The sequence below is a fragment of the Seriola lalandi genome, unplaced genomic scaffold (assembly GCF_002814215.2).
Source record: "Seriola lalandi dorsalis isolate HSWRI2012SDOR001 ecotype SW California unplaced genomic scaffold, Sedor1 jcf7180002054425, whole genome shotgun sequence".
NCBI classification, from domain to species: Eukaryota; Metazoa; Chordata; class Actinopteri; order Carangiformes; family Carangidae; genus Seriola; species Seriola lalandi.
The window spans coordinates 1320073-1392161 of NW_019524978.1; the positions used below are offsets into that span (position 1 = coordinate 1320073).

The 72089-nt window shown below is 40.6% G+C and overlaps 4 protein-coding genes across 6 annotated transcripts in view; 3 read left to right on the forward strand and 1 right to left on the reverse strand.

Annotated features, from left to right (window-relative positions):
• ube3d (ubiquitin protein ligase E3D) overlaps positions 1–6307 on the forward strand; it is a 23892-nt gene extending 17585 nt beyond the window's left edge. For all 3 annotated transcript variants that reach the window (XM_087175189.1, XM_023410381.2, XM_087175190.1), the window contains exon 10: positions 5756–6307. In XM_087175189.1, coding sequence (XP_087031315.1) covers positions 5756–5776 — 21 coding nt within the window. In that variant the 3' untranslated portion in view covers positions 5777–6307. The remainder of the gene's footprint in view (positions 1–5755) is intronic.
• Positions 6308–31553: 25246 nt separating this feature from the next.
• tpbg (trophoblast glycoprotein) lies at positions 31554–33739 on the reverse strand. The gene has a single exon (XM_023410432.2). The coding sequence runs from the start codon at positions 33284–33286 to the stop codon at positions 32147–32149; it is 1140 nt and encodes a 379-aa protein (XP_023266200.1). The 5' UTR covers positions 33287–33739; the 3' UTR covers positions 31554–32146.
• Positions 33740–36225: 2486 nt separating this feature from the next.
• ibtk (inhibitor of Bruton agammaglobulinemia tyrosine kinase) lies at positions 36226–58123 on the forward strand. Its single transcript, XM_087175191.1, has 30 exons — positions 36226–36392; positions 37155–37255; positions 37680–38062; positions 38334–38430; positions 38748–38872; positions 40314–40424; positions 41538–41708; positions 41960–42077; positions 42195–42375; positions 43206–43329; positions 43703–43880; positions 44240–44393; positions 45540–45921; positions 46115–46371; positions 46458–46544; positions 46655–46737; positions 47067–47104; positions 47228–47324; positions 47467–47568; positions 48390–48507; positions 48737–48797; positions 49325–49452; positions 49759–49871; positions 50034–50179; positions 50434–50552; positions 50892–50990; positions 51177–51332; positions 51820–52020; positions 56283–56415; positions 56863–58123. Exons 3-30 carry the CDS (start codon positions 37739–37741, stop codon positions 56986–56988), a joined length of 4029 nt encoding a protein of 1342 aa, XP_087031317.1. The 5' UTR covers positions 36226–36392; positions 37155–37255; positions 37680–37738; the 3' UTR covers positions 56989–58123.
• Positions 58124–68629: 10506 nt separating this feature from the next.
• Positions 68630–72089, forward strand: part of tent5aa (terminal nucleotidyltransferase 5Aa) — a 3596-nt gene continuing 136 nt past the window's right edge. The window contains exons 1-2 of the mRNA XM_023410382.2: positions 68630–69884; positions 70420–72089. The exon at positions 70420–72089 is cut by the window's right edge and continues 136 nt beyond it. Of these exons, the coding sequence (XP_023266150.1) occupies positions 69459–69884; positions 70420–71199 (1206 nt within the window). The 5' untranslated portion in view covers positions 68630–69458 and the 3' untranslated portion in view covers positions 71200–72089. The remainder of the gene's footprint in view (positions 69885–70419) is intronic.

Below are 72089 nucleotides of genomic sequence, written 5' to 3' on the forward strand. Positions count from 1 at the left end.
AGGCCTATTAGAGCCACAATGGAGAGGGAGGAAGATGTCAGTGTATGCCACCACTATCCTGAAAGAGGAGGTCTAATCAGCCAAAAGTGAAAACACCTGTGGCCGACCGTGGCTGTAAAGATCATCTCCCAGACCTCAACGAAACGCTGTGTGAACCTGTGCGTGAAGTATGTTGATTCATTCATGAGGCGGCTTTCAAACAGGGATGAAAAGAGTAAACATACTAAACACAAGTATAAAGGAAAAAGCCATCCAAGCCACCCTCACGCATGTTTGCCGACATGCAGCCCTGAGAAGCATAATCCCAGCTTCACTGTACTTGTCAAAGATCTATATGCTTGCAGTCTAAAAACGTAATGGCAGAGTATGTTTACCTTAAATATTCATCATGGGCTAGGTAATTGGGTTGACTTTAGGATTTGTCAACAACACTAGGCCTTTTTTTTTTTTTAACTACAAACAGTTTGACTGAGATGGCTTATTTCCAATTAAGTGTCCCAGTAGTCTCAGTACAGTTTGCACAGTAATTTTAGCAGGACCGGTCATGGTCCTAATTTTGTAGCAACTGTGTGAGGTGTATTGACTTGGAAAAAACAAAACACACAAAAAAAAAAACACCTGGTGACAAATCCAGCGACTCTTTGGATAAACCTCAGCAACTTTCCATAGAAGAGTCGCCAGTGAGCTACTGCCACATCAGCAAGAGGTACAGTGCTGTGTGTGTGTGTTTGAGAGAGAGAGAGAGAGAGAGACAAAATAAGAAAGATACTCACTTCAAACTTTCTCTCTGAGTGATCATTTTATACGTAACTATTCCCCAAATCACAGCACAGCCTTTGTCTTTCACTTGTGTGTGGTGATTTTGCCAGACGACGTCGTGGTTATAAAATCAGGATTTTAGCAGCAGCAGAGCAGAAGCTTGGAAGTGACTTGGAAGTGACTGCAGGTTAACATGTGGTCGTAATGTGCTGCATTTAAGTCACTATTTCAAACTTGTTCCTTTGTCAGACAGCATAAACATAAAAACATGTAAATGAGAACAGCTTTATTGGGGATTTGTCTGTATTATAATACTGTATATGTGAGCACAGAGAGTCGGAGAGAAGCGAACAGATAAAGGGCTGAAGCTGTCTGACACTAAGCAGAATGCAAATACAATGCAGTGACATCACAAACTTACATCACTAATTAGCACATTATGTCATCTAACAACTATTTCCAGCAGGCTTTAACTACTTTCCATTGGAAATACTTCTTTACAGCAACGTCCTCAATTTCACGTGTTGACCATTCACGGTCGAGCCACCAGGTTTGACCTTGTCTTGTGAACATTTTGACATGTTGTGAAAAATCCACAGGTTTGAATAAGAAAAAAAAATTAGCTAAATGGCTGAATTCCGTTTAGGTGCTTTACTTTCAGGGTCCTGGTGTGAACGGTGACTCACCGTCGCACAGTAAAGACTTGCTGGACCACTTCAGTAGAACAGCCATCGTTAACATTATTAGTAACACCTGTGCTTTTGCTGCTATGACGAGTTAAAATGTCTGCCATGGAAAAAGCCAGAATCTCACAAACCGGCCAATATACTTTTTTCTTTTTTTCTTTTTTATTCAGTGCATTATATCATCACCAACTCCTACAGCCCAGCCCAGCCCAGCTATCATAGCACTGTGACATAGTTTATCAGGTAGCTGTGTTGACGTGTGTGTGTGTGTGTGTGTGTGTGTGTGTGTGTGTGTGTTTTTTTAGTTTAATTTCAGTCCCTGGGAGTAGATCAAAGCCTGCACCATAACCCAGCCTGTTATTATGCTGCATGTGGAATGTCTAGTGTTGTCTGGGCTGCTGTGTTTCCCGCCCTCCATCCCTGGGCCTGCCAGTGTAATGGGGTGTAAAGTAGTTCCAGCTCTAAGTGTCACTCTTGAACCTGAAAACAGACAACACCCCCCTCCCCCCACCGCCTCATTAATCTCCTTCTCACTCCCACAAGACGGCATGTAAGTTAGACAGGAACTGATCCAAGAACTGATCCAGCGCTTTAGACCTGAGGAGATATCTCGACCATGGAGCCTCAGTGTTTCTGCAGTTGCACCAGGAGCGACTGAACTTTGTCTAAACAAATTACTTCCCCCAAGATGCTCACATCACAAATCATTGCATGTGGACCAATGGATGAGAGGGGGAATTTATCAACAGAGCCGGTGGTCTGTGATGCTTTCTGCATCAATGTTAGTGTGGTATTCTTTTATCCAAAAAAACTCTAGTTTATCTCTAGAGTGATGAGAATCATACATTTTGCTGAGTAATATCTTTAGTGTATGAGGGACTGATAATACATTAGTTGTGTATGGGATACCCTGAGCCTAAAGTTGCTGTGACATTTGAACAATACAACGTATTGATATCTAAATCAGTCACTTTTTTTCTCAGACGTACCGCCACATATCCATCCTGTGAGCTCAGTTACTACTTCACTGACACAAATTGTTCCAACTGTGTTCATTTCAAGTGATTTTAAACCGAGAGTTAAACATAAATTTGTGTACATTATATTTTAAATATTTTCACTGCTGTATCTTACTATCAAACAGCCCTTTCATTTAAAACTTCATTTTTCTAAACTACAGTAAAGCTTCGCACAAGTGCATCTACAGCACTCACTGCATTACTCCACAGATCAGCTGTTAAAGTCCTGAAGACGTAGCGCTGCTCAGAGGGCGTATTATAACCCCATGTATTTTGAAGACAGCAATGGCTGAAGCTTATCAAGCGACAATCACTTACAAATAGCCCCTTTAACTTAACAAAATAAAAAATGTTATAAGGCAGGGAACAGAATGCTTCTCATTAATCATGTGTGCACTCAACAACTATGAAACATCATTCAGGCTAATAATAACGTGACAGCCACATTCACTGACTGCTCAACATAAATCTGCAGCAGTAACAGAAAATGTTGAGTTCTCAACATCTTAAAGGTTGTAATTGGTTCACGTGTCAGCCAATTTAATTTGGATCATGTCCTCGGGGCAGGGTGGACACCGGCCCGAGGATGATAATAGAATGCATCATTATATAGGTCAGCGGCTTTGTTCATTTCTCCAGGACTATATCCGTGTCTATCTCTCGCATCGGCTTGAACTGCAAGACACATTTTAAGTTTAATATTCTGTGGAGCGACAGCAACATGTTTCTTTCGTCATGTTCTACTGTTCCACACCTCTTTCTGTCTCTCTCTTCATGTGTGAAGAAATATGCTCTCTGCTGCTTGCCAAATTTGAAGTGTTATGATAACAGTGTCCCTGGCACCAAGCATCAGAGAGTGTGTGTGTGTTCAAAAGACTTCCTCACACCAGCCTCTTGTCATTGTCTCAGTACTGTTAATACCCAGACATTAACCCCTCTTCTGTAAAGTCCCTTCAACTAAAGAGCTGTTGTGTAGAGATGGAAAATAAAACTACCAAAGGTAATCTATTGCTACAGCTAGATGTATGTAGATGTATTACCCTCAAGGCTTTGCAGTGATATTTTATATTTCACTGTGCTAAAGCTCAAAAGAATTTCAATGAGATGAAAGAAGTGTAACACCCTTAAGCATGTTATCATCAAGTGTTCTGGGCAGACCTACCAGCCGTTGTAAAAACATTCATGTATCTGAGAACCTTTTTTTCTGTGGCTTCTCATAATATAAATATTTAATAAAAAAAAAAAAAAAAAAGAAAAGAAAACCAGGAGCAAGTGCGAAGTAGCGAGTCTTCTGATCATATGTTTGCTTGTTTCCCTGATTCGTCTCTTTAGCCCGGCCTTCAGCCAGCTGGCACAGAGCTTGGAGTTCACAGGTGATATTGCACAGTAGAGGAAACCACCACTTGAAGTCCAAAATTAGCTATGCTGTCAACTTACCTTCACACATTTTTTCACACAGTCTCTTTTTTTTTGAAGTGAACATCCAAAGAATGTCCAGCAGGGTCCAAACATTACTGGGGATCCCTCTGAGAGGATACTATGGGTTTTTCCTCTTCCTTTATCAGTTCATTATCAAGTATAGGGCTGCTTATTTTCATTTTCGGTTAATCAGTTAACAGTCTGTTAGGAAACAGTACAAAGAACTTATTTTTAAAAAAAGCCCCTTTCTGCTTCCCAAAGTTTAAAGTAAAGATTTAAATAGCTTATTTTGTGCGTCCAGCCATTCAAAACCCAGAGCGATTTATTTTAATATCACAGAAGACTAGGAGACCCTGCTAGTAACAAGAAACTGGAACCAGAGAATGTCTGTGATCTTTTTCTTAAAAATAAGTTGGCAATTATGTTTTTGTCTGTTAACTAATATATTAAATGTTTGAGTTTTAATCACATGTCTTAATAACACATCATGAAAGTGTTTTTTGCTACAGTTCTTTGTGCCACGAACTGGATACCAGTGAATATGAGAGATTTTTAAACTCTTACTGATTGATCAGCCCCTACATTGTAGTGTTCATTATTTTTTATTTGCAAGGTAGCAGAAAATCCCACCTTCAGCTTGCACACATACAGATTTATGTGTCAGTGTAACAGTTTTATAGAGGATTTGTTTTTCTTTAAAGCTACCTCTCACTCTTAGTGGTGGGATCCTGCAAGAACACGCAATTTTCTGCCAAAGTTTGAACAGTTTTGCTTATTTCACATTCGACATGCGTGCTTTCGTGTTACTGGTTTGAAGTGGGCGGGGCTCAGAGGAAGTTGATGTGCTCCAGTCAGAGTTTGAATCCACGTGATGAGTTGTGGGTTGTTTGCTCAGCTGGGTTTTTGAGCATTAAACTCTTAATAAATGTTTTTTTTTTTTTTTATTTCTTACTTTAAATTTGATTGTTGCTGTTACAGTAATGGATATTATAAAAGAAAAACTTATATTTGAAATAAAGTTATAAGCAAGAACTTATCCTGTCTCTCTACTCAGGTTTCATCATTCACACGCTGAGCCTGCCAAATGCAGCCATTGTTCTCATGTCAGAAAATGTGCAGCTCCACAGGAGCTTCGGGTTTGTACCTTGCTCAACGGCAGCTTGTCCTGAGAGAGGAGAGCAATACACCCTTTCTCCTCTTTCATTTTCCCAGCTTCAACCAGCAACCCTCTAACCACAAGCCAGTTTCTTTCCTCCATCAAGATCCACATTGTGGCGGTTCCTTATCACTCTGTTTTCTTTTTTCTGTGACTCGGAGTTGTTTTAGCAGCAGCTCCACTCCAGTTGCCGTTTGTTATCATTTGTATGAATTACCATTGATGCGCTTGAGTAGTGAGCAGACATTGGCATGGGAAAGCAGAGGACAGGGCCTTGAGTGAGGCAAATGCCCTCATCCATCATCCCAATATAGAGCCCTCAGTGGAGCGAAGCCATTGTCTGCAGCAGGCAAGCACCCAGGAATAGCAGATGGAGGAAGAGAGAGAGAGAGAGAGACCGAGGACAGAGCTGAGCTGATTTATTTTCGGGGCTTTGTTTATCTGAATGTGTGTTTTAGAAGTTGATTAAAACTCTACCACCTGTGGTTTTGTTTTTTTTTTTGTTGTTGTTTGAAGACGTAATTGCAGATAATGTGTTGCTGTGCTGATCAGCAGACGATTGAGATCCAGTACATCTGTGCTTTTGGGAGCAAAAACCTTATTGTAAAGTACAAACTGGAGTTCTGAGAAAAAAAAAAAAAAAAAGTTGAACTTCTTTAATTTTAGTGTGTCCACATAGATTTTAACCTTCCTTAACTTTTGCCTGTTGTTTTTAGGCGGCGTACCTGAGACTCTGAGGTCGAAGGTCAGAAGCCAGGAGGTCATGGCTCTACTCGTCACTCTCGGTAGAGGATTCAAGAGGACAGCTGAGAGGGGAACGTCTGTCCTGCGCAGATTTCCAGTAAAGTATAAGAACGGAGATTACAGCAGAAGAAAATGCAGCAGGCGTACAAAAGCTTGTTTAGCATGTGTAGCTGTGGTTTCTGGTTGCGTCCGTCAACACGTTCGGTAGTGCATCATCGCCTGCAAACGGAGTCATGTTGACACAAGTTGTTGCCTGCTGCTTAATGTTAACACATATCCAGTAAGTGCAAAAACTGGAAGACGATGACAACATAGAAATAGTTTTTCATAGAATAGATAGTTTGATCTCTTTGTTGTTGTTATTTCATTTTTAATCCTCATGTAAAATTACACCAACGTGTATCATAACGGTTGTAAAGCCTGTATAGGTACATACAGTGTATTTCTGTCCAATTCAGAACTCTATTTTGTGTTTTTCTTACCGTTCTCAACAAAAGCAGATTAAACTGTTGTATTTTTTAAAAGTATCACCTCTTCCGTTCTTTTTTTCTGTCTGCTGGAGAGCACTGCTTGTTGATATGTGGGACATTGTTCTTGAGTTGGCTCTTGATGAAAGCTTATTATAGAGGCACTTCAGCCCCAGGGTACAACAGTGCATCCTCCACTTTAGTGTAATTACAGCTTGTGGAGCTAGGTGATTTTTTGTCTAGTTGTGGGTTTATTTGGGAGTGTGTGTCAGTGATTGATGGTATTTATGTAACATGCGTGGTACCGGAAATCATTGTGAAATGGTACGGTTAGACTTTGAAAATCGGCCTTTTAGTTCAAAATGTTGTACAGTCTTCACTTTCTTAAGTTCATCATGATGTGGGACGATCAAATAGCTCTAACAATATGTCAGAGTGGGAGTACTTCGGGCACATTATCATTATCAATGTTTAATCTAGGCATATCTGTCTGTCAGTTGGTTTAGCCTGAAATATCTCAACAACTATTGGATGTAGTTGGTTCCAAGTGAAATGTCTCCATAATTATCAGATTGAATGCCTTGGAATTAGCTACAGACATCCAGGGTCCCGAGAGGTTGAATTGTTTTCCTTTAGGTGATCCTCAGATTTTTCATCCACTGCGGGGGTCAGCTATTCGCAGCTCTGGAGCAGCAGAGCTGCAGCGGCTCTTCAGCCCTTCTGCAGTGGCTCCCTGTAGCTTTGAAAAAAATAAAATAACATGAAAATAAATAACAGCTATTTTTATTTTATTTTTTCTTTTAAAGAGAACACCTCATATATTGGATATCAAGGTGATACTGATAATATTTCGTCGACTAAAATATAGGTCACATCTTACAACGTCTCCATAGCAACGTTTACAGCCTACCGCCTCTTCCTGCTGCTGATAGGTGGCTGATTTGGAGTTTCGGACCCCAGGTAAGCTAACCATGGATAAATCATAAAAAAGGAAAAGTCTGCAGCTATATTTTTAATTTATTTCAAAGTGGGTTACTTTTTATATTTTTAATCCTTCACAAATAAGAGAAGGACTCAAATAGGCCTGCATAGTTCTGTGATTTATTTAAAAGTAGGCATACACATGCTAGTGTTTTTTTTTCCTATTCATAAGAGTTTGGTGTTTTCCTTTGTTATAACAGGTAAAAGTTTAACGCTGTGTTATATTAATTTTAAGGGTCGAATAGGTTTTGCGGCTTCAGATGATTCTTATTTGTAGGAGAGGGGCCAAAATTGGCTCTTTTAATAGTAAAGGTTGCAGACCCCTGATCTAGTGGCAACATTAGGTCAAAGTTTTCACTTATCCAGGGACATTTCTCAGTTTCTATCAGATTTATTGGCACAAAATGTTTCCTGTAATTTGTAATGAAATTTGTTATAGACGGCCATGTTCCCTTCAAAATGAATTTAAATAACCTCAGTAAATCTTCAGCTTAATAACTCTAACCACACCATCCTCCATCATCCATCCATTCCACTCTAATCACAGCAGAAGGTCAGAATTTCAATTTGTACTTAAATACTTTAGGTCACATATTTTACAATTTTCTTTTGTTTTATTTGAAGTTTATATATCCCTAAGATTAATGTTTTGTTTCATTTCAATGAGGTTTTACATCTCCTCTCTTAGGCTTCACTCTGGAGCCGTTGCATGAGCAGGACTGTTTTCTGAGCGACACACATCCAGGCCAACCTTAGGCAATGGACTGTGGCCTGCTGCTGTAGCTTGGTATAACTCACTGGTAAAGGCAAATGGCAACAGTCAGTCAGCGCCGAAATGAGCCGAACAGACGCTCAAACTCAGTATCTTCTTTTAAATCGCTCCTAAAAAAACATTTCTTTCAGAAAGCTTTTAATTAATCTATCTTAAATATTTCACATATTTTTACATTGCTTACTTGTGTTTCTATTTTTATTGTTTATTTTATTGTTTTATTTCCTTTATCTCGAGTAATTTGCTTCATGTGTTTTTGTTTGTTTTGTTATTTTATCCTTACGAAGCACTTTGTAATCTCTGATTTGCTCCTTAAATGAACTTTTAAATAAACTATTATTATATTATTATAAACTAAAATGCTCCAGCTGAATTTTCTATGGAGCTATACACCGAAGCCTTTGGCCTGGTTCCAGTGCAAACCCCTGGATCATCTGGCAGCACAGTGGTGTTGCAGCATCCAGGTCCAATGCTGGAGTGGCCAAGCCTGATGCCTCCAGCCCACTCTCCTCAGCTGCTTGACCTTCTGGGTGGACCGGTACGATGCCAGTGTGCATTGAGGCCAAGGGAGTGTTAGTTGCCGCAGAATCAGAGGCCCGTCGTGGACATCAGGGACAGACAGCAACAGTGGAATATGGCAAATGAATTACCAGGGGAAGGAGAGGGAGCAGTCAACTCCTCTGTCAACACCAGACCATGTGGAGTTTGGATTGATTGGGATTTCAGAAGAGAGACCAGCGGCGACATTAAGGTGAGTCCATGCAATGGCGGCATATATGGGGAAATTATGGCAGAAATATGCTTTGTCATGGCTGCAGCTACAGAGACAAAACTACCAAGCATCTTATTTTTGCGTAGGTCCTACTCCAGGCAGTGTACATCATCCCTTAACTGTGAGTAAGCAAGTTTGCAGTCCACGCACACACAGCCATAATAACAGCTGGTTTTCAGTCCAAGTGTAACTCATAAAAACAACACGACTGATGCAAACGGGAAACTTAAAGCAACAAGAAAAAGTAATCCGACGATCAGTAGAGGATTAGCATTGGAAAGATTATTAGGTGAAAAGATCATTGGAGAGGCTGTACAAAACACTAATGAGAGTCCTGAACGGAGATTGGAAAAAAATGTAGCACATTTCACTTAAAGACACAGAGAACACCAAATCCTGCAAGGTTGAACAGTGGGCCGTGCCGGGGGCATGGCTGAGGGCAGTGACTGTAGGCAACAGTGTTGTCCTGATGACTCGTTTTAAGGCACAGTTTGTGATTACAAGCTTTACTTTCACAGTATTTATATAGCACCTATACACCTGCTTTATAATCAGAAGAGACGTGGAAATCTCACTTTATACAATATGGGACCTTTTAGTTTACCTGCAAAACTAATGATATTCCCATGAGCCTCAACTGTATTTAGTGTTCAGTCCTCGATGGCAAATTTAGCAAGTTAACAAACTGAACAAAGATGGTGAATATGGTAAACATCATAGAGAGCCAAAGTCATGATGTCACTCTGGGCTAGCATGTGTTCCACTGGCTTCAGATAGCTTTGTGAGCGCAGAAAAAAAACTACAGCTCCCACGAAAAAAAAAACATCATTGTAACTTGGTTTTGTCCATATCCATAAAAGTCACCCTCAGCTAGCTCATGGCCTCGCCTCTCCTGTCGAGCAGTGACAGGTAACATCTAGGGTTTATGGGAAATGATGTTCGTTAAAGGCAACTGAAACCATATTGTCATATGAATAATTATAATAATATCTTATTATTTTTGTCATATCATTTATATAATTTCTCTCTCTATACCTGCTAAACATAAGCATGTTAGCATTAAGCTGAAAACACAGCTGTGTCTATGCAGCCTCACAAACTGTAGACTCTTAGTCATGTCACTGTGTAAAATTAAATAATCTTATATATTTATATAAATATTTCTAAACATTAGTGTAAACAATGATGAGACCATTTTGTGATAAGCAGCCTGCAGAGCTCAGTCAGCTGAGTAAACCAAAATGATCTATTACTGATCGCCACTGGAGCGTATGTGATGCCCGCACCTCCACTTCATGGCTTGTGAACATGGCATCCAGGCTCCATAGGTTATCTCTGACCAGCAATGCAGCATAATGTCCGACTGTGTGTGTCTATGTAACGAGCTCTCAGTGAGGCCGACGGAACTATTTTTTTCTGCTCCTGACTGCGTGCCTGGATCTGCTGAATGCTGATGCGGCAAGTGACAATTACTTTTAAAAATACAAAGAAGCATTGTGCCCACTGAGGCGGCAAAGCAGAGAGTGAATTGGCTAATTAAATACATCTAACACTGAACCGTCAAGGGGTTCTCATTTCCTTTCTGCCCTTTCTCCACAAGTGCAAATGAAGTAGGCTCTAAATAACCCATTTGTTTCAAGCCTGCTGAGCAGAAGGAGCTACTCCACATTACTGGCTGCTGCTGCTGTTTTGAACACACCGACAGACACAGTCACCCACAAGCCGTGAGGAGTTGCAGGCGTTCTTTGTCTTTCTCCCCTTGATGATGGAGGTGTCAAATTAAAAGTTTTTTGGCCAGTACACCACCGTCTGTTGACAATGTGCAGCTCATTAGCCTTTTCAGACAGTTATCTCATGAAAAATATCAGTCTGAACAAAGGTCTATACTCCATATTGAGCCTTAGTAATTACTTGTCTGTGGTGGAGGACAGTTTTTGCTTTTTCCTCTTTTACATGTGCTGCTGGTGTGAAATAGATATGAGAATAAAAGGAGACATTACTCAGCAGCAGCCAGCATGAATGGGAATAGTTATATTGCTGTGGATTGCTACAGAGAGCAACATCATGCTTTAGGACCACACTGCATGTTTAGACATTATTTTAATGGTGACCTTGGTGAATTTCATGTTTGAGAATTATAATCTACATGTAAATAAACACTGGTTTGGCCACTCCAATAGTGAAATACCACAGGATTCAACCACAGGAGCCAACCTTAACTCAAGGTGAAAGATTCTGGGAGGGGGTGGGGGTCTAAAACCCTTGGGCTTATGAAAACATTTTAAAGCCTTAATAAAAACACACTAAGAGTCAACGTGCTAGCAGCTCTGTGAGGATGTCCTCAACCACCCTGAGCACGTTAACATGCTCACAATGACAGTTCTGACATGCTGTTATTTTACAGGTACAGTGTTTACAGTGTCCATCAGCCTTAAACAGAAAGTACAAGTGAGGCTGATGGAAATATATTAAGTATAAATACAGGGGAAACATAAATGTCTGTTAGTTTTATGGCAATCCATACAATAGTTGTCAAGACATTTCACTCAAAACCACAAACATCAACCTCTCTGTAGTGCTTGATTACAAGTCAGCGGATCACCACAACCATTACGATTCATCAGCTAGGGACCAGGAATGTATGTATCAAATTTCATGCTAATCCATTTTACAGATATTAACATGTTTTACTGGATAACTGACTTTGACCTGCTGGTGGTGGATCACCAAAGCTGTTAGGATTCATTCTCTGGGGACTATGAACATCTGTACAAAATCACATCCAATAGTTTATTAAGTTAATTTGATAATGGAGCTATGCAACTACTAAAAATATCACAATAGAAAATGAAACACGCTCCTGTCAAGATCAAATATATTTAAGTTCCTAGAAAGTTGTTATCTTGGAGAGTTGAGGTGTTCACCTGACAGCACACATATGTTAATATTAATGTGTTACTGTATGTTGTGCTTGGCATGACAGATATACAATACTGAGAAACAACCTGTCTGTCCTGCGGTACTTAAACTGGTACTACGCAGTACAACTTAACTCCTCACACAGAACTCCCTGCTTTCTCTGTGTCTATCCTGTTGGAGATAAATGTCCATTAAAACCCCAAGTGACATAACACATATGGAGTGATCAAGTCTACAAATGCCACAGTATGAATTTCAAATTGGATTTTCCAGGCCTATACCTTTGCTAATGTGTTTGATATTATTTTCAGATTAAGCGAGACAGCGATGTGTGAGATTACAGTGGCCACTGTAGAAAGAAAGATCCTACTGGGAGAGGTCAAGCCATAAAGCTTGTCTCATCTCTGAGAGGAAATGAGGCATTAGATTGAGTTCCCGTTTTAGTCACCCAGTCCTAATGGGTCATCTATCCTGAGAGTCTTGGAGTTCTGTGAAAGAGGAATCACAGATTCTTTGCTCTTCCTGATTTACACTCTGAAGGTGAAAAATAAAGACAAAAACATCATGATAAACTTTGTAATGATCACAGTTTTTATAGGGTTGCAAAGGTGTTATGGTCCGTTCCTTGATTTGAGAATGCCACCCTGCCACCTGGATCATCCAATTTATCCATTTACTGCTTCCATTTCATTTACTGCTTTTGCACTTGAGAAGCCAAACACCCCCAATAAAAGGCTGCACTGAGTTGCAGAGTGAAAATATATTACCTTCCAAGATGTCCCTCTCTGACTTTCCACTGTAATCCTTTACATACAAACCATCGTCATTAGACATGAAGTGCCATGCATTGAAATTGCACTTGGCAGTTGAAAGCCTTTTTTCACTGTCCCCAGACAATCAATCTTAATGATTTGCTGATACAGTGAATTTTTCAAGTGTAGAAAACACATGCAAACAGACAAAACACAAGCAAATTCAGAAAACATCTGCATTCATCTGACAACACATGCACTGGGTAAAGAGTGTACCATGAAGACGTAATCCTAACCGCAGCGGCCCAGGCTGGAGTCCAACCCGTGGCCTTTTGCTCCCTTTCATCCTCTATCTCTCTCTCCCTGACTTTCTTGTCTCTCTCTCTCTCTCATTCTCACTATCTGAATTGAGGCAAATAAGAACTTCAAAAGAGGAAAGTGATGAACCTGGCAGAGACGCACTTATTATTCAAAGCTTTTAATTTCAAAAGTCACAATTGGGCATTGAACAACAAGTCCCACCGAAGTTCATCACTTTTTAGTGTCCCCTAGAAACACTTCTGCTGTGTTGTGATTATTTGCAGCGCATGTGTTGTCAAGTTGATGAAGATGTTTTCTGAATTTGTTTGAATGATTTTTCTTAAGTTGCAGTGCGTTGAGCTCTCAGGGCCACCGTACCCACATGAGGTTTTTTTTTGTGTCTGACTTCCTTGAAACTATTGGATGGATTGCCAAAAATTGACGAAATTAAGTATGGACATTCGTGGTTCCCAGACGATCTATTCCAATAATTTTCATGATCCCTAAATTTTAAATTGTCAGTTTATATTACCATTACCATCAGCTTTTAGTGAACTGCCTTGAAACTATTGGACAGATTGCCATAAAACTTCAGTTATTCATGGTGCCCAGAGGATGAATACTACTGGTGACCTTGGTGATACAAGTCACAACAATTTTTCATCTAGCACCAGCAACAGATCAAACTTTTCGCTTAGCCTGTGAAATACATTAACTAGATGGATTGGCAAAAAATTGAATATGGACATTTGTGGTTCCCAGATGGTGAATCCCAATAATTTTCATGATCCCAAAATTTTAATTTGTCCAATACCATTACCATTACCTTTAACTGAAGCTGTTAATTAGCGAATGTTTGCTGCTATGATGTCAGCGTGTTAGCATAGTCATTGTGGGAGCATGCTAGTATGCTGACATTAGTATTTAGCTCAAAACTCTGCTGTGTCCCACCAAGTATGGCCTCAGAGAGCCACTAGTATGACTGTAGAGTAGTCTTGTTTGACTGTTATCTTAATTCTAAAGTCATATTGTCTTCCCCTCTAGCTTTCCCTACTTGCCCCATAACTTTAACAACCACCCCACCCCCTACACGGTACCTCAGTCTTTCTCTCCCTCTGCAACTCTCCCATCTAACAAGGCCATGGGGCATATCAGTGGGGCCTTCAGGGGCTCATTAGTTTGTCCATTAGTCCCAACAAATCTCAGTGGCAACCTTAGAGCAAACCCATGCCAAAGCCTTCAAGCAGGCAAAGACCACGGAGTCAAGCTGCCCCTGGTGAAGAATGCTCAGAGCGTACATGGCAGAAACAACTCAAAACAGACATCCAGAGAGCACCACTGGAGCTTACAATGCTTGTGACTGCGCAATGAAGATCAGGAAACTGCTTACTGTCATGAGTGGCCTGTCCAATGTGAAAATACAGTATGCCTATGTGATAATGAAACTTGTCAAATTGATCAGCAATATTTGTGTTGTTAAGGTTGCGGAACACACATCAGCTTTTCATTTTCTCTCGCGGTGTTAAACCTAATTTCTGAGTTCGGAAAGAAAGTGTCGAGGTAGTTGGGCAGACAGACCCGGAGTGAGTTGAAAGCTCCAGTCTGACAGGTAGAAGGCATTTTGAGCTGACAGCTGACAGAGGAGATGGAAGCCCTGCTGGAAGTGGGGTGTTAGGATGCTGTTTCTGCCGCTGCTGCAGCTTGATATCTCCTCCAGCCCGAGGGAAGATGAATCGGCTGCTGCTTCTGAGTCTAGAGATGGAGGAGCTTTTGCCTCGCTGTCGGGGGGGCAAAATGCTTATCAGCGGTTATGTTCGGCATGTATAATGGAAAAATAAGCAGTTAAGTTTCCTGTTACGGCTAATCCGCACTCCTGGGGGAAATACATAGTGTGTGGGCTTGCATTCGAGAAAACCTTGATTCAAATTGAACAGAATGTTTTTTTTTACAGATAGAAGCTGGGCATGAAATTATATTTAAAAAGCGTTCCAATGATGAAGACTTCAAAAATTACTTTTTAAGAGGGAGACAGTGGCTGATGATGCCATGCAACACACCACATCCTGCAGACTTTTTTTTGCTCCGAAATCATGACCTTCTAACTATTTAGCAAAGACTGATCATTCAGTTGTCTGCCATGAATGAGATGACAGCTATATGGACCGCTGTACTGCTGCTTCAGGGAGGATCTAAAGGAGGGATGGATAGAATTGGGAACAGGAAGAGATTGAGAGGGGGATGTTAACGACAGGGCAATCTGTCAGCACTCACAGCTAAGACAAATGGTCCAATCTACACAGACTCGTGTCGTCTCTGCATGTCTCATGGGGGTACTTTCTGCAGCTGTTGGTGTGGCTATTGCCATTTTGAACATTCATATAAAGAGCATAGTATATAAAACAGGAACTGATCTTTTCTTGTGGTAATATCAGGCAGCAGATAATATGTATATTGCTATTGTTGTGGTAGAGGTGACATAGATCTTAACAAAGGTAGATTATGAGAAATCTCTGCCTGTTATTCAGAATTACTACAGCTGAAATGAACAGGGCAATGTGTTTGAAATGCCCAGATCAGACTAAAAGGTGTGTTCAGACAGAACTCCAAACGTTAGCTGTAAGCTAGCTAGAAACAGATGCACAAACCATGTGTGTGGAGTCAGTGTGCTGGTGTGTGTTTGTGATCTGACCTCACAGCTCATAAGAAACTTCTGTTCTTTCTGTTATTTCACTCCAGTCTCTCTCTCCCTCTCTCTTCCTCACATTTTTTATGAAGCAGATTCATAAAGCCTCGGGATAAGTGCAAATTTTTCGCTCAGGTTCAAACATTTTCCACCAAAGCAATCACTGTCTTCGCCTCAGTTCATGCCACCACTTAGCAATACTGCGCCGGTGCGCCCACTCACATCTTTCCATTGACTCTATATGCAATCGTGCCGCCTCTAAAAGTGGCTTTGCATTCTGTCTGAGCACAATGTAAGAGTCTACAGCCACAGATACAGCAGTGCTTTCTGCTAAATGCTAATACCGTTATGCTATAAAGTGACAATGTCATAATGACAATGTCAACAAGCTAAAATTTTGCAGATGATGATGTTTTCATGCTCAGCATCCTAGTTAAGCATGTTAGTCTGCAAATATTTGCTATAAGCACATTAAGTACAGCTGAGGCTGATGGGAATGACATTAAATTAAAATGTTTGACGTGATGATTAAAAGTCAGGAAGACCAAAGTTATTACAGTTATGAAGGGGATGTGAATGTCTGCATAAAATTGAATCCATCTAATAGCTGTTCAGACCTCTCACTGATGCTTGAAGAAAAGTTAGAGGATAACCAGTAGGATTCTTCCCCTGGTGATAATGAATGTCTGCCCATACTCAAATTTAATATATATATATATATGACATCATATATGACATATATGTACATATAAGATAAAAGCACATATGTAAAAATTATACATGAAACCTATTAGAAATTGGAATGATTTCATATATTGACATATACTCTATGTCTAGTCCATACAAATATGTATGTTAATGTATATCTGCTTATATTGTAGACATACAGTATGTTACATACATATACAGTATATACATCCCAAAGCCTGTCAATAAACGCTTCCAAAAGTCTGAGACAACTTTCCCAGAATGGGAAGATAGACATGTTTAAAATTAATGAGAAATTAATTAGAAAAAAACATATTTAAGTATATACAATTTTTATATGTATGTTGTTTTTATAAACTTGCATATATAAATTAAATATATATTATCAACATATATGGCCACAACATCTTATACCATATAAAAATTCATAATATAGATAATTGTAATGTATGTACATATACAAATTTTGGTACCACTTGGGTGTTTTATATATGTTACAAACTTATATCTTCTCATATCCAGAGGATGTGTATATGTGATGATGATGTAGGTGACATATATGGCAACATCACTCTTGATATCGGGGCATATGTGTCATATATTACATTTCAGTATAGGTGTATCAAATTTAGTGTAAAGCCATTGAATTTGTGTAGAGATATTTCACTGAATATGTGAAAGATCTGCTGGTGAAAAGTCATGAGAATTCATCCTGTGCAGACCATGAATGTTTCCTGGCAGTGGTCGAGATATTTCAGTCTGGACCAAAGTGGTAGATTGACAGACTGACACTGCCATCCACAGAGCCAGGCTGCTAGCGTAGCTAAAAACACAGTGACATGGGTGATTTTTTTCTCCACAAATGTAAAACCCAGTGGATAAAATTGGAGTGTCCATCTTTCCAGCATTTCTGGAACACAAAAACACTGTGTCCAGGGAGGGAGAAGAGAAGCGGGCACAAAATTGCTCAGCACATTTCTCTTGTCCTCCCCCTCTCTTTCTCCAGGAGTTTCTGCTGATTGTAGCCTCAAGATAAAGAGCCCTTCTGTGTGTGTAGCAGACCTGACCTCTACAACCCCGCAGCAACACATCCTTCACATGATAAACCCAAGAAAAGGGGAAACCTGGAACCGAAGCAAGTAATAGGCAGAGACATATTCCCACTGGCCAACAGGACAGCGTCCACGGTTTCTGTGTGCCTGCATGCCAGTTTGTGTGTTACCCATTGCCTCTTGCCAAAGATAGGCCTTTTGTCTGTTCCAATATATTTTCATGAATCTATCTTTAGATGGGATTCATCGTGATGAGACTGAGTCCAGTTTTCTGAATGGTTCCAGGACTGTGCACATTATCAGTCTCTGTGGCATTAATGTTTTGAGGTGCGAGAGTCCCATTTGCTGGAGCTGCTCCCAAATTACAGTTCCCTCTGCATGCAGGTCTACTAGGCAGCTCTTTTCTATTAGACAGAAGCCTTTATTCGGTGGAGGGGTTTATCGCTGAGACAGAACAAAGACCCTTGCTATCCCACAGAGGTGACAGGTGGAGGGGAGGACGTTTTGACAAGTTGAGAGCATCATCTCATCAACTTTTTTTTGTGCCCAGGAAGTGTCTTCCTTCTTACTGCTCAGAGAATAAAAATTACTATAATATTTTTTTCAATACATGCATTTCCTTATCTTATTTCAGTATTACTCACCTAAATTGTACTGGGGGTGCTGGCAGAAGTCTCAATGATGGATATTAAAAACATCAGCGAATCAGACTGAAACTAATGAAATAGAAATAGAAATAGAAAAATTCCCTGGGGTGATTGAGAATTCTTTTTCTTGTGACCCATTCTAAAGGCTTTATTCACGGTTAAATATGGACATTTCCAGCCATTACAGAAGAAAATGTCTTGATATGATACATAACATTCTAACTTTCCACTGAGCTATTTTTTGTTTTGTTGTTTCACCTCCTTCCCGTAATCCCTCAATTATGGGAAAAAAGCTATTCCTGTCACATTGCGTTAGCAGGGCATGTCTGTGCATTTGTTTTCGTGCAATTTCAGGAAAAGTCCGGAAACAAAGCTGTGATATTCAGGTGTTAAAACTTTAAACGTTAAACCTGCTCGTCTCAGCTTCCTCTCATGACGTTGAGCCCCATCCTCGTGATGCCTCCGGCTGCAGATCTGGCATTGTGTCGACTTTAATAGCTTCTATAACAAAGTTAAGAAATGATTCAGTTCAATTTGCTAAAGGCTACTTGTGTTGTGTGTACTGTGCTGCACTGCACACTGGGCTGTGCATGGAGACTGAATCATGGTCACGATTTACAGTGTTTAATGTAACTTTTGCAGAGGAAAGATGGGTAGGGAAGAAACGGACAGTTTTTTTTCCTGCTTTAATTGCAGTGCGTGTTATTATCTGCAGGAGTTTTCACCAGTGACGTCTTTATAAGTACCATACAATAGTTTTGACTGTCACTCTTTGAGGCGCCATACTGTGGCATTTGCATATTTATATAAAATGATTATTTTAACACATTAACAGTGGGAGAAATGTGTTTCCCCACACACAAGGACTTATGTGGAGTACAGAGACACACTTGACTCAGAAGACCAGATTCATGTACAAACATGCAATATATTTCCTAATTTAATCTCGACCAAAACCGTCATCAGTCTTAAAGAGGCACTCACCCGATTTTACATGTCACAATCAATTTATTAGTTGTGCTGAGTATTATTCGGGCTGTGAAAACAGTTTTATAAAGTCATCAGGGCTGAGGTAATCTTAAATTACTTATGTCCCTTTTCATAAGGCACATAAGCTGTGCTACTGCCTGCTAAAGTGTCAGGCTACTGTCCCTCCCACATATTGGTGGAAGTGTAGTGATGAGAATAAAGGCGTGCAAGGTGATACATGTTTGAACAGTGTGTTTTGTTGGACAGTGGAAGTCTCTGAATATCACAGTGTTACATGGTTTGGGCTCAGAGACTAAAGTCTGTTTTACAAACTGGCAGCAAGGAGTCTGAAAGATAAAGGCTTTTAAACTAAGCGTAAGGAGTGACCTAACAGCATGTCTACATAGGAGATGTAAAAGCAAAGCATCAGCAGCAGCTTCACTGCTCCTCCTGTGTTCACACAACATGCATTCAGACACAGTATTGAGTGTAGGACAGTGCTCAGAGCCCAATACAGAATCGCCGTGGTTACGGGAATATGCTTCAGTTTACATTTACACACATAAAGCTCAAGTGAAACAGCTGGACTGATTAACACAAAAGTGTGTAGACAGGCCGCTTAACCCAAACCAAAGTTTTAGCTTTACTTGTCTAAAGGTAAGAGTCAAAGTGACACTATATAAGAGGAAGACTATGTTATTTTACTATCTTTCAAAAGTTACAGTCCTCAATTCAATACACTTAAGGGTTTTGCTGCAATAGCCTTTCTGGTCAGGTATGACCAATTGCTTATGATTGAAAACTTTAGATTAAATGATTTTTCTCCACTTGTGCTACTTTTCCAGTGTATTTTAAAATAAAAAACCAGCCTGTTATTGCCTCTCAGATAGGCTGACTTTTAGTGGGCACAATTCACGAAACTGTCATATAATTTTTTTTCTTCCCCGAAAAGTAAGTTTCACACAATTTGTGCCTTCAACATATAATCAGCGGTTTTAATTCCACAAAACATTTCAGAGGAGCGGGCTGAAATCAAGCGTTAAGTGTAGCTTTTGCCTGTGAGCCTTACAGCTCTCTGTTGTTTTCATACCACTAAATGATGCCTCTCAGCGCTGTCAGCGTCTCAAGCAGTGGATGTTATTACAGCAGCCTTTTTCCTCTGATCTTCCTCTGTCTCTGCTTGTTATCCAATAGCTTGAACAGCTCCATCATCACAGTACTGAGTCGCAGTCGAAGAGTGCTGCGGGCCCTGAACACTGAGCTTGTGTCACTGGCGTCATAGCGTGTCACAAGGTTGCGGTGCTTATAGGACACAGTATGTAGGCTGCTCCCCTTCAACGCAGCTCCTACTGAAGGAAGGGAGAATAAACTGGCCGGTAGGGGTGATGAGGTGATTACAGTGTGTGTGCATGCACAGCCGATCTGTTGTCATTAACATTTTACACTCCTCTTTGTAACATCAGTGTAGCACAGCATTATTGCCTGCGGCCCTGGCCTGCCTGCAACCCTGCCAACCTTGTTCAGGATCACTGCTGATGAGCGAGGGATGTTTGAAAACTCTGCTAATGGGCAGAGCGAGGAGAAAGCGTTTCATTTTTCTGCAGCAGCTGTCTGCTTGACTTTGTGCACCCTCTCACACATATACGCATACACACCTTTGTAGTTTCTCCCTCACTAATTAAAGTTGGAGCTTACCTGATGTCTGTGAAGGTAAATTAGCTGGCAATCTTCAGTAGCTCCCTTGATTATCAAAAAGTTTATTTATACAGCTTATTTCAAAACAAGCAAATAGTATTGAGATCATTATACATACAGTGCATGTGGAAAATATTCACATTTTTCAGTTTATTATGTTGCAGTCTTATATTGAATTTAAACAATCCCTCATCAAGCAACACTCATTATTGCAAATTTATTGAAAAGACAAAACTGAAATATCACACTGACATATTCAGACCTTGTGCTCAATGCCTCCCATTTCTCTTGATCATCTTTTAGATGTTTAAGATTGCGAAGGTATTGCAAGTGAGCTGATATGAGCACAATTTAAAAATATAAATAATGTTTTTAAATGTTTAAAAAAGAAATTATCTATACAAACATTAAAAAATGTTTGAAAACTCCTTTCATAGTTCTTTTTCTTCTCGTATTAAGGCCTATCACTTTGATAAGCCAAGGATAGGAACTTTTATTTTACTTCATATATGTGTTTGCATTATCAGTCTGATTGAGCCCTAAAGGTTAAATCTATGGCAAAAGTATTAAAATGGATAGCTGGTTAGCAAAAACATGTTTCCCCTGAATGTCCTATCGTTATCATTAAAATAAAAAGTGCTGTGAGAACATTTTATTTGGCCTCCGTATCATTATGGGGTCGGATGCGGTCTGCCAATATTTTTGAGATTTTCAAGTGAGCTATGAGTTGGAAAAGGTTGGGAACCGCTGAACTACACTTTGATTCTGAGTAATAATCTAAAGTCGCAACCCAGCCTATAGCTAGTCAGCCAGATAGGTAGCTAGCAATGTTCAGCCTTGTTCAGCTAAGGCTAAAAAACTTTGGAGGTTTAGATTGATGACTTATAATTATGGGAAGACAGTTTTGTGCCTCAAGAGTGTGAGAAAAGTACACTGTGTCTCAAAGAGACTGAGGTTAAACACACATTACAAACCAAGCGTGGCATTACGGCACATTCACTGCATGCAAACGCACAGGCCACAGAAACAGGCAAGAGATCTTTAACAGATAGGCTGCTGTGGGTTGTAGTGGGTACTTAGTGTGTAGAAGCAAACTGAAAGAAACCTGTCTGGGATAGAGAAGAAATGAAGATTCACACAGAGCTCGCCTCATTTCTTTAATCTGCATATTCTCCATCAAATCAAAGAGATATTTGTGGGGGCACAATCCCCCACGGAACTTTTTCTGCTTGGGCTGATTCTGATTGACAAAGATTCATCTGAAATAAATGATTCTTCGACAAAGTGTCACCGAGGTCTGACAAAATATAGAAGTTGGAAAAAATATAAAGGGAAGGAGAAAGTATCAGGGAAAATAGCACATTTTGTCTCAATTCATCCATTCTGAAGAATGCAGTGACTTCACCACATACCTTAGTGGTTACTGAACTGACACCTATTTTGGCTGCACCGCTCATGGACCTCTAAACCACAAGGTCAGTTGTCACATCAAGTTTTCTGTCCATGTTTATCCCCACATTGTTAAAGGGATTTGTGGGGGAGCATGATAGATTAATCCTTCCTGAGCTCAACTTTTGTATACTCCAGTGAATTGCAAGAATTTGGTTTTGGTTTGGTTACCAGGAGAAATTATAATTTCAACTAAAAAAGTAGTGACAACAAACCAATAATAAAAGTTTTTACCTGGTGTTTAAAGGATGGAATATGTGAGCCTGTATATAAAGAGAGCAGCACCTCACAAAAGCTAATTGAGTTTTTATCCTTCTCATCTCGGACTGGCTCATGTACAGAAGAGTAACCAGAGAGATCCTAATTGCCCAAAGCGTTGGCTTGTGGGATGGTAATAGAGGTATCGTGAAGTACTATCTGATATCTACATATGAAGCTCATGTTACACAGCACTTTAAGAATATTGCATTTCATCTGTCGAGGGGCTGTCTGAGCCTGTATCTGAAGCCTATTTCATTATTCTCCAGCGCTGCTGCCAGACTGCTTTGCTGGCACGGAGACTCGTCTCATTTCATACAGAGAATAGAAAATGACAAGATGGAGCGCAAAGGGGCGGAACGATGTACTTGACAACTGGGGGCCGAGATTGTAACTGGAGAAATGTGAATGTAAGTATTTCCACATTCGCTGAGGCTCCCAGGAGAAAAGGCTCCATTTGAGGTCTTGGATATTATACACACATGGAAAACTAACATAGTATGGACCTCTGAAACTGACAAAATGAAGCAAAAAGATATCATAAAAGTCCAAATTATAATGGAATACACCAATAAATGAAAACTGTTCACTAAATGATTAAAATAAATGGTTTTTTGTTGGATTGCCAAATCCAATGAAAAGATAAAACCACGGAGCTGAAAAATAAAATTAGCAAGTAAAAAACAAAATAAATTAGATTTTTATTCAATAGATCAAATTTTACTTAATTTAACATTTTTTAGTATTAGATGAATTAAATCTTGATTAATTTAATCAACTAAACACAGATAAAGAAAAAAAAAACATTTTGCTTCTCTAACCAACTGTTTGCAGGAAAGGAAAAGTTTCAAGTTTTGTATTTCTCTTCACACACCATTTCAAAATATAACAGAATACATTTTTTTCTATACACTGTCCACACTACATTTTGTCAGCTGGGCGCCCCATGACACGGGGTTATGTTGTTTCAGTGGTGCTCCTCCTGAAAGTGCCCTCGGACAGCATAATCCAGAATAAATATAACGTAACATCAGCTGTAACAGTCGTGAAGAGAGGAAGAAAAGGTATTTCTAGACTAAACATAGGCTACATGCAGGTTATCCGACCTGGCTGCCTTTTGTAAAGATCATTTTAGGCAACATGACAATCTCCTACATCCTCTATAAGTGCCGCAGCCCGAGGAGTTGAACCAGCGCCCACTTTAACACTTGTACAAAGAGATTAATGGCAGGAGCACAGCTTTCGTATTCTATGTGGACCTTGTTATAGCGCCTCTACAAGGCCTGCCGCGCATCCTAATTTGGAGGGGGGAAAAAAAACGACATGTTTTTAAACAGGGGTTTTGACCTTCTAAAAACATTGCAGGATGGCGTGATCAAGCTTCTCCTGGCTGTCGCTGCTCCCAGTGCCTTGCTGCGGTGTTGCTGAGGTCATTATTCACCGTGACACCCTCCGCTGATCTACATCATATTACCAAGCGTTTAATATTGTTCCCTGCTGACTGCATGGCCCCGCAAAACAACCACCAAGAGGAGCAGCAGGCTGTACTAAATACATCATCATTGTTAAAGAGCTTCCCTCAGCAAATCCCTCTCAGTGCTGCGCCTCGTCTGGAAAACTTTTTAATTTTTTTTTCCAACTTTGGTCTGCCATTCTGGATGATTAGTTATTGATCATCTTCTCTGAGGTACTTTGAGAAAATACACTATGCAATCAAAATCTTTAAGATTTTACCTCCTGAGGAGTAAAGTGCTCAGAACCCACTGTGATAAACAACAGTACTGGGCTACAGTATATCATACATTTTTTCCACTTCTGTTGTATTCAATTTTCTTACACTTCACACTACAAAATTGGAAAGAAAAGTGCACACAGAGAACAGAAAGCGACCGAGATGGTTTTTTCGTACAGACCTGAGGGTACTGTATTTCTCTATGGCTCTCTAAATCAGTTTCATTTTTCTCTCCACCTCAGATTATATAAGAATCACTCGAGCTTTATAAGATGGTAAAAATCTGTCACTAAGCTCTCACCCTTTATTTGGACATGAGAGGGAAAAGCTCACACTTGCTCTTGATGATGGCTGCCTCTTAAACCCTTGAAGGTGGAGAAATAATGTACTTACAAATACACACACCTCAGGAGATGCTTGGATTAGAGTTAGTGTTGCTGAGGAGGGCTGCATTTACCAAAAGAAAAACTACTACATTCCCATTCATCACTTTCTTTAATACTTGGGATAACTTTTATTTTAGCACATTAGCCCCTGCAGTCCTTAAAGGAGGCACAATTAAAAGACTATCATAAACAGTAACATTAGACAGACTGGTTGACTTTTAGGGGAATAATCTTCTCGTCTAACTCTCAAATCCTGAGAGTTAGACGAAAAGATTATTACCACTTATCCGTCTCTAAATATTATCACCACTTGTCTCTAAAAATAAAGCTTGGCTCAGTGTAAAGGCTGGAAACAGGGGAAACAGCTAGAAAGGCTAAATCTCATTAATTACACATTCTCTCTATAGTTCACAGAAAAACTGAAGTGTAAAAATTACAAGTTGCAGTTTTATGAGGTTGTTATGTGCTGGACTATTTCTTAGCCGGATGAAACGTCTTCCTTGAGTCCTGTCATCAGTGGTCAACCAGTGGAGTGGTGCCGATCTAACTATCGAACTATCGAACTATTCCCTTAAGAATTCAACCAAATCAGTCAAAGTCACTTTCAGGAAAGATCAAATTCAAATTGTTGGGAAAACAGTTTCACCATAAGGACCATTTAGTAGCTGCTATGGGGCTTTCGATCAAATCAGCAAATGGAGTTTGCCACATTTTTGTGGAAGTGTAGATGTTCAAATTTCCAAGCCGATCATGTGATGTGATCGGAAGCACCAGAATGCAGTAAAGAAAGAGAATGATTTTCTTAGGTCACAGGTCGAGAATGAACTTTGATCTCGTGCTTGTAAACCATGAATGAAAAACTGCGCTCAGTAAAAACATGAACAGTTACAGTTCATTGAGGACAAGGGAAACTCCATGTGCTCATGAAGATCATGTGATGTGACTGAAAGCTCCATATCACTGATTAAGTGCCATCTCGTAGTGAGATTGTTTTCTGACCTGATATTTGGGGCCTCAAGTCAAATGATATAAAATATTTGGAATCTTTCACAATGACCCAAAAAAGAGGAATTATCCAATATGAAACCAGAAAAATCAGTGCACATGACCTATCCTTTTATCTAACTTTATTTAACATTTCTCATTTAGGACATTAGAGGAATTAATGAATATAACAGTGGCAGTGTATGTAATTTGTAAATGCACTGTGTTGAACATCAGAATACAAAAGAAAATCAAAAATAACACATGAATTTTTTGTATCTGTGATCGTGAGGTAGGATAAATGCTGCCCCTTCCCTCACACACATATATTTACATTTCTTTACACAACGACTGTATATTAATAACACACCCACTACTTGTCATGAGATTGTTATGCTGCTGACTGAAGGGCTGCACACATCCAGGCTTCACGGTTTGAGTATTAGAGTGATTAAAGGTAAGTAATCTGTGTTCAAGCAGTGTACGTAGAGCCAGAATGGCAACTCTGTGACCCGTTCACTCAGAGCTGTGTGGATTTAATCATGACCCGGTGTAAACACACAGATACCAGAAGGGTAACATGTTTCCATTAGCTCAGGGTTGAGGGTGTTATCTGGTCCAGATCAGGTTTCAAGAGTACTCAGTCCAAACAGAGAGAAGCAGTTAATCTAATGACTTAACAGTTTCCCTTTCTCCTCTACACAAACACTGCATGTCATATTGCAATTGATATGCACACTCTTGATCCAGCATTCGTCTGTTAGGATAGCGGTGGTTAAGCTGGGTGCAATTTCATACCTGTACATCATGTTGCTACATGTAACCAAGGATAATAAAGGTTTAAGACCACCAATCTCCTCAGCTCTGTCATGACATCACCTCATTTAAGAAACAAACTGGTGTAAAAGCACTCGAACGTCTCACTTTCTGTTTAAGAGCGCACATAAGAGAACTTGATGGCTGATCCCAGCATCAGATGTACGTGTCCATGTTTTAAAATGCAGTGGAAAGGCTTTCTTTGTCCCCTCGCGTTCTGCACATTACAAGAAGCAGGCTGGGTTTCAAGTCTGACTTCACAGAAAATGTATTGAAGGAAAACACCGGCTCCTTTTGAGACCCTCTTATTGATCAGCTATGATATTGACTGCTTCCAAATCAACACAAAAATCATCCATGTGCGCCTGACAGATTGTTAGTTACAGAGCTCAGAGGTAACACTTCAGCATCTAGTGAAGACTGACTTTTAGGTCATGAAAGGTTGTGGGGGATTCATCATACAGTCCGACCTCGAGAAACACTGTGAACTTAACAGCTGTGATGTAACTAGGGTTATTTTTGGTGTGATCAGAAAAAAACAGTATTTATCAGAGCTCAGTGATTTTTACAGATCAGATGATATATGTTATTTTGCATTATGATTTTGTGCAAGACTTGATTATATAACTTTGGAGTTGCAATAAATTCTCATTCCCTCACTATGAGATGCTAAAGGCCTGTTAGCATGTACCAGAGCATGTGATCTACCAGCGGTGCGAGAAAATTTTGTGTTTAATATCAGGAAATGTCAAGTGTTGTGAATTTTTTTTTAGAGAGAAATCTTATGCAAATGGTAAATGACATCTTTTTGAAATTATTAAATCTATTCTCTAAAGTCTTCCAAGAGGAAAGGTCACCCAGGAAAGGTCAGTATATTATTAACATTTTACATCCTCAACTACCATGCACTTACTCAACATTCTGTAAAAAACAAACTAGCAACCTCATCTGACCCTCAGTGCCGGCAAAGGTCATTCTCAGTATGTATTTTGACATTTTACACGTATCACGTCGACTTCCTATTTTCTTTTCTTTCTTTTTTTTTTTTTTGTTGTTGCTTTGTACGTGTTCAGCAAGTAAAAACCACCAGATATCTTAGCCTGAGCTGCATTCACCCCCCCACCACCACCTCCAACCCCCCCATCACTGCATTTCCCCCAGTATCTGTCCCTCAAGCACATGTGGCAGATGCTGCATGACCGAGCTCGCTCAGAGAGGCCGCAGTGCTGTCAGCTCAGATCCGTCTTCGTTTAGGAGGGCGCTTGTTCATTAAGTCCAACATGGCTCAACAGGAGGCAGGCTTCCACAACACGCTCATGTACACCGTCATAAATCCACATTAGAGAGGACGAGGCATCTCATGTGAGGGGAGGTTGTTGTTGTTGTCGTTGCTGTTGTTTTTGTGGTGGTTGAAGCGGCGATAACAGATAGTCCAGGCCATCAATACCCGACACACAGATAAAGAGCTGCCAAGCAGCAATTGTTGCATACCGGGTAGATGAAATGAATGTCTTGCTTTGTTAAAAAAATCTTTTTCTTTTATTTAAGTCTACAAAACCGACCCCATATGACTGCCATTTACATAGCCTGATTTTTTTTTTTTTTAAGGGAAAGGTCAGTGGCTGGGGCAACTTGCCAGGTGTTTGTGGAGCAGCAGAGCAGTGCAGTGCGGTGAATGTAATTACGGCACTCTGGCAATCTGATAACTTGCCAGTCTGTCTCTCAACACTAGGAAAGTGCACTAGCATATTAAATGTGGCTCAACAAACACGGTTGTGAGCAGGGAACAATGTCTGTATGTGTGTGCAGTATAATGGGGCGCGGGTTTTTGAAGGCCGGCTTGTTTCTTCGACTGTGGATGCGCCATTATTCAGTTTGAAAACTTGTAAATTTGCTCCATTTCATCCAAAAGAATTTCAAATATTCTGTTTTGTTTGGAAGAGTAGGATCACTAAATTTCACAATTAAAGGAAAGATTCCAGTTATTCAAGTCTACATTAATATAATACTTACAAATGAACACCTACATTGAAAGAATTACTAATTGCTGCAATCTCTCCTCCCGTTACTGGCTGTTGAGCAGTGCGTTTAGCAGCGTGACGCCAAAGGAAGAGACCACACTCCTCGTTCTGTGCAGAAATTCAAGCCAGTAGTTTAGCTTCTCCCTGTGATTGATTGCTTCATATTTGTAGTTGTGCATGTCTACAGATAGCTAGCTACTCATATTTTAACCATACTCATCTATTTGATATCCACGCATGAAGCGCATTGGTTATGGAACAACAGCAAGGGACAGGGCTTTTGTTTCTTGAATGTATCCTGAGGGCGGCACTTCTCCCCAGGGTGGTACACCCCTTGTCTGGAAGGAGGTGCAGCCTTAAAGGTTAAAGTCAGGGAACAAAACTCTCCCAAGTGCGATTAAAGCCATAGCTTACATGAGAGATCATAACATGATTGTCTGCAGCTTTGCTAGATGGACAGTGTTGTGTCTGGCTGGGGCTGAGATGAGGATGAGGCTTCAGCAGCCAGGATCTTCAAAGTTACAGTTTTTTTTTAGTGCTGGATTACCTCTTTGTGTTTTTCCAGCCAAGGGACAGTGACAGAAGGATGATATTTTATACTATTAAGACTGAAATTTGAGAACATAACCACCTGATTTGTCTCACTCTGACTGAGAATCCTCGTATTAAATTTGGCATGGACAGGAAAAAAGGAATCATTTCATGGCGTTTATGTACGGGAGGAATTATTTTAGTGATCAGCAACTCCTCCAGTGTTTATATGTGACAAGAAAAACCTGAAGCTATCCTTTAAACCAAACTGAAAAAGCTAAGTCATGCATATTATGTAAAATCAAATCATAAACTCACCAGTTCAACAGTAGGGCATTATCAATCAGTTATACAGTAAAAAAAGATGAGCCTCAGTATGTCACATCTGTCCTCCTAGAGCTGAACGACACTCGACAACAACTGCTTTAACAGAGGATCAAAATCAACCCCACATTTCTACACAGGCTACAAAAAGGTTCTTTTCTTTGACTAGGTGAGAGACCGTTCAGACTGGAGGCAACAAAAGGGTACTCCTGGAATAAAAACAATGTTTCTGTCAGTAACAGTCGGGCCCCAGAAGGTCAGATAAAACAACAAAGTGGAAGAGACAAAACATTGTTGATATCTGAATCCCAGAGCTCCCAGTATCTGAAGCACGGCCTCTGTTTACTAGTAACAAGAACAAATATCAGCCCTGCTCCTGTCTGGAAATGAGCTTTAGGCAACGGCTCTAACAGACAACTGAGAGAGTCCAGGGAGCTGCCAGACACACAGCGCTGCCTCTCTGGACCTCAGCTGACACCATAAGTCAATGACCGGCTATTTAGACGTCGAAGCTGTTTGGAGACTAGTGTTAACAAGCACAAAGCGGTCACTGAGTGAGCCAGAAAAGGTGTTGTCGTGCTTCGAGAACAGAGAGCACTGCCCGCGCTCATCTGTTTTATTCTTCTTCCCCTTCAACCATTCACTCTCTCACTTGGTTTTTTTTTTTTCCCCCACTGTAATTACACTTGCTCTGCCAAGCGTAGCTTGAGGCGTGGCTGGGCAAAATCACTCGTTAATATGAATCTGCAGAGTGTGTGAGGAGGAGGACTATTCACTGACAGTCTCTGTGGAAACATTAGGTTGTAAGCAGCCTGCACCTGTATGTCCCTCCTGGGACAAAGAGGTAAGGAAGCCTCACTTTGGGGAATCTTTTTGTGTGTGTGCGTGCGTGCGTGCGTGCGTGCGTGCGTGCGTGTGTGTGAAGTGAGACCACTTTCAGAATGATCCTGCAACAATCACAAATCCATTGTGAGGAAACAAGTGCTTGTAACTAACAGCCTTCTGGTTTGGGATTATTTAACCATCCGAAAGTTGCTGCAAAATCACAGTTGCACAAGGGCGTCAGAGGGCGGGAAATGTAGGTGTGATCATCAGAATAAAAGCACGAGCAACACACCCTAAAGCCAGTGAGAATGTAAAACCCTTTAAACGTGCAGCATATTAGAAACAACTCCACACACTGTCTTATTTCTGAGATTGGCAATGCTGTTTTTGAACAAATGCTTCCCAGACAAAGAGATTTTCAGGTGGGAAGTGTGAAACTGAAGGTGTGACGACACGTCCTCAGCCCACAGAGGCGGCTGAGCGGCTGCTGTGTTTGTCAGGAGACATACAGAGCATTAGCACCAGCCAGAGCACCAGACCAGACCGACAGTGTTACACATCGTTTCCCTTTCTGATGCCAAACGAGCGTAATTGCACACAGGTTCATGGCAGCGGCTGATGACAAAAATAAATTTCATACTGAAAGACATGTCGGGTATGAAGACAAGTCGAGATACAAGATACAGGCCTGGCAAAACTGTGTGTTTGAGATGTGTATAAGAGACAGCGACGACTGTGCATGAGCCGCGCTGCTGTACTGCAAATTACATGTAGCTGCAGGCTATGTGGGGCCAGTTGTTAGGGATGTGTTTGTGTGTGTGCGAGAGTGAGAGACGGAGGGAGAGGGAAATTATTATCTCTAGGTGTTCTTCAACAGGCCAAGGAAGGTGAGTCACTCCTGTGTGCAGACTTCATTAATTTAGACTGATAGACAGCAACATGCATGGTATACTCTTCAAAGGAGCACCACTCATTAATTATTAATCCATACCATACTGGATGGCATGAAAAATAGCAAGTGACAGTTGGGTATAAAGACTAATAGAAGACACTTTTTTCTAAAGTTCCCTTAAAACAGGGTTGTATGAAAGGCAAAGCCACTTGAGCTCATTTCCATAATACCTCTGTGTGCCCCGTGAGAATCATGGGGTTCAGTTTGCCTTCATTTGCATGTGCCACGAAAAAGCATATACCATTTCTTTGCAGCTGGGGTGCACTGAAACACTTACAAGACTTGATGGAGTCTATTGGTGGATATCAAACCTGCCAACTGGCTGCAGCTCACAGACATTATTTTGGGGAATTTCCTGTGGAGCCATGGATTTTTATCAGATTCACAGCAGGAAGCAAATTGGACGAGAGATAACAGTTGGCAATTCTCATCACCTACAGACCTACAGATAGACACTCATTTAAATTCAGAAACTGTCCTCTATTCAAATTCTCAATCAGACTTTTTTTTCTACTGCAGCAACTCACTAAAATAGCACTCACAATGTTGTAGAGGAGATAGTATAAATGTCTCTAACATGGCAAAAGTGCAGACGTTTCACACATTGTTGAACTTGTTGACAAGTGGAGTAAGATTTAGTGTGTGAGGCACAGCCTCAGGAATGAGTGTATGCATGTGTGTGTGTGTGCATGTCTGTGTGGCCCTGAACTCCTCCATCAAAGCCTTTGAATCACATTCCTCCGTCTTAAGATTAAAGGCCCTTAGTCGAGAGGGATACCATCAATCCAGAGGCATTTTATTTAGATGAATATCTTCACAGAAAAAAAAAAGAGCAATCACATCCACCTACTAAATCCAAAAACTATGCAATCTGCACTATAATCATTCAAAAAAAGGCATACTGTATATCACAAATTCACATATTAAAAGAACAAACTTATAAACAAGCAGTATAGCATTTCTCTGCAGCAGAGGCTAAATGAGAGGGATGCAATGACCAGCAGTATGTTTTTGCCAGGTATTCTTTCACTTTAAAGTCAATGTACTCCGTCCGTTTATCCTCTAGGAAGAGTAAAAATAGAACATATCACTCTTTGCAACTCTCCAAAAAAAAAACTTTTTCCCATGATTCATTGTCCATGCAATGTAACACCTGGCAGCTGACATCACAGCTGCCAGGGACTTGTACAGGACATGCGGCAGTGGTTGAATGGAGGTTGTGAGACAAGGAGTCACGACATGTGATGTGAAATCTGAATAGCATCTTGGGGGGAAAAGGGGAAGGGGAGGAAGACTTTCATGCAAATCTTAATAGTTGAAGTCATTTCATATCTCACTGTGGGGTCCCAGACAGTGTCCCTTCCTGGATCACACATCCGAATTAATGCTCAGATTGGCCAGTCTTGGGTCAGAGTTTATCTCATATCTGTAATGGTACCCCTCCATGTGGTCCCTACAAGCGTCTCGGATGTTGTACATCCAGCGCTTGATGCCTTTTCTGTTCAGGTAGAGCACCAGCAGGAATATGACGCCGATCAGTGCCAGCACCAGCCCCAAGAAAACATAAGATGTCTCCAGCACGCCCTCCATGTCGCCCACGCATTTCAGCTGTGACGACTCCACCTGCAGGAGCGGCTGGCGTCTCAGGGCCTCAGGATCAGCGCAGGTCAGGTTCTGCATGTCAACGACCTGAGTGGAGTTTTTGAGCCACAGCAGCATCTCCTCCACGAAACAATCGCAGCGCCAGGGGTTCCCCGCCAGCCAGATGTGGAGACTAGGCTTGAGGCTGAACTCTGCCAGGGTGGTGGTCGGCATATACCTCAGGCTGTTGTCCCTCAGGTCAAGGTCACGCAGCGGGGGCACCTTCAGCGTCCCGTTCTGGATGGAGATGATGGAGCTGTTCTGCAGGCTGAGGTTGATCAGGTTGAAAAGGCTTGTGAATATGTCGTCTGGAAGAATCACCAGGTCGTTGTTGGACAGGTCCAAGACTTTCAGCATTGAGAGGTTTCCATGCTGTAGGACACTTAGGATCACATCCATGGAGGAATGACTGTGAAAAGACCTACTGAGGTTCAAGACCTGCAGTTTATTATCATCAGGGATAGCTCTTTCACTGAAAGTCTCGATTTTGTTGTTGCTCAAGTCCAACCGCACAAGGTTTGGCATGTTGTCAAATACCATTGCACCTACAGACTCCATCTCATTTCCACTGAGATAGAGATCTGTTAACAATTTTAGGCCGGTTGGGAAAGAGTCCACACTGATACGGGAAATGTTGTTTCCTGTGACAAACAGAATTTTGGTATTGTTCGGCAAAGATTGCGGAATCTCGTCCAAGTCCTGGTTTTGGCATTTTACAGTTTGTGAGGAGCACAAGCATCTGTCCGGACAGCCGTGACAGGACAGTGCGACCGCGAGGAGGAAAAGTAAGTGCATCATACCGGACTTCTGTGTTCTCCCACGGATTTCTCCACAGTTACATCCGCACAACGTGCTCAACAGGCGCATCTTGGAATATGTAAATCTGTCTGCGCAAGCCGTGCGTAAAGACTGATTTATAACAATCCAGCTCAGTCACCGCTTTGTTCTTCCGCGGAGAAAAGTTTTTTCAACTGTCTCCCTCTTCTATCTTCTCGAAAACTGCTCCCAGTTCCAGCTCAAGACTCCGTATGACTACCCCCACACCATTCTTGTTTAAGGGTGAGTCTACATTTCCATGAGGATAAAGGTGATGTGGACGAAGCTCGCAAACTTTCTAGGATATCCCACCGGTTTGTTTTTCAAACCTCAGATTTTCATGAATATAACAAGCTACGCGGTATTTGTCCTGTCCGGACAAATCAATCAAGTCCGATGCGGAACCTGAACTTACTTGCTCCTGGTTCCGAGCCAGACAATGCGCCCTGTCTCCCAAAGATGCCGTGTGTTACCTACGCACTTCCAGCTTGCCGCTCTCCAGGTCTTTGGGAGTCTAGAGGGAAAGACTAAACAGCAGCACAGTGCAGACCAATGGAAGGAGGGAGCATACCATTATTCAGCAAAATGGGGGTGAGCAGAAAACTCACACAAGTTTCATATAGACTAATTTAAATTTTCTACAAATGCTGACACGTGCTTTTTAAAAAATATTAATCCTAATTTGATTGTGAAACATTTAAAAGAGAAAATCGCGACTAGGTTTCTTAAAATGACCTGTAGCATACAAGTGCACAGTGACTTGGGGTCCAGGGACCTCTGTGGGTCCCGGGGGAAACTCCAGTGACGTTCCCAGCAAACTGAGGAACAGTTCACCTTCACTGTGAGGTTGCAGCCCAGATTACACTATGTAGAAACACAGCCTACATATCTGATCATCATTTTACTAAATCATAACCAATGGAATAGGATATCTGCTTGGTAGTGAAATGACTCCACATAATTCAAAAAGTTATTCCTGTGGGTAAAGCATTTTAATCTATAGGCCTTTTGTAAAATTTGGTATTCAGTCCAGTTCAACTCAAAACCCATTTGATAAATAATATAAGTGGAAAACACATATCCTAAAGAAATTGAAAAGGCAAAAGGAAACTGGTAAAGGAAACACATTAATCATATGATCCACTGATAGTGTAACTTTACTGAAACCATTATTTACTATTTGTGTAGAAAAGCTACAGTCCCTTTCAGGATCCTTGGGGAGTATATAATCTCATGAAGGCAGGGAAAAAAATTGACTCGTATCTCAACACAATACTAACAATATAGACAGCAAACTCAAAATAATAGCAAAGAAAATATGACTTGTGATAATTTGGCTGAAGTTGCCTTACTCATATTTAAAATAAATAAATAAATAAAAGATAAGAATTTTAAACAAATCTCTCAAAATTTCATACGGTCATTATACTTTTATACAAGCATTCATTTGACATACAAAATGTTTAGGAGATGAGCTTTTCTCCAGTAAAATATTTCATAAATATTGACCATATTCTGCATAAATATACTTTTCATATGATCTTGAAAATGTGTGGTTGAATATCATTAATGGTGTGTCCCTCAAAATCGGGTCCATTGACCTCAAAGGTTCAAAGGAAAAGGGTTAAGGAGGGTCCTGAGCAACAATAGGAATGATTCATTTCATGTACTTTATCCACAAGTAATAAAACCAATATGAAAATATAAATATAAATATTTTTGAACACATTCTGTTCTCTGTTATCTCACTTTACCAAATCTTCTCAGGTTTTGGTCCATGGGATGGGACAAAGCTTTATTTAATCCTTGGTTTAATCAAAATTATCCTATTGGTGCAAATGGAAGTTTAGGAGAGCCTGGATCTTACCAATGTGCAAGTTATTTTTGTCTCAATGCATAATACAAAACTCATCTTTGGCAGCAGTAAATGACCCTCCTCCAGAGATGATAATGAAAGAAAAAAAGTGTAACATTTGACAGTGTCAGTTGTTGAATAACATGATGTTATTTCAGAAAACAATGGAATTCTCAGATTCCTTCATTTTTTACATGACTTGTATTTCCCTATCTCCTTTTGAGTATTGAGGGGTGACCCTGTGGTGAAAGCATTGTCTGATGGATTATGCAGGATTATCCTTCTGAGAAGAAAAACTGTGCTTGTGTTCAAGCTTGAACGGTGAGGGAGGGCGTCCTCATCAATATGTCATATTTGGAAGCCCCTGTGTGGATCCCAGTGTAACCTTAGCTTTACCCTCCCTTGACCCTCTCCTATTCTTAGCCTGGGTCAATGTGACATTCATCTGAGTAATTCCATGACACCTGGATCGAGGCTGAAAATGATACTGCACCCAAAGTCTGTTGAGTTTGAAACTACTGTAACTGACATGATGCTCTTGTGGAGCATCTACCAACATTTTACATCCATTTTTCATGCCCACACTTGGTGTGGCATACTCAAAAGATAAATTTGGGATGGAATGTCACATTATTTTTATTCTCCATTAAAACAACAAAGCATACATTTGTCCTTCTTGTGAAAAAATGATTTTAAAACAACTCTCTTGCTCTTCTCTTGCCCTTAACTGCATCTAAGTGGAAATATAGGACACTTTTTAAACAATAAATGTCAGTCCATTTCAGAGGGAATAGCATTATTACCTTAAAACTGCTGTGCTGTTCTGAAGATTGAAGATGTTACTGTCCACATGAGGTGTGAAATGCTAAACTAAATTAACCTTAAATGATATAGGAAGTGTTGTATTCTTGGATCATTCAATGTGAATTTACAAGGTATATATGGCAGTTTTATTATAATATTTTCTTTTGTTTTCTAATGTTATTTTGTAATTATGTGTATAAATCCTGAAATAAAAAAATTCTGTGACATCATAGATCCAACAACAGCACACTCTGCCCACAACCAACGCCCTCGAAAATCAACCAATGAGATATTGGTATGTACAAGCTCTGACCAATCGGAAGTCTCAACACTAGCGAGGGCTTTTACTTAACCTGCAGGGTTTCAGGCGTTCAGTCCTGTCAAAATTTGCACCAGTGAAAAAACCGTTAGTGTTCCTCGTTTGTAGTAATGACACAGTGGATGTACGTCGTTGATGCAACTTTCTCTATGTCCTCTGTTTTCTTTATCTAGCGGAAGGTAAGAAACGATACGACTTAAATTCCCCTTAGCAGAGCAGCTCGCTAACGCTAGCTTGCGATGATGTGTCAGTCAAGCTAGCTGCCAAAGTAGAATTAGCTAACGTTAGCTAACAGCACTGGTCAAATGTTCAAACCAATACATTTTATAGATGTTTCTACCCATGCGTCGAGTTTGAAGGTTTGAAAATACATAGCAAACTATGATGTTGCTTGATGTGTAACGTTGTTCTGCTTCGTACAGCTGTTTAGCATGTTAGCCACCTAGCGATATTTGGGAGGTCTTATTCTACCAAAGGTTTTGTTTCAAAGTGGCTTTGATGCCCTAGATCTTTCACTCAGAACCCAATGAAGGTTTGAATAGGGAGCCAATATGAGAGCCAATACGGAAAACTAACAAGCTCATGGTATTCGGCTAAGTTAGCCTGTTACATAATCCTGCTGTTTAGTCAACATTAAGAACCTCCCTTTCTAACGTCAGTGCACTTTATTCATAAAACACTACCCATATGCAAACTATATGCAAAGTTTGCATTTAATAACCCCAGTCTTGTTTGCACAGCGTTGTAAAATAGCTGTCTGGCAAACCTGTCAACTCAGCTGATCTGAGCTGCTTAAGTCTGTAATTACCAAACTTGTTCTTATATTTGCAATTGCAGTTTTCGACCAGCACACAAAGCTATTCTTGCATATTTTGGATGGCATGTAAACAAAACGTGAATGTATTGTTCACCTTTGATAATTGTCACATTTTCTTCCTCAGGTGCACTCTACAATTATGGAGTTTTGAAAAGGAAAGTGGAATTTTGGGGGGAAAGGGGGCCTTTCCCCTCAAATTTGATGGTTGGACTGCTGGAAACGAAGGTCAGGGGGTTGTTGATATTGTTGCCTTTTGTAAATCAGTCGAAGAAAAACTATTTTTGTAAACACTGAAATGTACAATTTTGTATAGAAAAACAGAAGAAGTTTTGTATTTATTGAATCTTTAATGCCATTGTATGCTGCAAGCACCTTAGTTTGTGTGCAGGTGTTGGTCGAGATGGTGGACTGAAATAAGTCACACAAAGGCTCTGGGGTTGCTAGGGTGCGGTGGAACCTCAACACAAGCACAATTCTAGCACTCCAAACCATCTCGACCTTTTGTAGATACATCGTTTTTTTATGTACCTTTTGCCTCTTGGAGAGCAGCTCTGTTATAGTTTGCAATTTAGTTGCATTGTTTTTGGTTTGTTACCTTGCATCATATTGTTTTTGAGTTTGTTTGCAATTGTGGGTGGTGGGCTATCAGAAGGACTTTGCAACACATAAGGGAGGAGGGTTCACTGTGAAGATTTGGTGGTGGTCAGGATGAGTCTGGCACCGCCGGACTGCACCCCCAAATGCCGCTCTCAGCAGCATGCAGACGAGGTGGTAGCAGCACTGACGGGTGGCTCTGAAGGGCAGCTGCGGGCATTCTTGAGTTCACACTGCCACAATGCGGCCACCTTGCGGGATGCCTTTGGCCGTACAGCCCTGCACCTGGCAGCCTCACTGGGAAAGAAGGCCCTGCTGGAGTGGCTGCTGGAGAGTAAGAGTGCTGACCTGATGGTGAAGGATAAGGAGTCCTGCTGGACTGCTCTTCATCGCAGCGCCTTCTACGGACAGATCCACTGTCTCATATCGCTCATCAAGGTACGTGTTCAAGTGGATCGTCAAAAAATGTGCTGTCCATTTCATCAAGAGATGGTCAGTATGTTTATTAGCATAAATAACAAGGTAAATAAAGGTCCTACTTACTAAATTAGTGAAATTAGTCCAACACCATGAAGTAGTAATATTAAAAATAATCTGTTGGTGCTTTAAAAGGAAAAATTAAGTTTGTTCCTTGCTATGTATTATTTTCAACACGTGATTAGTTTTATTTGGATCAATTTTACGTGTATTTAAATTTGTTTTGTTTCAGCATGGTGGACTTCTCTCCACTCAGGACAAGGAGGGTCTCTCTGTCTTGGACTTGACAATGAAGGACCGACCAGCACATGTTGTGTTTAAAAACACTGGTAATAAAAGTTGTTGACTTCTTCGCTTAAGTTGACATTGTTGTAAATGATGACACCTGATGATGAAACCATTACCTCTTTAGTTTGTTTTTGTCAAGAGTCACAAGGCTCATGATCATCATGGTGATTCATTATGTTAAACTAAGCATTTGACGTGTGTATATGCATGGGATTTAATTCTCCCTGTGCTGTATCGCATGTTTTTCTTGCCATTATGATCTGTATTAATGGCAGAATTGACTGGTGGTTGAAGTCAGTCTTTGGGTGGAGGCAGTGTTGTGGCTGTGCTTGTAATTTTGTTTTCTCCCCCACTACAGACCCAACTGAAGTATACACATGGGGAAACAATACTAATTTCAGTCTCGGCCATGGTAATCAGGAGAGCCGACAGCACCCTGAGCTTGTGGATGTGTTTGCCAGGACTGGAGTTTACATCAAGCAGGTAGGTTAACGACACTGTTGTCCCAGCTCTCCAGGGAAGTATGAAAGTGTTTTCCTACAGCAAAAGGCTTCCCCACCTGAAAACCCCACCTGCATGCGTCACACCAGCAACAGCCTCCTGCTTTACTCTGTGCCAACATGTTACATCAAAAAAAAAAAAAGCCAATGCACATGGGTATTCCAGATGAGGCACACCACCTGGGTAAACCAGCAAAACAGTTTCTCCCCAGAGTCCTGTATTACACAACCTTCTCCTCAGGGTACAGCAGCATTTGTAAAAATGTTTTTTTTTTTTAAAGCTTAGCTCAAATTTGACTTGGTGTATCCAAGGCTGTTGAAATATTGGTTGAATTTTTAACTGTACTTTAGATAACTTAAGTTAGTAGTTGTAGAACCAAGTCACATTATATTATTAGGAATGCGGTAGTAAACATTATTCTTGGTTAACTGTGGATTTGGAGAGGATCGGGATAAAAATGAAACACATCTAGCAGTAGATTGAGGGTGTAGTTGATGTGTCAGGCACGGAGTGATTAGCTTTGTCTTCTTCTGTATAGTCTTAATTTGTTACTTTGTTGAGCCAGTCTGCATGGTTAGACAGCCAGGCTACAATTTCATGCATTTGTCGTTTAGATGCTCTTAGGGTGATTAATGTTGCTGCTGGCATCAGTGCGGCTACCCCCAGTGGTGTGTGTACACACCAGGTGCTAGTTATAGTAGATTAAGTAATGACTATGTTAGATAGGTTGTTATTGTTGTCTGTTCTTATGACTTGGCATTTGAAAGCAGGTTTGCATGTTTGCTGAGAAATGATTCATCTGAGGCCCTTTGTCACTACATTATTGCTTTTGACAGAAGAAACTCTATGTTTGAGGTGTTTTCTGACCTGCAGAACTTGTCATGCAGAGTAATTTCATAAAGCCTCGTGGGGGACAGGTGGATCTGATTTCATGACCACACAATGACCCAGTGGCACAGCGTATAGTCTTTGTCCTCCTAGCTCAATCCAGCAGGTGCCAGAGGTTAAATATTAATTCCACAATGACATGTTTTTAATTAAATGAACCACACTGGTGTGTATGCTTGTGTGTGATTGTCCACATCAATGTGATACTTTGGGAAACATCCCTGCACTCTATTGAAGGCTTGAGGGTACCAATGTATTAGTAATGATGTTTGCTTTTCCACTTGTGCCCTGGCCTTTTATTGGCATAGTGTTTTACTACCACTACAAGAGGACTTGGCTGGAGGACATGGAAAGAGATGCATCGCAGCCTCTGCTGTGAGGTCAAAATGATAATGACAAGAGCCTTAATCAGCTCAAGATTAGACTGTTTTTCCCCCCAACAACAGTACATGTAGGATTAAAAAAAAAAAAAATATATAACAGCAACAAAAAAATCACAAATATGTTAATGTTTAATCTCCTCTCCTCCCTTTAGGTGGTCCTGTGTAAGTTCCACTCTGTGTTCCTGTCTCAGAAAGGCCAGGTGTTCACTTGTGGCCATGGACAAGGAGGACGACTTGGCCATGGAGATGAACAGACTTATCTGGTGAGACTTGTCATAGGGCATCTTTTTGGCACAACCTTATAATACAGTAGATGATTCCTGCAGTACAGGAACAACAGGAAACATTCAGAACCAGGGTTTTGAAGCAGATATAATAATTCTTACTTTTTGATAAATTATCTGATAAACCAGAAATTAAAATTATATCAACAGCTGTGGACGTTTTGGTGTGAGTTGTTGTTACTGTAGATGCAGGGACTGAGATGCAGGTATAGTATACTTGAGTGTTACATTAAGTGACGGCTCTGCTTCTGTGCAAGCATAGAGGGTTTAGAGTTTTTTACTTGAGATGATGATTACCAGTCTATTTAACTTTTTAAAAATAAAGGAATTACTCTTAAGGGATGTTAAGTTTAGTCTCTGTTTGCTCTCATTTCATTTGGCTTCAACGGCCTATCAGTAAGTATTAATTAATATATTTCAGCCAGTCATGTTGTCTACAACTGATAAGGATGCAGGCTGTTCCCTTACCACAGCCACATTAACACGGGCTATAAATTTCAGAATCGATATGTTTTTCTGTTTTGTCTCCACGGTTAAATGCCTGGAGTTGGTGACCCTGGAACTTCATCAGATGAAATGGTATTTCTAAAGAAAATGTGATTTCTAAAGTGTCTCCATTCACAGTTTAAAAAGTTTTTCTGATGGCAGTGATAAATTGTCCTCTGAAACAGAGGACAGATAGCAGATAGTGGCTTCCTCTCTGCAAAGAATGTTTGATGATAATTTGTGAAACTAAATTGTGATGTGCTCCATAATTCAAGGCCCATGTGAGAACACATTTAAATTTCTCTTATATTTTTACCATAAACTTTACACACCTTTACATCGCTCTTGAATTCACATGCTGCAAGCGTAGTTTCTTACCTGCGCTGATGAACAGATACAGACCTTAGGATTGCTAAGCTGGTAAAATGTGTTCATTATGAATTACAGTGAGGAAGTGTTGAGCTGGTATCAACAGTAGCTTTATGAGTGGATAGTGAGGAGATGCCATTAAACTCCCAGCACTGAGCATACAGAGACTGTTAACGTTTCTGTACATGCAGTTTGTTTTTCTAAACTTTGTCACTATCTTCTCATCCCTCTCCTCAGGTTCCTCGGATGGTGGAGGGTCTGATGTCCCACCACTGCTCCCAGGTAGCAGCAGCTAAAGACCACACAGTGGTGCTGACAGAGGAAGGATACGTTTACACTTTCGGCCTCAACACCTTCCATCAGCTAGGCCTAGCTCCTCCTCCCGCCTCAGCACATGTCCCCAAACAGGTAGGAGGTCGCAGGGCTAATGACATTTTGCAGCACATGAAACAAGAAACGTTAATGTGCTAAATGGGATTTGTTGTTTTGGTGTGTAAAATGACATTGTGTAAAGACATCTTTAATGAGCTCTCTCTTGAATACAATCTTAGTTTTTTTTTTGTTTTTTTTTTGGTCACATTTGACAAGACCATTACTTTAGGAACTACAATCTGTCGATATATGCCACCATTTTAATGTCCCTGTACTATCTTGTATAGGTGTTTTCCAAGACGCTGAAAGGGAGGACAGTGATTGGAGTTGCAGCAGGAAGGTTCCACACAGTGCTGTGGACTAGGGAGGCTGTCTATACAATGGGACTCAATGGAGGGCAGCTGGGTAGGTCTCAGCATACCCATACAAGTACAAGGGCAGTATTAAACACATACTGCATATGGGCGACTTGGTATGTTAAAGAACAGTATATTTTATACTCCTTTGTGATTTAATCTCCAGGTTACCTCCTGGATCCTAATGGGGAGAAGTGTGTGACAGCCCCCCGGCAGGTATCAGCCCTGCACCACAAAGATGTTACTATAGCCATGGCAGCAGCTAGTGATGGAGCAACAGTAGTTGTGACTGAGAAGGGGGATGTCTACCTGTTGGCTGACTACCAGTGCAAGAAAATGGCTTCAAGGTGAATAAAACTATAGGGCTTAAACCAACGCTCATTGCACTGCAAAAATGTCAATGACTCACATGGTCTTGTATTGAAGAGTCCATCTCATTAAAAGACTTAACAGTCGCTCTTACACTCTCTCCAATATTAAAATGCCACATACATATCCGTGTTTGTAAAGCAACACAAAAAATCCACATGATCTAAGTTTATTTGTTCTTGTTCCTAAATGTAATCAGAAAAATAGATTTAGCAAATTGCCCCATAGTACCACAATTCTAAAAAGCACACATACTACATTGATTTTGAGTCAGTTATTTCCCAAATCCTGTGTTCGATGGCAGAAATAGCGGGTAAGTTTCCTGTTACAGCACTAAATGAATTCATAACTAATAAAAGACTTCATTTTGTAATATCACTCAAAGATGTTGTCTCTATATTCTTCCATGCTCATCGATCTGAACAGTATTTTCTTTTCAAGCCAGCTGAGGAACTGTCCGTTCTGCATCACCTCTGGTTTTCTAATCAGGCCTCGTTTGAACGACAGCTGATAGTAAATAAGCCACTAAACTGGAAGCAGTTGTGGTACCTCTTTCTCTGCTTTGCATAGTTTAGTGCTCCAAATATGTGTTGGCTGGAAAGGGTAGCAGAGCTAAGTGCATGCTTGTCTGTTAAATAGCAATAACACAACATCTGATTTGCCTGAACTCAGATGTTCAAGAAATCAGCAGTGATGATGGAATGACTATATTCCACCAAGTGATATCCATGGATAGACAAAGTGATTAATACCATATATTGTATTCATGTTATTAACGTTCTTTTTTTTTTTGCTTCTTCCTGCTCAGGCAGCTCAACATCAAGAAGGTTCTGGTCAGTGGTGGCAGTCTGGACCACCGTGTGGATCCACAGATGCTCAATGAGGGAGGAGGGGAAAAGGTGGCTGTCTTGGCGTTAGATGAAGCTGGCAGGGTAAGTACACTAATTAGGTATAAGACAAAATGCTTTTCATTCTGTTATTTAGGCACATGGTGAGCAGAAACATTACTCCACACCGTTTTGTATCCACACATTTGGCCTAAATCAGTTATGAAACAGTAAAACTGAGGCAGAAGTGAAAGTGTGAATAGAAGCTACAGTTTATAAAGGTTGGAACAGTGAGAGAATATATAACTGATATTTTTAAAGTTGTTTTATTTTCTGTATTGTTATCTAACCTATGGTGTTACACAATAATACAATTACAGTTACACAATGCAGAATCCGGCCTATATGGATTCCTATAGATGAAAATGGTGACTAAGAGTTACATTTCCTTGCTGTATTTTTTCCCCCTCTCTGTCAGGTTTTTTGCTGGCGTTCCTCCGGCAGCTCGGTGAGACAGTGCCGGTGGGCGTACGGGCGTCAGGTTTTCATGTCGGACATATCGTTCAGCAAGAACAGCATGATGTTTGTGACTCAGGAGGGGGAGGGCTTCAGTGGCGTGTGGGCTGGAGAATATAAGAAGTACGGTGAGAAGAAAGGTGAGGAATTTAGGAACATGGTATACTGAAAGTTTGCTGTTGTTCTGCAACAGTGGATGTTTCAAATGATTTGAATCCATGCTTGAGGGAAATAGTTGCTTGATATGATCTCATGATCATTTCAAAATTTGTATATCATTTTTTTGAAAATGAAATTTGCAAACTGCTTTACCAAAAGGACTGATAACTACTTTTTGTTAGTTAGTAAACAGCAGTATAATTAACTTAAAGAGATAAGAATAATGAGGGCAAACTAATGTAAACGGGCATCGTTACAGCAGGGTTGTAATAATAGTTTTGAAGAATTGATGAATATATTGTTTGTTAATCTAATTTACAAGCTTCTTGTAATGTTACAGAGGTCAGTGTGGAGGTTTGTGGCCATTCAGATGCTGGGACAGTGTACGAGCGAATCCGCCTTGAGAAACTCCCGTACGTCCACAGAGCTGTCAGCATCACCATGGACTCTAAAGGCCGGAACTTTGGAGTGCTTCAGGCTGATCCCAAAACAAGGTGGGAGATCCTTCTTGAAGCATAGAAAATGCTTTTCACAGTCATGTTCATAAGTCTGTAGAAAATAGACTTGAAGTGTAAATAGATGCCTCAGGACCAGTTATACATGTAAAACGTGAAGTGTAAGCTGTTGGTAAATATCTAAACATATCTGTTCTGTCAGGCAGATGTAAGACAGATGTCTGCAAAAAAACTATGAGTGACACTCGAGTGATAATTGAAATGGAGGGAAAAATAAGTAAATCATGATTTTTAACAGACAGAAATCCAAACATCTCCAATCAGTGGCTAGGGGAGGCTCAATAATCCTGAATGGAGGATGGCTCATCTGATTTAAAATATACAGTCGTTGCTTCTTCTCCTCCTCGTCCATTTGTTCAACTCTATGATTGTTACATTTTTGTTGATTAATGTTGGCGTCATCTTCTGTTGTTTATTGTGCACAATACCGTAACACCACCGAAATGTACTTTTTACTACCCACGATAAGACAAAAACCTCTTTAAGAATGTTATTGCTAATGCTTTGACTCACAGTCTGATTGGCTTTAGTATCCTTGTGGCTAATTATATACGCTATGTCAGTAAGCCGTCAAGAAAATTAAGTTAAAGTAAATGGGGAAAAGAGTATTTAGATAAACTCTGCCATCTAGAGGTGGGAACCTGGGCCTTATTCCAAGAGATAAACCATGTGGGGCATTGACTTTACAAGCGTTATCTCCCCAGGGAATCAGTGATAACTTACCACTCAATTTTATGTTGGCACATTCAGCTTGTTGGACTTAACACAAAATAATGGACTGTTTATCTTAATCGGGTTGGGTTGGTCTAAATGACTTCATTTTTAGATCTCCACCCTGCTGATAGCATACACTGTTTTTTTCCTAGGGACTAATGGCTTGATGATTAATATACATTTGCTGTCTGATAGACATTATCTTGTTAATGTAAACATCTGTGGTCTGTTTACATTTATCTTTTCTATTTCAATGGGCACTTGTCCCTTTACAAAATGGATTGGGCTAGTCCAGTTATGACAGGTGTCACAGATTACACTGTTTTTGTCTTAAGATCCTGATATAAAAGTCATTTTTCATCATTTGAATGATTATTGTACAATGACGTCCACCCTGTGTCTTCAATCCAGCTTGTATGAGATTCCCAGCATTTCTCCATCCTCCTTCTCCCAACACTTCCGGAGCCTTCTGGATGAGGCAGATGAAATGGACAGCATCCACGACGTGACGCTTCAGGCCGCTGATCGCACCTTCGTTGCTCACAAGTACATTTTGTCCATGAGGTCTGAGTTTTTCCGGAAACAGTTAATGTCCGAGCACTGCGGGGTTGATGAGGATCTCGATAAGGAAGTGAGGAGGAGCGAAGACGCCGTGGGCTGTGATTTACTAATTTTCGAAAAAATCCCACCGGACATGTTGGAATACGCCCTGCACTTCATCTACACAGACTCCTGTGAGCTGCTGGTGCATGGTTCCCGGCCGAGAGTCTCAGGCCTGATGGGGCAAAACCAGGTGAGAAAAAAAGTCTTATTCACTATTATTCACTTAAAAACTCTCAGCAACAGAAATCTGATATACTGTATAATGCTGTATATAATGTAGCGTCAGTCTGTATAAGACATTTGCATTAGTAAATAGTGAAGAGCTGTTACCTCTCACTCAGCTGTGGTTATTTCATTAAGACTGCCTCTGTTGCTTTGGCCAGGATGTAGAGCAGCAGAGGATTATCAGCAGCCTGCAGGACTTGGACCTGAGAGGTTGTCCAGCCCTTGAGGTGTACCGCTCCCTTCCCTCTGCAACCAGAGGAGATGGTGACAAGGCCAAGAGCAAGAGCGCCAAGCCTGGCAAGAAGGGGAAAGGAGGCAAAGGTGACAAGGTTGGAGCCAATGAAAGAGGGGCCAATCCTGTCAAAATATTGCAGGGTGTTGCGAAGAAGCTCGGCCTGGGCAGCCTGTCGGCACGGTGAGAGACCTGGATCTGCTCTTAACCTGAGGCACAATCAGATTTTGTCATTTTTTACTAATCGTGTTTTCTTTATTCCTCAACAGACTGGACGGAGTCAAATATGAAAATGGAAAAATCAACGTCATCAACAAGAAAACTGGCAACAAACCCAAGTTTTGCCAGAGGAAATGGTGAGTACATGAGTGTACATAATCAGTTGTAGCTGCAGATTAGATTGTAAATAATACATTTGATATGAAAACCTAGATTTTGCTATTGCTATTGTTTTGTGTCTCCACAGCTCCTACCTTTGTGATGTTACTCTGAAATCTGAAGATGGGAAAGAGTTTCCTTGCCACAAAAGCGTCCTCTGTGCCAGACTAGGTAAGATGATAGGCCAGCATGTCATCAATAGAGAAACGCATACATAGAGGTTTACAATCATTTTTGTTAATAGAAACTGTAACTGCAATTAGATAAGTTCTATGCTTAACACATGCTCATGAAACATTACCTATTGCAGTATTATTTTAATAATTACATTTATTTCCCCAAAACTGAGGCTGTGTTATGTTTGTTAATTAGCAGGATACCTCGACTTTGTGGAATTATGAGCTTCCTGCTTGTTGTGTAACTTTAACCTTAGTTACTGTTTGGATGTTTTAAGTAAATAAAATGAGTAACTGTGTTTATTTGTGTCCATCTTTCTGCAGAATATTTCAACAGTATGCTTGGAAACCCCTGGATTGAGGTATGCCATGTTTTTATTTCATGTTGCTTTATTCTTTAACTTTTAACCAACTACTGGTATAAACCTGTATAATTTAAATGCAGTTTCTAAAGCTGTTAATACAGTTGTCTTGTGCCCCCTCAGGCCACATCCTGTAATGCACTGGAGATGCCAACAAGCTCAGAGATTTTGCAGGTCATTCTCGAATATATTTACACAGATGAGTCTCCCACCATTAAAGGTAACTTCTCAAGTTTTATTGACTGAAAATACATTTGTGGTGTGTCTGTCACACTTGGTAGAAGGTTTTACTGCATTTACATGAAAGGTAAAAGAGAACAAATTAACAGTACTCCTCCTGGTTCTCCTCCTTTGCTTGACAGAGTCTCTGAATGTCGAGTTTGTCTGCAACGTATTGGTTGTGGCCGACCAGCTGCTCATCACACGACTGAAGGAGATGTGCGAAGTCGTCATCACAGAGAATCGTATGTTTTGTTTGTCTTCTCCCTTTACCCAACTTCTTTTACATTGCTCTTATCTTTTACAACTTTATTTTTCGTATGGACGTAAATGGACATAATGCAGCACTTATGTCATATAAAAATAATTTTGGTCTGTATGTCCCATTTTCGTGAATGCGACAAAACATGTCTTTAACACTCCAGCATCACACACACTCATTTAGCAGCGAATCTTGCAAATCAGATGAGTTGTGGGTACACTTTCAACTGTAGTTTAATTAAGTAAATACACTGCTAATTGAAGTGCCAACAAATTGTATCTCCGACAGCGATTTGCAGTAGGCTTAGTGTTAGTGTTCCCCCAAATAATTGAGTACCACCAAAAGATTGAAAGATATTGACAAACTTGATGTCAATATAAAATTCAGGAAAACATTCAATCTTGAATCTAAAATTCAGCACACACACAAAGCCCTGCATTGTCTAGAATGGTACCACTAATAAATGCACCAGCACCAGGAGTAAACCCATGCAAGCACGAGGTGACAGTGCTAACCACTGCAGCAAAACCAAAGCTGTGGCTATTTAATAAATGAACAATAAGTATTGACAGTGAGCAGTTTTTTTTTTTTTATCATGTACATGTCACTCATTATCAGTATAATGACTTTCCTCATTATATATTATCAGGTTATCACTTATTTTTCTTCTAGACGGTATCAAAATCACATTGCCTGTCTTCTCCATACGATGTGAACGCAGCATCATTTCACAAATCACACCTTCACCATTTCAGTTAAACTCGCCTGAGTCGTTAATGAAGCTGCTTGCTTTGCTCTCCTCAGTGACTCTGAAGAACGCTGCCGAGCTGCTGGAGTTTGCTGCTATGTACAATGCAGATCAGCTGAAACTCTCCTGTCTCCAGTTCATTGTCCTCAACATGGCCGCCCTGCTGGAGTCAAAGTGAGAATCAAGTTTGGATTTTGAAAGTTCTTTTAACACAGCTGTTTTTAGAGCATTTCAGCATTTTGTATAACATTATATTATTTGTATTAGTTAATTTAATGTGTGGACAAGGAAATTCTGATCTATACATCAGGACAAATACAAGTGCCATTAGGAAAGAACAAAAAATATGTTTTCTCATCTGTACATGTGTTTCTGCCCATTTGTTTTTTTATGTTGCCCTCAGAGCTCTGGATATTCTTAGTGATGAGGTGCTTGTAGATCTTTCTGCAGCTTATAGGAGAATGGTGAGTGACCTTCAATCCCTAGAAACAACCCCATCTGCATGATGTTTTCCATGACTTCAATGTTTGCTTATTATATGTCTTGTGACTTTGATTTTAACCTTTTAATGATGACTTATCATTTTTTCCTCTGACTTTTAAAAACAATCCCTCTCTCCAGCAGTAGCTGATCTAACAGACTGTAGTCAGGGACTAGTGTAACTGTTGTTTTTGTTTCTTATATAATTTTCAGTTGAATGTAGCAACTTCTGACCCACTTTATAGGGCTTCTGGGAAATGTACAGAAATACTGGTGCTCCATAAAAACAAATAGAAATACCATTATAAAAATGTGTCAAATATTGTCACTTGATGTGATCAGCTTATTAGGTAGGTTTTTGCACAGTTGATTATAGTGATTGCAGATTTCTTTTAAAATCAGTCTTGGTTCTCTTTATGTAAATGTTCCTAATGACTGACATGTAGCGCTGGAGATGAAGGGCTCTTATGTCGTCTGTTCTGACTTTTTAAATTGTGATTTGTTATATCAGATCCCAGCCATGCAAAAGAGAGTTATCACTCCGTACCCTGGCGCTCCAGATCTCAGTGTGTATGAGGATGAAGACTTGGACTCAGCATTCAGCCTGAAACAAGAGGCAGAACTGGATCACTCCTGCAGGTACACAAGCAGAACTGTTATTGTGTCTGTTTTCCGATTGCATTGCTGTGCAGACTTTCATATTTTCATAATTGACCAAATAGCTTACTTTCATATTTAAAAAGAAAATGATTCTCTTGTTATAGAGCCTGGCCTCTGTAAAACACATCATTGCTCTTTTCATGTAGCATGGTGACTACTTGACTGTATAAACCTAAAATTCAGAAAAGCTGGAGCTAACAAGGACGAGTTCTTCCTCTTTCAACATTTTGAATGTGGTTCTCCAAAAAGTATCTGGTACTGATTGTACAACATTGTATTCCGTAGGGATATCCTGTTGAAGAAAGCCAAGATGAAAGCTAAAAAGAAACCAAGGCGACGATCAGACAGTTCAGGGGGCTACACTCTGTCTAATATCATCCAAAGCCCCCCTACTGCAGGTACACCTAAAACTTCAATGCTTTTAATACATATCCACATGACATGACAAACCACTTCACAACCGTCAGCCTTTTTTTTTTTTCTTTTTTTTTTTTAAAGCATCAGGTTGTTTTAAGGGAAAATGTGATAATTTCACTAAGAAATGCTCTCTGTCCTTTCAGCGGTCTCCCCGTGCCTGGTGAAGTCAGTGAAGGCTAACTCGACAGAGTCCCTGCAGGAGCTGCTCACATCAGACTCAGAGGGCAGCTACATGGGGGTGGGCAGTCCCCGAGACATTCAGTCACCGGTCTTCCATGACAGAGCTGAGGTTAATATCGCACCACGACAACATTCATATGGACCTATTTTATTGCACATTTAATATAACACATGTCATGCATTTTGGATTATTATGATATGCAGTGGATGCTTGGAATTAGAACTATCAAACAGAGTTAACCATTTCCCATTGTATGATTGTGTTAGATTAATAAAAAGTCATCACATAACATCAAATGGTGGATATAAAACTCAAATATACAATAGATCATGGGTAGAATTTTCATTGTTTTTCATCTGCAGGATGAGAGGGCTTTCAGTCAGAGGCTGAAGACTCCACCCAGCACCCCAACTTCCCTGAGAAACGGCTTCCCAACTCCCCCCAACTCTGCTACACAAATCATCCCCAACGTTCTGCCCTGGTAAGATGCACTTGATCATTCCGAAATCTCCCCGTATCTTTAGTTTTTTGTTTTTTTTGCAATATCTATTTTCTCTTTTTCTCTTTTTCCAAAAAAAGCTGGAGACAGAATGTCCACAAGGCAGAGATGAGTTATATTACATGCTTTGAAAAGCAGGTTTCAGATTTGACACAAGATACTCAAGGTCTTTAACAGAAGATCTTATTTCCTCCTACTTTTGAGGAGGAGGGCTGCAGAAAGAAGGGAAAGTTTTCATCCCTAGCTAATAAATAACTCTTGAAAATCGAGCTCTATGTCTTACTTACTTTGTACGTGTGAATGTGTTATTACGATCTGCAGTCCTACTCGTCCACCCCCAGTCTTGGATCTGAGAACCATCATGGACATGGAAGCCAACTCTCTGCAGACCCTCGGAGCAACTCCTAAAAGTCCTGGAAGGTATGTGAGGTCTGCATCATTTACAGTATAAATAAACTGTTATTTACAGTTACCAGTTAGGCCAGTCAATAGGAGGCCATACAGGTAGAAGGAGGGAGGAAAACTGTTCTGCTGCATATGAATGGACTATTATTTGTTTCACTGTCCTCGTTGGCTAACTGCACATATTTTCCGTCCTGCCTGCAGTGTCAGCACCAGCATCAAGCACTCCCCTGTTCTCACTAAATTGTCCCAGAAGCAGAGGAAGATGCTGGCCATGGCCAGCAAGGAAGCCAGTGTGGAGTCCACAGCATCCAAACCAACCCCCACAGTTACCCCTTCCAAAAGCAGTGGGAAGGCCTGGTGAGTGGCTCCTCTTGATGGGTTTACAGCTTCTCACTGGTGGTGCAGTTTGAAGAGATCTTCACAGTTTCATCAGTGCATTCATTTTTAGTATGGATGACTTTTTTTTTTAAATGGACTGTTCTTATATAGAGCTCTTTTCTAGCCTTATCGACCACTCAAAGCGCTCAACACTACAGACCACATTCACTCATACACACACACTCATACACTGAACTGATGGAACAGCCATCAGAGGCAGTTTGGGGTTCAGTATCTTGCCCAAGGACACTTTTGATCCACTGATTAGTGGAAAAGTTCTTCCTGAGTTTTTCCCTCCCGAGCCACATCTTTTTATCACAGCCACATCACCTTTTTTTCATCAACAACACTTGATGAAACTACTAAGAGAGCAGGTCTCTAGATCCGCTTCGGCGGCAACGATGCAACCATCTTTCACCTTCACCTACAAGCTCTTTATTTCTGTGTCATTCATTTCTGTCTGCAGGGCAACAGCAGTCCAGTCCCCTCCCTCTTCATGCTCATTTCGGGCACTGCTGGAGGAGGAGGAGAACAGCTTAATCAGAGTGGGGCAAGCTGGAACACAGAGAGGCCAAAGTGCTCAGGGATCACCTGTCACTCCTACATCTGCTGCCAGAAGGGTCACGTTCAAATGTGCTGAAAGCAGCGAGCCAGAGAAACAGACTGGGTGAGTATATCACTGACAGGCAATACACACTGAGGCAGAAACACACACGCCAAGGCAAGAATACTTCTGTCCTGTACTGCTGCTTTCCACTTGGTGACACTGTTGAGGTGTCTTCATAAAACTGCTTTAAGGTTGTTTAAAATCAGCAGCGCACAGACACACACACAGACTTACTTTGGACTAAAGATACCCCATTAACTTCATTACCTCAGTTATAGCAAGCTTTATTACAATATCATATCTAAACCTTAATTACAAACAGATATGACGAACGGGATACATCTAATAACTACTTATATCCGTCCTCATACTTTTTCTTTCTTCATCAGATCAAGAAAATGCCCAAATATTTTTTATTTTTTATTCTTGTCCAGTTAGAGTTTTGTTTTTAATCCAGTTAGAGATTAAAAACAGAGATTAGAAAATAAAAGGGGAAGCAGCATTTTGTGTTAACCTCAGACTGATTCTACTGGGAAGAAAGAGAACTAAAAAATATTGAGCTGTACGACTTGTCGAGGATCTCCTCTGGTTACACAGATTGAGAGTCGTGAGGTTGTGGTCGGACTGAGGTGAACAGCTCTAAATGACCCAGTGCAGCTGGGTTGACCTGCCCACAGACACTGAGTCGCCCTGACCTTTACAACATCCTCAGACAGCTGGACAAACACTGCGCGCGCACACACACACACACACACACACACACACACACACACACACACACACACACACACACAAGTCCAACTCCAGTCCATAAAAATATATTCCTAACTGTAGTAATAGTTTGCTTTGATATTTGTATGAGGCTTATGTTTGACGGAAAGAAATGAAACACTTGAATGTGAGGCCATCTCTGCAGGTTTTCAGTCGTTTCAGGGCTTGAAAGTGAAGTGCATTCTCACAATCTTTTGCAAGTGCGTCTCCTTTATCTTATAAACATCCTCTGTTTGTCCACGCTTCATGCTGCAATCTTAAGAGCAGACTTTTAGATATTCAACAGCTGTGTGAGCCACTCTTGTGAAGTCGTGATGTTAATCAGAATTGATGAGGGCAGACCTCATGTCAAAACGGATCATACAGAACAGGGAGCAGGTTTCAGATTCCTCCTGGTATTTGGATGAGACGGACGAGTTCAAGGCTCAGGAAGCAGCAGCGGCAGTCTCGTGCACTCTCATGTGTCTGCCTCTGTTTCCAGATTTTGAAGTCAAATTAAATAGAGATGCCTTATCTTATATAATCATAATATTTGCACTTTGAGTGGATGTCAGACTTTTTTCCATGACCTCAACTTTCATCATAGAGAGTGATTACGAATGTTTTTGGCCGCATTCATAACAAACTGTTGATGCAACTGTCTAATGCAAATGTCTCCAACCCATGCATGGCAACTATGAACTAAGAAATCACTTAAAAAGCAAACACAGATCAGACTGCAGGGTCATCAGGTTATCTATGTGACATGTTCTTTTGGAGAATATAAATATTAAGAGGAAGTGTTGTGTTCTGCATTCTGGTTTTTGAGGGAAATATTGTTAGTGTGTGTAAAGGCAAATTTCTTCAAATAGCGCAATTCGTAGTTTCAAGATGCTTTTAAAACACGTGATATAAAATTGAGAGACATAAAAAACAAACAATAAGCACAAGATTAAAAGACAGCAGAAAATGATAGGAATTTAAACATACTTTTAAAGTCATTAGTCATTTTATTTTCATTTTTTTGACAAAAACAACAGCATAGTTCAGGAAAATCGTTGCCGGCATCATGGGTTATGAACAGTGGGGGGGAGTCTTTATGCTCTACTTAAATTGATTTCCATGATTGACAGAACACACAGCATTTTAAGCAGTGAGGAGGAGGTGAGAAAAAGCCGCCAACTAATATATTATCTGTTATGTCCAACTTGCGATATCATTTCTCAGTCTCAGTAGTAAAGTAAGTCTTTCCATCTCATGAATCTCCTTGATTCTGCAGGTGGATCGGCAAACATTTACAAATTATTACTTTTTCTTTTGCTGCTGCAGTTAATATTTTCAGGAGGTATCTGTCATTAGCTGTGATTCCTTCGGCTGGATCTGCCAAATGAAGTGACATAGACATCAATGAATAAGTTGCATGATTCTCCAAAAACTCTCCCAAAATCACTGTATCTTTCAACAGCTCCAAAACATGTGGTGATGATTTACCTCAAAATCCCCACAATTTCTCTAAAATGTGTGGTCCATTGATATTTTATGAGAAGTGAAAAAAAATGAACATGATTCTTCCAAAAGAATTCATACCAGTAAAATAGAACAAGAAGTAGAAAAAATAATTTGACACGTTTCCCAATTGTTGACTCGTTTTATCATTTAATTCTTTCTCCCATCTCTCCTTCAGATAGTTTGTGTTTTTTTTCCTAAGCCTTTGCAATTCCCCTGGCAAAGATTTGAAACTACCAGCACCTTTAATTGAATTATTTCATTAGCTTCTCTAATTGGCTCATTTTTCCCAATTTCTTTTAAGAAGTTTTGGTGTAACTGTAAATATCTGTTAATTTCTGGCTTTTCTAAATTGTGTTATTCTCTTAGTGTCTGAAAGCTTTGTAATATGTCCTTCTCCATGATATTACAGTAAGCTGGAATACCTTTATTCATCAGGACCTAAGTCTAGAATCCATATAATTCTGTATCATGTGTATCCCATCTTAGTTTTTTTTTTTAACTGGGCCCACATTCACCCGTGTCTGTTTATTGGGTTGTCTGTTTTTTGTCAGCAGGATTACGTAAAAAGTACTGAACTGATTTAAACTGAACTTGGTGGAGGAATGGAAGAATTAAAATTATCATTTTATATTGTACAGTTATGTATGCTTGTGGATTTATTCTATAATTTTAAGAGCTTATGAAATAAGACCAACTGATACCTCTTGATTTCTGCTTATACTTGTTGTCGGTGGAAATCGCTGAACCTCTCTCGGCCTCATTCAGTGCAATCTCTGTCCTTTTTGCTCCAGTGTCTACCCGGAGTGAATCTCTTTTCGCAGTAGCTTTCATTTCTCTATACTTCTGTTGCACCGTCGTAGCGGCAGGGACCGTTTCCCAGCGAATCCTCACCTTGGCAGAGTCTGGTGTTTTTAAACGTGTCTGTTTCTGCTTAATAATTTTATTTATGTCTTTGTTTTTTTTTTTGTCTTTGTTAGTTTATTGTTCACCTTGGTGTGGTGTGCAAATGCGACCCCTTCTCCCTCACAGGAGATCTTCTATTCCCAGGCTGTTTTTAAGTATTTTGTAATTTATCACTTATCACTGGAAATGAACCAGAACGGATCTTGAGACGGTTTCATCCTGAGGTTTAGGACTGCTTGACTGGTGAACTCGATGCACTTTTTCAACTCTGTCTTTAGAAAGTTGTCAGTAAATGCTAGCATTAAACTTCCTTCCATGCCTGCCTTAATTACCTATATGTGGATGTTATTACAGCACAATCTTCCTTCTGGCTCAGTTCTTTGGCTTGAAGGAGTTTTTCTGTTGTCGGAGAAAATAAAGCAGAACATCCCTTAACTGAGTGTTAGCTGTCTCCGCTTCTTCCACCTGTTGCTGTGCTTCAGTTAGCCTTGTCCCATGGTTTTGAAATTTCTTCTTTTTTTTCCATTTTAAAACAGTCGAATTCCTGTTTAATGTCTTTTCCTGAATTTGTTTTTGAAGTTACTTAGTTATTGCTTGGGATCCATGTACAGGTTTTGTATATCTCTTGCTTAGGTTTTTGATCGCTTCAGCGGTAGAGAAGTCCCCCTTCTCACGATCAGTTTGCGTCCTGCGCTCTGAGGTTTAGGTTTTCATTTGTTGTCAAGTTAACAAGTTTCTTAACTGGTAGGAAGTCATTAAAAAGTGATGTGTAAAGTTGAGTATTGTCTACATAATTGTGATAGGAAATATTGTCAAAGTGAGTTATATCAGCTAATAGACGTAAGAAACGGGCCATGTGGAACTCTGCATTGTTTAAACCTAAACTCTTGTGTTGTGGCCTCCTCAGTCCCAGCCTCTCCACCAATATTTAGTGATCCACTGTATCAAATGCAGTGAAGGGATGTCTTACCAGTTCAATAGAGATATATTTTAACTTTAGTCCAGCTATACAGGGACTGGCGGCCCGTTCACACACAGGAGCTTGTCAGTAGTAGTTGATTCAACCTCTGTCCACACTCTTGTTGCGTTCACTATCACAGTCGCTGATACCCATCCTCACTCCGTCTCTCTCTCGCTGTGTCACCTGTCTCTCCCCTCAGGCCCTGGGTGCTGGGTGCAGTGAGCAGCCCTCCCCCGTACTCCCTGGTGACCTTTGCCTCCATTGTGGAGGAGGAGAAGCAGCAGGAAGCTGCACTGATCCGCAGCCGAGAGAAGCCGCTGGCGCTCATCCAGGTAACGAGTCTTGTCTGTGTGCGTTAGCGCTTACACATTCACCCACACATGCACACTCCTATGTGACTGAATGTATAACTTTTATATGCAGCATCCAAAGTGGAAAAACATAGTAGGGGTCACGTGTCTCCTTTCTCTCATATCTCACAGACATTCATCTAATGAATATCACATTCTGTACAGTGCTGGTTTGAAATGAGTTGCCTCCAGTTTTTTTTTCTGACAGCCCGCTCTGCTCCTCCTCAGCCGTTGCCAGGCTCCTGTCAGCGCCTTCACAGAACACTTTTTTTCTTGTGGCTTTCTGGTTACCATTATGTGAAACGCTCTTATTATCATTACGCCCTCAGTGTCAGCGTTTTCTTTTTTACCCTCAAATGAAGCGTGGTTTTGTTACCCACTATATCCCTGGTCCTATATCCTTTTCCCGTCTTTTTCCTGTACTCATAGATCGAAGAGCGAGCCATCCAAGACCTCCTGCTCCATTATAAGGCACGTGACAACCCCGATGAGCTGATAGTGGTTGAGAGGTCTTCCAGAGGTCCTATGGCAGCCCCAACCTGGAACAAACACTAATGTTTAACAGCACAGCCACTACATACCATCAAAGTGAGAACATCCCCTGCAGTTGTCACTCTTTATCATTAGCAGCGTTCCTGCTGCAGCTTCCCCTGAAACATCTTAATCAGATCCATCAGTCCGTGTTGAGAAGTCCCTCGGACGCATCCAGAGTCTGAGGAAATCTATGCTTCCCTCTGCAGTGTTACTTTAACTTTTGTTTTATTGCTGCTCAACCTTTTGCTTGTGTGTGAGATAAAGTGAGTGTTGTTCATAATTGAATGTGGTCCTGAAGAGACCTTTGGGCCAGAGATTACTTGTGCATGTTTTGTTTTGTTTTTTTGATTGGGTTATGTCTATGTAAAAGTAAATAACTTTCCCAAATAAATATCTTTAGTTATGTGAAGATAAAGTTGCCAAAGAAACAACAAGAAATGGAGATGTTAAAACCAGAAAATGGGTCCAAACTAGATCACCTCCAGGGCTTGTATGTGTTGAATCAGTGAAAGCTCTCAATGTGATTAAGAAAGTAAGAGTGCCAATTATCAACCTTGGCAGAGCATCAGCTGTGCTTAAGAAGTAAAATAAAGTGAAGTGTTTACCCAGGCAGTACCTTTTTAGTTTCTTTTCAAGGTCCTTATGCCTTCTTAGTACATTGTTTTGACTCATTGCTTCAGCTGATTTGCAGTGACATGGTAATCTTGCAGGAATCCATAAATATGTTTTTCATATATTAAGAAAATGCTTGTTTCATTTTTAAAATACATCATTTGATGCAGTTACAGTGAATGGTAAATGCCCAGTGTGGTTGATTTGTGAGGTACTGGCTTTCTAGCCTTTGTAGTTATCAGTAGTGTGTCATAGACGAGGTGGTGTGCCTTTATCAAATAATGACAAGATGCACACAGATACAGCAGCTACATTTTTTTTTTTTCATTATTTTCTTTCTTTGATCATTTAGTTGTTTTATTCTCCGGGTTTTTTTCTGGAGCAAAGTAAGCCCAGTAGGTACCTCAGATCTGTTATCTCATCTCGAGATGCCATTTGTGCGTGCATGCGTGCGTGCGTGCGTGTGTGCGTGTGTGTATGTGAATGAGAGGTAGAGATGTGAGGCGAAAATGGCATGCAATAAAATATCTCACCTGTGCAATGACCCTGTCTCCTGTCCATATTTCAGTTTAGATTTCAGAGGGCAGAATGAAAAAAGAAACATATTTCATTTTCCCAATTACTCCCTTGTTTTTGTCTTTTTTTAGAACTACAACTTGGTCCTTTATTGAAAAATGTGGTTCTCACTGCATCTAATAAAGATAACATTTAATCCCCCTGTCTCCCGACACCTCATCTGCCCGGCATGAGCAAAGGACCATTATCGAGTCTCAGCCTTTGATTAACTGTGATGACCCTGATCTGAGCAGAGAGTCTGCCGATTTAGGGATTTTATTGGCTGTAATTGCAGGTAGAGCATCACATCGGAAGTCAGGGAGAGACAGCTTGTGGGGGAAATATTAATTACAGATTAGGATCTATTAGCCGGTGCAGAGATGACACATGAATCAAAGCCTTGGAGAAAAACTCTGCCTCTTTACATCACGCCGCAATGAGCCAGGCTGACACCACGAGCCAATGAGTAACTTGTTACAAGGACTGCTCATCCTGAGCGTCTGTGCCCTGAATAGAAATGTAGTGTTTTTGTAGGTAGTGGAGTGCCACATGACATGTTTTAAAATAAGACTTTCAAGCATGAAAAAGCAGCCTACATAATGTACTTGCGTTTACACTCTCTCCGTGCTGATATTCATTTATGTGATACCTGTGGATCAGAGGTTCCCTGATATATTCACGCAGGCTACAACCCTGTCTGTACCCCTTCATCAACACTACCTTCATGTTCCAAATATGGTCATTTGAAAAATAGAATATTTATTTATTTTTCATACGCTTTAACTGTAATATTTAGGATGGTTGGTAAAATTTGCATTCGCACTTGCCTGCGGTGGAATCTGGATGTTTCAGCCATTTAATGCTGTCCATTACCTTCTAGCTATTAGCAATGAACTGTTTTACCCATTGCAACCAATTATCAATTACTTAAGCTATCAATTACAACAATTTATCCATTAAATGAGCTATTTGCAAATTTTGCTATTGCTACATAGCCAGTTTTAGTATAAACAGCAGTTTACTTACCAGTCTAGAAAAAACGCTGAGTTCAGCATCAAACTTCATTCCTTTACTCACCGAGAGCTGTCTCCAGTGGTGAGCTGTCTCCAACTTTTAGCTATATTAACTTTTTCTTTTAGCTATATCTGTCATTTATGCATTATTTATGCACTTTAAAATAACTATTTCAATAATTAATCCATTATTTCTACCCATTTTAACAATTTATGCTTTACTATTAACTACCATTTTTAATATTTCAACCATTGACCTCATGAAAATTTTAGGAGCCTAAGCATGGCCACCATATGGGGAGAGAAAAGTTAGGACAATTCTAAGGATCCATGTCAGGAGCCCTACAAACTGAACATTAGGTGTTTTATAGATAATATTAAATTATTAACCAATAATCATCATTAATAGAAAATGTTATTTACAAAGTAATTGCAGTGCCCAGGAGAAGTTGACCTTCCTCCTGTGTGCTGTGCCTGACCTCTTGCCAACTTCAAACACCCTAAAGATCAGGGGCAAAGAAGAAGACCCATCCTGCAAGCAGTATGAAGCAACCCTTTGGACCGTGAGGTGGAGGCACGGCAAAGTCTTCACAGAAATTGCCAAATGGACGGACCTGCAGAGGATTGAAGCTAATAAACACCAGGCATCACCACCAATTTACTGATTTCCAAAGGGAAGGAGATGAGGCTCCTAGGGCAAGAACAACCTGCCCTCATTTTTGCATTGAGCTTCACACTAGGAGACACAAGTTGACTTGAAGAAGAGACTTGCCTTTCCAGAGGAGGTGGCAGTAATCTCACTCCGTCCAGACATCCTTCTATTCTTCTCTCCAGGAGCACAAAAAACATCTTACAGGCCAAACTCACAGTACCCTGGGAAGACAGGCTACCCATCTCTCACCCGCTGAAGAAATCCAAGAACCAGGGTTTGATCGATGAGGCTCTTGTCAAAGTATGGCATGCATCCACATTCCCCATTTCCCAGTAACATCAGTGTGCGATTTCTTACAGAAGAAGAGTTTGGAACCAAAACAACTGAAAAAGTCACTTGGGAGGTTGCCATGGCAGCTGAGACCAGCTCAAGATGTTTGTTGTTGATGAAAGTCTGCAGTTGGAACCCCGCTGCAGGCTGAGGGGTAAAACACTTGAGACCCTGACATCATACCTGCTGAAGATGCAGAAGCTTTCTCGACAATGTGAAAGCTCTGAGCTGCCACCGAGAAATACCGTCATCTTAAAAAGCTTCTTGTAGCAAAGCATCTTTAGGGTTTATTTCATCAATTCTTTTTATCCATGTGAACAATTTATCTGTATAAACAATTTCTCCATGACTTTAAGCTATTTCTTAACAGTTTATCCTGAGACAGCATGACAGAGCAGTGGAACATAGTTGAAGAAGATGCACTTTTCCTGTGGAGGGATGGTGGAGGATACTGTAGGCTCTGGCCATCGAGCCTTCCTGCCAGGCAGATGGGAAAGTCATAGCGCCATACTTCCAGACAGTGAGGATAACTTCTGGATTAATTTGTTTATGGAGAAAAAGAGAAATTGCGAGACACTCTGTGGAATACCTCCTACATTCCCAACCTGCTCTGACTGGAGAATGCCAAAGCAAAAAATGATCAAGGTCAAAGCTCCATTTATCCAGCATGATTTCATCCCTCATCAGCCTGCTTGTCATTGTCATCTGTTTCGGTCTAATGATTGTAAATGATTCCTTAGTAGTTCTCCGACCTCTTTCATGCTAAGTGTACCAGTCAATTATGCCTGGGAGCAGAATGGAAATATTGCACTTTAAGAGCAACTGAAATAAAATTAAAATATTTTTAAAGGTTTTATTTTTATAATTATGCTGAAGTTGTATTCAGTTATAGCCTATAGTTGATTTGTGTGGTTCATTACTGGGAACTAGCAAGTTGAAAACTGTTTTGTTATTGAAGGTTTTATTTTAGGTCTCTTTTCCATGAAACACTGCAGACTCTTTTTTTCTTCTTCTCTTATACAGGAAAGTTGCATAAGTTGAAGTCATGTCAAGATAAAAATGAGGAAGTTGATGAAAATGATAAGTGACAGCAAAATGAACATGCAACCTCATCTACCCCTTAGTAACCCACATTGTGTCAGTGAGATTAGTGAATGCAATAAGAAATGTTTTAATGACCAGCAAAAATTCAATTTTGCAGCCCCTGCAACAGAAATATATATATATATATATATATATATATATATATATATATATACGGAGAGAAAAAACAACTTATTTGATTAATGTCAATGATTTAATGTTTGTGCTCTCAAATTAATAACAGAACATTAATATGCAGAAATGATTCATTCAAGAGCAGGAATTATTCATTTGAGAGTACAAATGATTATCCACCCAAACAAATCCTGGACTCTCTAGGAACAACAAAGGGAAACCAGAACGTTTGTTTTTATGCTTTCATAAATAAAGTATACATCATTAGTTTTGAGGAGTTATACTTGAGTCTATCAAAAATTTTCATATAGAAAAAGATTACTTCCAGCTTCCTCCCAAATGTCCAAATATAATTGGTTATTATCATATGTAGAGTATTTCACCTGCATGCTGAAATTTACTATAAAATGAAGTTAATAAATTGCATAGATTTCGTGTCGGAACTGAAAATACCAGACGAGAGTTTACAAGTGGTTTAATCTGCAAAATTCAAAGACACTCTACAGTGTACATACAATGCTAGGGAAATATAACAATATACAGTATATGCATTAGCCACTTCAACAAATAATAATAATTACAATATAAATATTTGAATTTAAATATAATATTAATCATTTAAGATGTGTTCTGACTGACATTTAATAGGGGATGCAGGTGTTGCAGTTTACAATTTGAACAGTACGTCATTTAACAGCCGTCACTACAAATGCAGAGCCAGTCATCCATAATATCTTAAGAGTTACTTAAGTTATTCATACTTTTCTTTGGCTTGAATGCTGACCTGGAGCTGAAAGAGTCTTCCAGCCGCTTAGTTTCCCTTCATAGCCTCAGTCAGAGAGGGTCGACTGGCCCTTTCAATCCTATTTAGTGGACATGGAGCCAGTTAGCCTTGGATTACCTGACCTCTTGGCGGCCGTCACTCTGCTGGCAGCTTTACAAAGATCATTAGGGTCTCAGGAAGTGTTACTCTGAGAATGTGGCCAGAACGTGACAGCCGTCCTGCTGTCTTGGCCGTCGTTCATGTGACGTCCAACTTGGCTTTCGTATGTTGTCAGTCTGACAGCTTCAGAGCCACGTGTCTCCTGGCAAAGAGTGTGGTCTTGTGACATCTTCAAAGCTTGGTCACAAAGTGAAGAGCCAAGCCCGTGGTCGCACTGACAGTTATTCTGAACGTGTGGAAATGTGACTGTTCTGTTTTTGCAAAGGTTTTCTGTTGCCTCTGCTGTCATTAGAGCATCTTCTCTCCTGTCTGCACTATTATACTATACTTTTTCAAACACCCCTCCCCATTTTAACTTATATTTCATGAGAAATATCTTGGAACACATGGTTCTTTGGGGTTCATGCAACATGTATCATTGTTGGGAATGCAAATTTGGCCAAACCATGGTCCATTTCTGACTGGCTTTCTTTTCCTCTTCTTCCCTTTCTCCTTCTTCATCTTTACCAATTGTCATCTTTTAAAGCTTAATGGAATTGTTCAGCATTTTTGGAAAAAATTCACTTTCTTCATGAGAGGTTTGATCCCATAGCCAGCAACCAGGTGGCTTAGCTTAGCATAAAGATGGGAAAATGCTAACCTGGGTCTATCCAGAGGTAACAGAATTTACCAGCACCTCTTAAAACTCACTAATTTACACTTTGTATTCCCTTTGTTTGATCTGTACAAAAACCGAAGCGTAAAAAGTGTTGGTTTTACAATGAATTGTGGTTTTACAAGGGGCTGTGGTTTTACGAGGGATTGTTGGCAACCTTGTGGTGACAGTAAGACTTCAGAAAGTTACTGACACTGTCCAAGAAATAGTCCTGCATATAACACCTTGTAAATCTACAAATTGCTGTATATGTTACCTCTGGACAGTACCAGGCTAACTGTTTCCACTTATTTGCAGCCGTTTTGCAAACCAATGCTAACTGGCTGCTGACTACAGCTTCATATTTATTGTGTGTACATGAGAGTGGTATCAATCTTTTTGTGTCTCTTGGCAAGAAAGTGAATAACTGTATTACCTCAAAATGTCAAGCTCTTCCTTCTAAGGATAAAGATTGTTGATATATCCTTGTTCCAATAAGGCATCACTTATCCTCCTGTCGTTTGTTTCATCCCCCTGTCTCGAACAACTGCTAAGACATGTTGTTACTGTTAATGGACACACCCGCAAAAGATGCGGGGTGCAATTAAGTATGCAGTTACATTGCTGCAGATGAGAAAACCTCACATAGAAGCCCTCGAGCTAAAGGTGTGGCTGTTTGATGTGGAGTTTTTCCAGCACGCCTTCTGCATGATTTGGACATCCAGGTGGGGGGAAAGGCTGTCATACCATTAAGGTGGATGCAAGTTAGCCAGAGACAGCACATACAGTACCAAGATCACAGCACGTCTGTAGCATCTATTAGTCTCTCAAGTGCTTTAGCAGCAGCACTGAGCTCCTTTACTGTCTCTGGACCTGCAGGCTGTGAGATCACAAAGACCCTATAATGAGGAAGATTAGGTGAGATGGGCCCTTCTCTATCTCCCTGTGAAACAGGACTCCTTCTGTAACCTTCAGCATTAATCTGCCAGAATAATTCGAGACCAAACACACCACACACACCATCCATTTGGGATCAAACAGAGTTGAAATAAAGGGCTCCTCTGTGCAGAAGCGACTGCTGCTGTTCCTTCACTCCACAGACCCTGTATAACCCCACGCTACATTTCCTTGTCGACGGAGCGTTTCTCCAGCTTTTGGTCACTGGGGGTCAGAGGCAGTTTGACTGAAAAGGACTGGAAATCCCATTTCTGTCTGTTTGCCTCTGATCTGAGACCAAAACTAACTCCGCCGTCAGCACTGGGAATATCTCCCCGACAGCCGGGACAAACTAATGTGACCATCCTGGAAATCCAGTTATCTATGTGAGGAGAGGATGAGGGTTGCGGAGGAGTGATCGCTAGTTATGTCATCGCTCACACTTTTTTTTTTTCAAGCAACTTCGCCTCAGAAACTGCTCACCCACATGTGAGACCGTCATCAGGCTGCAGAGCTTCTGAGGTCAAGTGCTTCTGATTGAACGTGACACCCAGTTATTCCATCTTCTTTACTTCACGAGGGCGCACTAGCAGCAGAAAAAAAGGAATTCCCCTTCTGTTGTCGGTTAAAAAGTGAACTGTCTTTTGTTTGACACTGCATTTAAATCTCTCGCTGTCATCACAAAAGACTCAGTGCACATGTCAAGAGAACTTTTTTGTACGTTACATGCATCGTTTCATCACTCAACACTCCTCATTGGCTCGTTCTCCCATTTTGGCACAACAACAAGTGGCTCTGTTCTCTGGTGGTTACGTTTTTCTTATTGCCCATAAAGTGGCATTTTACCAATAGGCTCATTGGTTTTTGATGGCTTGAATCAACACTATCGTTTTTTAGGCTGAAGTCAGTGATAAATGATATGTGGCAGTAATATCCAATTTGTCACAAGGTTGCAGGAAGTCAGTGTTTCCTCAACAATGTCATTCTTGTAAAGACTAACAGGAAACAACACATCACTAAGATACTCTGACAAACCTTTAAAAAACAAAGACATCCTGGAGCCCCAATATCTTCAATATTTAAAAATAGATAAGCAAATACATGAAAACATATAATAAATTATTTATATGAAAAAAATGGAGTAGAAAATACACACAAATTATGGCATTCTTTAAAGGTGCTATATGTAAGTTTTCTCTGTCGTCAAATGTGGTTTCTTGTCAAAAGCTTTAGCCATCGATGCGTTTACAAGACAAGAGGTTAGCGTACGCAGACTGGACACTGCGGTGACTCAATATCGCAAAGTTGCATTATGAGACGGGATGGCCTGGGGCTAGCTGGTTAGCATGCTAACTTCAGTAGAAGAAAAGAAGTGATAGAAACAGAAGCAAAACAAGAGGCTTGCTTTCTAACTGCTGGAGACAGCTCTTGGCGAGTAAAGAAATAAAGTTTGATGCTGAATGCTCAGCGTTTCCTCTAGGTAAGTAAACAGTTGGTAATGCTAATGTTGGCTATGTAGTGATGGCAAAAACTTAAATATAGCACCTTTAAAAAAGCAGCTGCTGCCGCTAGTTGGTCACTTCAGTTACTTCCGCATTGTTGTTGTTGCTCTGGTCATCGTTGAGCCTGTTACAAAAGGCTGAGGCCACGCGACTGGTGAAATGGTGAAAGGACAATGTGAGGACAACTCCATTGTCATGTAAAGTCTCATCGTGAAATAAAAAGAGACTTTTGAAAACAGTATTTTGAAATGAAAAAAAAAATCTATACTTATATTAAAATGAATAACAACTCATAATTAGGGGTTAAACCTGGAATTAAAAAATGTTTTTTTGGTCACTTGGGAAACAAGTTTTGAAAGCGCAACACTGACATGTCATTATTCAAAAATGAACTTTAGCAAACAGTTGCCTAATTACAGCAGATACAGAGCAATGTTAGCATTCATTTGGAGTCGTGTTTGTGTCCACCTGATAAGTCCAATATTCACTCTCCTTTTAGCTCCGTTTTATGGTCTCCACCAACTCCTTTAGCCACTAAGTGATCCACTGTGTTCACCAGTTGGTCACTATTGTGTCAGTGTGCATTCAACAGACAATGTATAGTGGACTTTTAGAGCTTTTTTCGCTGACGGCTGCTGCCTCCTGCAACCAAAAACAACCTTATGAAAGCAGTGGAAAACTGTAAAGTTGCAGCCAGACAGCAAAAAAATGATCTGAAACTCACTATAAGGCTCCGTAAAACTGAGGAGAGTTGCAGATTCGGGTCATAGTTCTCCGAAAGTTCAACACTAGAACATTGTTTTCACATTTACACATGATACATTACTATTATCAATTATAGCCACTTTAAGTTTTCATATGAACATTATTATTATTATATTTTTTTTAATATATGTGTTTTAAGAATACTGTTTTAAGTTTGGTTGGTGTTTAGATGCATTTGATATTGATTTTTCCAGTAAAATGATGAGTTATCTTTTATATCTGTGCAAGTTCTTTTTTCAAAGGTCTAATGCCATCAGGAATAAAAGTTCAAAAATCACGGCTGTTGACATAAGATGCAGGATCATGTTCAGTGAGCAACGCCACAAGAGAGGGGTTGAGGTCCACCCCAGCAGATTGTTTGACCTGAAGGAAAAAGCTCAAAGGCAGCAGGGATATTACTCTTCATGGTAGATAAATCCAAATCACGCAGTCAGATAAATGGCACTGGAAAGCAAAACAGGTCTATCTTTTTCCTTTTACGTTTTATTGTGCTGAACTGTCCAGAAAATGTTTCATGGATCCCTGAGGCAAGTCTGTGTGACTGTAAACCATAAATTTATGAGGAACAGAAGAAGAAGTCTTCTCTTCCACATACATTTACATTGAGCCTCTAGAGCAGGAAAACTGTGCTCTGTTCAGTTTTTTTTTTTTTTACTAACACCAACCAGTTGGATGTGGAAAAACATTAATATCACCAGAGGGAAAAGGTGTGTATTGTTTCTGAATTCTTGCTTCTTTTTAATTTTCTGACAGCATAATCTCATTCATGTTTTTCAGTAACCACCTGCCAATGAATCATCCGCTTCACAGTGAGAAATGAGATGCCAGGCAGTATTTACACAAAACAACTCAACAGGAGGGCTCTGTCTTGGAAGCAGGATACTGTACAGTATATGTGTGTGTACCTGCAGTTAGTCTCTGTCAGTGGCTTTGATTTAGCATTGCAGAGAGTGGTTGACCTGAGGGACTCTGTCCAATCCATAGCAACCATCTCTCCACACCTGGGAAACACATCGGGCGAGGCTGCACTCGCTCCATTGTAACCGACTAATAGTTCCATGTACATTTCCAGATGTGGTATTCAATTTCAGAGATCAACCTGTCTGACACACGCCAAAGCTAAGTATGAAAACAAAACAAAAGTTATATTTTTAAAAGTCAACTGAAGGGCCAATCTTTAAAACTATTCACTGCTTCTTTTTTTTTTGAAACAGTCTCTTCCTTCTAAATTCTTAATTTGTAATTTAAGGAGGTTATTTTACCACTATATTCACTGTAGAAGCTAAACCATGTGACTGTAAACTTCAATATGACTGACTGTGTGTGTCCTGTCTCGCTGAGGCAGTGACACTGTGCAGAGGCAGAGCTCCTGTGTTGGTCTCAGAGTTAAGACAAGTGCAATAGAGTAAATGGGATAATCAGGGTTTACAGATCTGGGTGGCTGCAGTGACGCAGGGCTTTACGCTGCCTAATGGTGTCAGTGACACCTGCCCCACTCTGCCATAGCCTCTGCGTGTACCTGACCCCTCCGGCCTGCTTTCGTCTGACCCCTGACCCCCCTATGCCCCGCCGCAAGCTGCCTGGACAAGGAACTGTCTTGTGCTTGGAAATCTTATTATCATCTCATTTGATATTTCCGAATAGGATTCCTTGTGAAAAACTGATCCCATATAGATTAATAAGGATCCTGCAGTTTTTCTAAGTTTAAAATTTACAATTAGTGATTTAATGTATATGTTAAGTTGTGTGTAGCAGGTGTTTCTACAGTTTAAAAGGCAAACTTATTGTCAACACAGGTCATCTGAAGCTGAGGGTAACCTATCAGTGGGAGGTTGCTGACCCTGATCTGAAGGTGTTAGCAGTCCGGGTGTAACAGACTTATGAGATTTCAGAGAAAATATTTCCTGTCTGCTTTAAACAGCACAAGCCCCAGCTCCTAGAGCACTACTGGAGTTGGTAGAAATTGAATGTATATTATAGTGCTTTAATGTGGCGCTTTAAAGGTAATGATCCCTGAAAGCCACTGTATTAGTTCAGTTCAGGACCTAAATCGGCCCACAGAGGGCGACATGGCAACGTGAAGTGAGCTGAAGAGCTCATCAGTTAAAGTTTACAGATTGGAAAATACTTTTATATTTATTTATATTTATATCTTTTTCTTTTTTGTGTGTCTATATTTTATTTTTTGTTATAGAGGGGTGATTACAACCACAGGAAATATGTTGGCACTTGAATGAATTTAGGTGCACCAAATAGGCTAGGATTTTGAGTAATATTATTTATTGTTATATTTAAACTTCAGGGTCTTCAGATTAAAAGCACTGTAAAAAATAAATAAATTAAAAAAATAAATAAAAAAATATATATACACATATACATATCATGGAGGTGTAGCTGGTACATTGAGCCTTAGAGTGTGATCATGTTGAGCAGGTTTTCGGTGAGCAGCAGACTGTCAGAGGGGGCGGGGTTGAAGCACAGCTTACATCTTCAGACCACCGACCTGACTTGCAGAAGGATGGTGCGGGTCAAGTGGGCAGGTAACGGTTAACTTCTCCGCAAGTGAAAGAAATACGTTAAACTACACAGAGCTAGGAAACGCAGGCAGAATTTCCTGAGCCCAAACAAGTTGCATTAACTGGGATTATTACTTGGCAGCGAGAGGAAAGAAATTAAAAAATATGTAGGAGCTGCGCGTATAAATCCACAAGATTCCTGTGAGGGGCAGATCGTCGGAGGGAGGATTGAACCAAAGTGCGACTTGAGGAGCAGCTTATTCATGCAAATTCATAAAATCATAGGCGTGCCTTTGGGCGATGGAGTCACAGCCGGAAAAACAAACCCCCTCCTGGATCATCAGCGACCTTCAAAGACTGTGATGCGCAGCGCTCGGACGCATTGACAGCGGCACCGGGGCAAATGTTTTAAAAGCTCAGAGAAAAGAGAAGAGAAAGTTAGGGCTTGTTTTTCTGCACGCTCGTGTTGACTGGCTGCACTTCTTCCTCAACACAACCACCAGCTCGACAGCTGCGCCACTGGACCTCAAACCACAGGCTTTACTGAGCGAACTGTAACGCACTGCCGCGACTATCACTGTTTGCCTTGGTTATTTCATAGTTGTTGTTTTTTTTTTTTTTTACATTTATATATATTTGTTTACAGTCAATACAGGCGATTTCAGATACTGAGATTCCTCATGCGGATGTAGTGGCCGCCCTACTTTATTGAATTTGTGCGTAAAGACGCCACCACTGATTTGTTCCTTTTCTGAGAAAAAACGATTTAATTTTTAATTTTTATTTAAATCGCGGTGGACTTTTCTCGCAGCACCATGTCAGAAGAGGACAGTAGCTCCACCACCAGCTATATGTCTGACACAGAAGGCAGCAACGTTAGCGTCCTCAACTGGGAGCAAGTGCAGCGGCTGGACGCCATCCTGACGGAGACCATCCCGATTCACGGCCGCGGAAACTTCCCCACTCTGGAGATGCAGCCGCGGCAGATCGTCAAAGTGGTGCGCAGTCGGATGGAGGAGAAACAGATCCACGTCCGGGACGTTCGGTTAAACGGCTCTGCAGCCAGCCACATTCTGCACGGGGACAGCGGACTGGGCTATAAGGACCTTGACCTAATATTTTGCGCAGATATGAAAGGTGAAAGTGATTTCCAGACTGTGAAGGACATAGTTTTGGACTGTCTCCTGGATTTTTTACCGGACTGTGTGAATAAAGAGAAAATTACCCCGTTAACGTTAAAGGTACATCCACCCCCAACTTCGTGCTTTTTTTCTGCTTCAGTTGTTTACTTTTAGATATGTGATAACATTTAATTGCATTTGTGCCAATTCGCCTTAATGACCATTATGTGTAGCTCAATGTGCAATTAGATTAGTTTAGTGATAGTAAAAAGTTGGTTTTCTGTAGTTAAGAGGATTGAGTTAACCCAATTTGAAGGGATCCTGAGCTCAGCCACCTAGATCCCATATCCAAGTACATTCTATGCTCTTTACTATTGGGGTCAATAGTATTAATAACACAAGATAGATAGATAGATATGAAGATAGATATGTAGATAGATAGATAGATAGATAGATAGATATAGAAAAGGGGTCATTAGATATAAAACCTAGTTGTATAATGAAAAATTAAGCATAAATGTGCAAATTAATTATTGTACCTTTAAGGCTGTCTACTTAACGTTTATGCTCTCTTTCTCTGTCCCTCTCTCTCCCCCTCTGCTTCATATTTATGCCTCACACACACACACACACACACACACACACACACACATAGGAGGCCTATGTGCAGAAGATGGTGAAGGTGTGTAATGACTCAGACCGCTGGAGCCTCATCTCCCTCTCCAACAACCGGGGGAAGAATGTGGAGCTGAAGTTTGTGGACTCTCTCCGGCGGCAGTTTGAGTTCAGTGTGGACTCCTTTCAGATCAAGCTGGACTCCCTGCTGCTGTTCTACGAGTGCTCAGAGAACCCCATGGCCGAGACCTTCCACCCTACCATCATGGGAGAGAGCGTATATGGGGACTTCGGCGAGGCCCTGGACCACCTACGTCACAAGATCATCTGCACCCGCAACCCGGAGGAGATCCGAGGCGGGGGTCTGCTGAAGTACTGTCACCTGCTGGTGAGGGGTTTCCGTGCTGCCTCTGAGTCAGAGATGAAGTCCCTGCAGCGCTACATGTGCTCACGGTTCTTCATTGACTTCCCTGACATCGGTGAGCAGCAGCGCAAGCTGGAGTCATACCTTCAAAACCACTTTGTGGGCCTGGAGGACCGCAAGTACGACTACCTGATGACCCTCCACGGGGTGGTCAACGAGAGTACAGTGTGTCTGATGGGACACGAGAGGCGGCAGACCTTAGGGCTGATAGCCATGCTGGCAGTGCGAGTGCTTGCCGAGCAGAACGTCATTCCCAACGTGGCTAATGTTACATGTTACTACCAACCTGCTCCTTATGTGGCAGATGGCAACTTCAGTAACTACTACATAGCACAGGTACAGCCGGTGTTTGCTTGCCAGCAGCCTGCGTACTCCACCTGGCTTCCCTGTAACTGAGACAGCCCTGAGGAGAGGAGGAGGGAGAGAGTGTGATTTGTTTAAACAGGATCAAGCAGCATATTCGCTGCCTCAAACCTGCCCAGTGTTTGACAGCTGACAGAAAAAGGAGTCATCTTTTTAATGTTTTGCATCAAAGCTTGTGTTTTTGTTCATACGTTGAGTATGAATGCTAAATAAAGAACAGTTGGCTTTCGATTCAAGTACGTATTTCAATGTGAATATCTCACATTTCTTGAAACACAGACATCACCTGATCCTACCCAGGCCAATTAGGTCTGGAAAGGACTATTTTGGGTAGCTCGGAAGTAATGGCTAAATGCAAATATGTGACAGCCTTTAATGCAAGCAGCAGAACTGTCATTGAGACTGATTGGATCTGTCGAGAACTGATTAGCCGGCAGGTTCCATCAGCAAAGCAAACGGCTGCATCAGTGTCCTGAAGTTGACAGCTACTCCAGCCCAGCTTTCAGGGGTGTCTTTCTCAGTGCCCACACACACACACACACACACACACACACACACACACACACACACACACATGCTCTGGGTGAAATCAGAGGTGTGTGCAGGGCTCCAAAACGAGCACCCAGAGTCTGCTTTATGTCAGATCATCTGAGGTGAGATGCTGTTAAATTAGTTTGGATAACAAACTGGTATCTCTGCCTTGCATTTGGATATAGTTATGGTTGTTTACAGACCAAAGATTTTTTTTGATTGTTTCTAACATTAAAACCCAATTTTGGTGGGGGGAAAAAAATTTAACAAAATATGAAGCTATGTCTATTTGTATATGTGAATATATGTGTGTTTATAAGTGCCTATTGCCTCTCGGCGGGCAGAGAAATCAGTGAGCAGGCCAAATGACTTTTGTGAATTAACCCCACTCT

What these genes read in the sequence shown, in the direction of transcription:
- tpbg (XM_023410432.2), bottom strand. Translation starts at nt 33,286, where the DNA reads ATGCGCCTGTTGAGCACGTTGTGCGGATGTAACTGTGGAGAAATCCGT.
- ibtk (XM_087175191.1), top strand. Translation starts at nt 37,739, where the DNA reads ATGAGTCTGGCACCGCCGGACTGCACCCCCAAATGCCGCTCTCAGCAG. An exon ending in AAGTTTTGCCAGAGGAAATG is followed by an intron (nt 46,545 to 46,654) that starts GTGAGTACATGA and finishes GTGTCTCCACAG; the next exon opens with CTCCTACCTTTGTGATGTTA. An exon ending in GAACTGGATCACTCCTGCAG is followed by an intron (nt 49,453 to 49,758) that starts GTACACAAGCAG and finishes TGTATTCCGTAG; the next exon opens with GGATATCCTGTTGAAGAAAG.